Consider the following 72,089-nt stretch of genomic DNA (forward strand, 5'->3'; position numbering starts at 1 on the left):
GTGAGCCAAAATAAAAGCTGCATTAACTAAAAAACGATCAGGAATTAAATAAAAAAAAACAAGTTTTTTAAACTGGAAGTAAGGAGCGACATTAAAACTTAAAACGAACAGAAATTATTCCGTATATGAAAGGGGCTGTCCCCTCCTCAAAGCCTCGCTCTATACGCTAAAGTTTGACTCTGTCTCACAACTTTATTTTTTAAAACAATAAAAAACTTTAGTGTAAAGAGTGAGGCGTTGAGGAGGGGACAACCCCTTTTATATACGGAATAATTTCTGTTCGTTTTAAGTTTTAATGTCGCTCCTTACTTCCAGTTTAAAAAACTTGTTTTTTTATTTAATTTTTCAGAAGAAACATCGTCGATGCATGTTTGTTTGTTTTGCTTTTTCCCAGGGGTGATTGTATCAAAGTGAATGTCCAAGACAATAGCGAGGAAGCTCATTCAAATATAAATTGAAAGCTCTTTTTAAAATGATCAGACATGTTGGGCCAGTGTAATGTCTAGTTTGGTGCCATTTTATGGCACCAAACTACGACTTTACTCCAAAGAGGACGAATTTGCAATCAACTTAAAATTATGAGAATTTAATTGGTTTAAAAGTACCAATAGCTATATTTTATACTTCCCAGTTGCAAAAAAAGTAATGCTAAACGGTGGCAGTACTGAGTTCAACCAGGTTGATTCACTTTATTTGTAATAAAATTAGGCTACGTTTGGTGATCTGTAATTACGTATCAGCTACAATAAAGGGGGGGAGGGGTGAGTCATTCGTTTGTGGGGGAGTGGCTGTATTCCTAAAAAAGTACATATTAATGGATACACTACTTACTCTTCATGAGGGTTCAGATAAACTTTAAAAGAGGTAGAGAGGAGTTGGAGTTAATTAAAATGTTTCTCTTTACAGCTAAAATATTAAATTCCCATATCTACCAGCACAGAATGGGAAAAAAGCAAGACAGGCCATCATCAGCCCAGCCAGTAAATTTCTTTGGGGTGCCAAATACTACTAGGAACTTAGTTTTCAGCAATTTCAAATGGTATTATTTTTCTTTTTCTATTTATTTGAAGTTCTTCGATGTATTTAAACAAAAGAATTCAAAGTACTTATCGACAGGAAAATTTTTTTGCAGAGCTTGTAATAGATTTAGTTATTTAAAAGATCAAAAATGTGTCATTCTTAACTTATTATTCTTTACTGTCAAGTTTGACTTTTGTTCAAAGTTTTAAAGAAAATTTGTAATTGGAAAAAAAAAGATTTTTCAAAGCACTAAAAGACTTTCGTCTAATGAGCAGGGCGTTGAAAATGGGGCAGTCCCCCTAATATACGAAGTAATTTCAATTTGTTTTGAGTGTTAAACTTGCTCCTTACTTAAGTTGAAAAATCTTTTCTATTTGTTTAATTACATTTCATGAGACTGCGGAGAATTAGGAATGCAATACTTTTGGTAACGCTGAAAAAAGATCAATATTTTAATGATCTCTGTTTGGATTTTGATGTTAATCAAATAGTTCATGATAACTGACGGTAAGTAATGAGAAATTATAACGTATATGAGGGGATTTGCCCCCTCCTCAACACCTCGCTCCATAAATTTTGTCCCAATTCTTTAAAAACCACTTCTGAAACACTAAGGTCGTTTAATTAGAGCAATACATAACTTTTCTTAAAGTGCCGAAGAACCGTAGCATGAAGATCGAGGTGTTGAAGAGGGGGCAACCCTACTCATAGAGGCCTACATAATAATTTCTGCTCGTTTTAAGTTATTGTTGCTCCTTACTTTCAGTTGACAAATCTTGTTCTTTTAATTTAATGATGCTTAGAGACAAATATTTTTCTAAAGGCAATGGAAAAAGTATATCAATTAAAGTAAAACTATATAAAAATGAAAAATGTAAGTAATTACAAAACAACAGACGAAAAAACAGCCTACTTACAAAAGCTAAGATGTAAACTCCCAGATGTCTGTTCTGTTGAGCAATGTCGAAGCGTCGGACGGATATTTTTTTAACAATATCGACAGTTTTGAATTTGGTTATTCAACACCAAAATATGTAATACCTTTAGACTACTCAATGTTTATAAAAGTAACGCATTATCAAAGTAGTTTGGTCTAAGTAAAAGGCTAAAACTAAGATTACAGCGTTGCCTCTGATAACCGGATTTTCAGAGTTCATATTAGCCTATGGTTTATTTGTTCTTCATTTCGAGTGATACTAGGTGAGATGAAGATGTTACCTGATAAAGCAATCCTTTTTCTGTGTATGCTGCTCAATGACTCTGCACTTCTGATGATTATATCTATTTTTATACCCAAGTTTTTAAGGTATTTTTAATTTTATGCTGACAGTTACTGATACTCACAGGCTCGTGTGAGACTATGAAAAGCGTTATAGATTAGTTTAATGTTGTGAGGCTATGTAGCCTACTCACTTTTGACTCCTAAATCAGCTTTCTTCTTTTTTATACTTGGGTTTTTAATTTAAACTAGTACAGTAAAGTACTAGTTTTCTATAATCCTACAAACATGGGGAAATATAACCAGGTGGTTTATATGCACTAGTTTTATTGATATATATTAGAAGTAGAGAGGGAGGTGCTACTCGTGTCTTGCACCCCTGCTGCCACCTACAACTTTTTTTTTACATAATTTATGTCTGTTTGTTGTCAGTGAGAATTTGAAAAACAGGAATTTTGTCACTTTTATGGATGTTTCTATGAATGGTTATGTGTGTAGGTCAATTTATTTGATGTTTTTCATGGATGTCAACAGTAATTTATGGATGTTTTTATGGTTTTTGTCAGTGAGAATTTGAAAAACAGGAACTTTCTCACTCTTATGGATGTTTTTATGGCTTTTGTCAGTGAGAATGAAAAAACAGCAACTTTCTCACATTTATGTATGTTTTATGGTTTTTGTCAGTGAGAATGGAAAAACAGGAACTTTCTCACTTTCATGGATTATTGAGTCATTAATCAAATTGTTTCCGGGGAAGTTAATTAATGTCTGACAGATGACGTCAAGTTAATTAATGTCTTTGATGTATTTCCAAAGAGAATGTTTCCGGGGCAAAGTTTAGATCACACATGACAGATGATGTCATGATTAATTGATTTGACACGAAAGAGAATTGTTTCCGAGCGAATGTCTATTAATGTCTTTGGAGTTCTACCAAGAGAATTGTTTCCGAATGAATGTTTCGATCTTAGCAATGAAGAGATTGATTCACGAAAGGGTTTCCAAATAATTTGAAATGTGTCAGCGCAGAGATGCCAAACAAAGGGAACACGCTGAAATTACGTTTAGGGATTATTTGGGCGAAACCGTTTTAGCCATTTTATGGAATTATTTCGGCGAAACAGTTAGAGACATTTTAAAAGATGATTTAAAAGATGATTTGAGGGTGAAACTCTGTGGTCGTTATAATAAACAAGTTCCATTTGAACAGTGTTGTTAGGTCGTCTACCCCAACCCCAAAGGGTTCCAATCCCCCTACCCCAACCCCAAAGGGTTCCAATCCCCCCACCACCACCCCGAAGGAAGCCCCTGGTCCACAATTGTCCCCCCACCTCCCAAGGGGCCCCCGGACCCCCAAAGGCCCACACCCCGTCCCCGGCGGTCGTTGAGGTGTGTTGTCTGAAACCTATGATTTGGGGTATGTAAATTAATATTTCGGACTTTTCCGAGCTAGATTCCCTAGTCTTTCGTTAGTGTGTATTGTCTGAAACCTATGATTTGGGATGGATGGATTGCAATTTTTGACTTTTCTGAGCTGGATTTCTGAGCCGTTCATAGGTGTGTGTTGTCTGAAACTTATGATTTGAGATGAGTAGTGTGCTATTTTGACTTTTCTGAGCTGGATTTCTTACCCTTTCATAGGTGTGTGTTGTCAGAAAATTATGATTTGGGATGTGTAGTTTTCTAGTTGGACTTTTCAGAGCTATGATTCTTAGTCCCTCATAGGTGTTTGTTGTCTGAAACCTATAGTTTGGGATGAATAGTTTGCTATTTCAGGCTTTTATGATCTAGGTTTCCTAGTATTTCGTAGGTGTGTGTTGACTGAAACTTATGATTTGGGATATGTAAATTACTATTTCGGACTTTTCTGAGCTGGATTTCTTAGTCTTTCATAGGTATGTGTTGTCTGAAACCTATGATTTGGGATGTGTGGGTTGCTATTTTTTTACTTTTCCGAGCTGGATTTCTTAGCCATTCATAGGTGAGTGTTGTCTGAAACTTATGATTTGGGGTGGTTAATTTGCTATTTCCGGCTTTTATTAGCTAGGTTTCGTAGCCTTCCATAGGTTTGTGTTGTCAGAAAATTATGATTTGGGATGTGTAGTTTGCTATTTGGACTTTTCAGAGCTAGGATTCTTAGTCCAACATAGGTGTTTGTTGTCTGAAACCAATAGTTTGGGATGAGTAGTTTGCTATTTCAGGCTTTTATGAGCTAGGTTTCTTAGTCTTTCATAGGTATGTGTTGTCTGAAACCTATGATTTGGGATATGTAAATTACTATTTAGTGCTTTTCTAAGCTAGATTTCTTAGTCTTTCGTTGGTGTGTGTTGTCTGAAACCTATGATTTGGGGCGTGTGGGTTGCTATTTTTGACTTTTCTGAGCTGGATTTCTTAGCCTTTCATAGGTGTTTGTTGTCTGAAACCTATAGTTTGGGATGAGTAGTTTGCTATTTTTGACTTTTCTGAGCTAGGTTTATTAGCCATTCATAGGTATGTGCTGTCAGAAAATTATGATTTGGGATGTGTAGTTTGCTTTTTGGACTTTTCAGAGCTATGATTCTTAGTCTCTCATAGGTGTTTGTTGTCTGAAACTTCTAGTTTGGGATGAATAGTTTGCTATTTCAGGCTTTTCTGAGCTAAGGTTTCCTAGTATTTCGTAGGTGAATGTTGTCTGAAACTTATGATTTGGGATATGTAAATTACTATTTCGGGCTTTTCTAAGCTAGATTTCCTAGTCTTTCGTTGGCATGTGTTGTCTGAAACCTATGATTTGGGATGGGTGGATTGCTATTTTTGACTTTTCTGAGCTGGATTTCTTAGTCTTTCATAGGTGCTTGCTGTCTGAAACATATGATTTGGGATGTTATTAGTCTTTAGTAGGTGTGTGGTGTCTGAAGCATATGATTTTGGATGTGTGGGCTGCTATTTTTTGACTTTTCTGAGCTGGATTTCTTAGCCTTTCGTAGGTGTGTATTGACTGAAACCTATGATTTGGGATGATTAATTTGTTATTTTTGACTTTTCTGAGCTAGATTTCTTAGCCTTTCATAGGTGTGTGCTTTCAGAAAATTATGATTTGGGAGGTGTAGTTTGCTTTTTGGACTTTTCAGAGCTAGGATTCTTAGTCACTCATAGGCGTTTGATGTCTGAAACTTTGAGTTTGGGATGAGTAGTTGGCTATTTCAGACTTTTCTGAACTAAGGTTTCTTAGTATTTCGTAGGTGAATGTTGTCTGAAACTTATGATTTGGGATATGTAAATTACTATTTCGGGCTTTTCTGAGTTGGATTTCATAGTCTTTCATAGGTGTGTGGTGTCTGAAACCTATGATTTGGGATGTGTGGGTTGCTATTTTTTGACTTTTCTGAGATGGATTTCTGAGCCTTTCGTAGGTGTATGTTGACTGAAACCTATGATTTGGGATGTGTAGTTTGCTGTTTGGACCTTTCAGATCTAGATGTCTTAGCCTTTCATAGGTGTGTGCTTTCAGAAAATTATGATTTGGGAGGTGTAGTTTGCTATTTCAGGCTTTTATGAGCTAGGTTTCTTAGCTTTGCGTAGGTGTGTTTTGACTGAAACTTATGATTTGGGATATGTAAATTACTATTTCGGGCTTTTCTAAGCTAGATTTCTTAGTCTTTCGTTGGTGTGTGTTGACTGAAACCAATAGTTTGGGATGAGTGGGTTGCTATTTTTGACTTTTCTGATCTGGATTTATTAGCCTTTCATAGGTGTGTGTTGACTGAAACCTATGATTGGGATGAGTGGTTTGCTATTTTTGTCTTTTCTGAGCTAGATTTCTTAGCCTTTCATTGGTATGTGTTGTCAGAAAATTAAGATTTGGGATGTGTAGTTTGCTTTTTGGACTTTTCAGAGCTATGATTCTTAGTCTCTCATAGGCGTTTGTTGTCTGAAACTTCTAGTTTGGGATGAATAGTTTGCTATTGCAGGCTTTTATGAGCTAAGGTTTCATAGTATTTCGTAGGTGTGTATTGTCTGAAACCTATGATTTGGGATATGTAAATTACTATTTCGTGATTTTCTAAGTTAGATTTCTTAGTCTTTCTTTGGTGTGTGTTGTCTGAAACAAATGAATTGTGATGTATGGATTGCTATTTTTGACTTTTATGAGCTAGATTTATTAGTCTTTCGTTTGTGTTTGTTGTCTGAAACATATAGTTTGGGATGACTAGTTTGCTATTTTTGACTTTTCTGAGCTAGGTTTCTTAGCCTTTCATAGGTGTGTGCTGTCAGAAAATTATGATTTGGGGTATGTAAATTGCTATTTCGGCCTTTTCTGAGTTGGATTTCTTTGTCTTTCATATGTATTTGTTGTCTGTAACCTATGATTTGGGATGTGTGGGTTGCTATTTTTTTACTTTTCCGAGCTGGATTTCTTAGCCGTTCATAGGTGAGTGCTGTCTGAAACTTATGATTTGGGATGGTTAATTTGCTATTTCCGGCTTTTATTTGTTAGGTTTCTTAGCCTTTCATAGGTGTGTGTTGTCAGAAATTTATGATTTGGGATGTGTAGTTTGCTATTTGGACTTTTCAGAGCTAGGATTCTTAGTCCATCATAGGTGTTTGTTGTCTGAAACCAATAGTTTGGGATGAGTAGTTTGCTATTTCAGGCTTTTCTGAGCTAGATTTCTTAGCCTTTTATTGGTGTGTGCTATCAGAAAATTATGATTTGGGATATGTAAATTACTATTTCGGGCTTTTCTGAGTTGGACCCTTCTAAATTTTTCCGTAGAAGATAGGAAAAGTTATACTATGATTATGATTATTTTCCATGAAGATAAACAGTTTCACTTTAATTCTAAATTTTCTTAAATTCAATTCCGACCTTTCTCAAAGACATGAAAAAAATTAAAGTTCTGTTCCAAATATTTTCCCAGAAGAAGAAAAGCTCAACTTTGATTCTGAATTTTCTCAATGAAAATGAAATAAGTTATTGATCAAATCTATTTTCCCAAAATAATATAAAAATTTCCACTTCAGTTCAGATTTTTTTCTCAAAAAGATGAAGAAATTTAAAGTTCTGTTCCATATTTTTCATAGAAGATAGGAAAAGTTATACTTTGATCGCGAATATTCGAGTTCTATTCTGAATTTTACCAAAGAACATAATTCAATTCTAATTTCCCCAATAAAAAATTTTAAAGTTCAATTCTACATTTTTCGATTGAAGATAGAAAAAGCAATACCATACATGTGAAAATTTTACCAGAAGATAAAAAGTTCTAGTTCAATTTAAAATTTTTTCTACGAAGTGAAGAAAAATTTATGTTCCCTTCTGAATTTTACCAAAGAACCCAATTAAATTCTAGTTTCCCCAGAGAAAAAAAAATCTTCCACTTAAGTTCCTTATTTCACGAAGACATAAAGAAATTTAAAGTTCAATTCTAAATTTTTCGGTGGAAGATAGAAAAAGTAATACCATACTTGTGAATATTTTCATGGATGATAAAAAGTTCTAGTTCAATTTAAAATTTTCTCAACGAAGTGAAGGAAAGTTCAAGTTCTCTTCTGAATTTTCTCAATGAAAAAGAAATTAGTCATTGATCATTTCTGTTTTTCCAAATAATATAAAAATTTTCCACTTTAGTTCAGATCTGGCTCGAAGAGATGAAAAATTTTAAATACTGTTCCAAATTTTTCACTGCAGATAAAAAAGTTCAAGTTCTCTTCGGAATTTTACCAAAGAACACAATTCAATTCTAATTTCTCCAGAAAAAACAAAAATCTTCCACTTCAGTTCTTTATTTCACAAAGACATAAAGAAATTTAAAGTTCAATTCTAAATTGTTCGGTGGTAGATAGAAAAATTAATACCATACTTGTGATTATTTTCCCGGAAGATAAAAAGTTCTAGTTTAATTTAAAATTTTCTGAACGAAGTGAAGAAAAGCTCAAGTTCTCTTCTGAACTTTACCAAAGAACAAAATTCAATTCTAATTTCTCCAGAGAAAATAAAAATCTTCCACTTCATTTCTTTATTTCACAAAGACATAAAGAAATTTAAAGTTCAATTCTAAATTTTTCGTTGGAAGATAGAAAAAGTAATACCATACTTGTGAATATTTTCACGGAATATAAAAAGTTCTAGTTCAATTTAAAATTTTATCAACGAAGTCAAGTAAAGTTCAAGTTCTCTTCTGAAATTTACCAAAGAACACACTTCAATTCTAATTTTTCCAGAGAAAACAAAAATCTTCCAGTTCAGTTCTAAGTTCCCCAAAGAAATAAAGAAATTTAAAGTTCTATTCTAAATTTTTAGATTGAAGATAGAAAAAGTAATACTATGACTGCGATTGTTTTCCATGAAGATCCAAAGTTTCACTTTATTTATAATTTCTCTTAAATTCATTTCTGATTTTTCTCAAAGAGATGAAAAATTTAAAATTCTGTTCCAAATTTTTCATAGAAGATAGAAAAAGTTATACATTGATTGTGAATATTCAACATGAAGATAAGGAACTCCACTTTAATTCTGAGTTTTCTCAAAGAAGTGCAAATTGTTCAAGTTCTCTTCTGAATTTTCTTAAAGAAGAGAAAAAATTTAGCTCAATTCTGAATTTTACCAATGAAAATGAAAAAACCTTCAACTTCAGTTCTGAATTTCTCAAAGACATAAAAAATTTAAAGTTCAGTTCTAAATTTTTCTGTAGAAGATAGGAAAAGTTATACTATGATTGTGATTATTTTCCAATGAAGATAAAAAGTTTCACTTTAATTCTAATTTTCTTAAGTTCAGTACCGATTTATTGCAAAGAGAGGAAAAATTTTAAGTTCTGTTCCAAATTTTTCATAGAAGATAGAAAAAGTTATACATTGATTTGAATATTCGACATGAAGATAAGGAGGTTAGGTTAGGTTAGGTTGTTTAAGTTAGGTTAGGTTAGGTTAACTTATCATGAGTGCTCAGGGTAAGTTAACCTAACCTTTTCCGGCGAGTATGGTTAGGTTAGGTTAGACTAGATTAAGTTAGGTTAGATTAGGTTAGGTTAGCCTATGTACGCTTCACTTAGGTTAGCTTAGGTTAGGTGATAGACATGCAAAAAGTTATGTGTATGATTAGGTTAGGTTAGATTAAGTTAGGTTAGGTTAAGTTAGGTTAGGCTAGGTTAGCCTACGTACGCGCGCGTACGTAGGCTAACCTAGCCTAACCTAACTTAACCTAACTTAATCTAACCTAACCTAACCTAATCATACACCTAACTTTTTGCATGTCTCTCACCTAACCTAAGCTAACCTAAGTGAAGCATACATAGGCTAACCTAACCTAACCTAATCTAACCTAACTTAATCTAGTCTAACCTAACCTAACCATACTCGCCGGAAAAGGTTAGGTTAACTTATCATGAGCACTCATGATAAGTTAACCTAACCTAACCTAACTTAAACATGTAGAAATGTTTCTATTTATTTATTAATATTTATTTATATCTAACCTAACCTATTGTTTTGAAGGTTAGATGAACGAGTTTGAACGATTGTCTTTAATAATAGAACGAGTCACTCATTTTCTAATTTAAAATTTTGATGGGTAAATCCATAAGACAAAGGAGCTAAAATTTAATTTAAAATTAGAAAAGAACTTTAAATTTTTCATCTCTTTGAGAAAAAAACCAGAACTGAAGTGGAGCCTTTTAATTTTTTTGGAAAAATTCAGAAGAGAACTCTCAATTTCTTAAGTCTTTGACTAAATAAAAACTGAAGTGGAAGCTTTTTTCATTTTCATTTGTAAAATTCAGGATTGAGCTAACTTTTTTTACTTCTTTAAGAAAACTCAAAAAAGAACTAGAGAATTTTGCACTTCTTCGAGAAGACTCAGAATTAAAGTGATGCTCCTTATCTTCATGTCGAATATTCAAATCAATGTATAACTTTTTCTATCTTCTATGAAAAATTTGGAACAGAACTTTAAATTTTTCATCTCTTTCCAATAAATCGGTAGTGAACTTAAGAAAATTAGAATTAAAGTAAAACTTTTTATCTTCACTGAAAAATAATCACAATCATAGTATAACTTTTTCTATCTTCTACAGAAAAATTTAGAACTGGACTTTAAATTTCTTATGTCTTTGAGAAATTAAGAACTTAGGTGGAAGGTTTGTTCATTTTCATTGGTAAAATTCAGAATTGAGTTAACTTGTTTTTCATCTTTAAGAAAATTCAGAAGAGAACTTGAACAATTTACACTTCTTCCAGAAAACTCAGAATTAAAGTGGAGTTCCTTATCTTAATGTTGAATATTCACATTCAATGTATAACTTTTTCTATCTTCTATGAAAAATTTGGAACAGAACTTCAAATTTTTCATCTCTTTGAGAAAAATCAGAACTGAATTTAAGAAAAATTATAAATAAAGTGAAACTTTTGATCTTCATGGAAAACAATCGCAGTCATAGTATTACTTTTTCTATCTTCCATCTAAAAATTTAGAATAGAACTTTAAATTTCTTTATTTCTTTGGGGAACTTAGAACTGAATTGGAAGATTTTTGTTTTCTCTGGAAAAATTAGAATTGAAGTGTGTTCTTTGGTAAATTTCAGAAGAGAACTTGAACTTTCCTTGAATTCGTTGAGAAAATTTTAAATTGAACTAGAACTTTTTATCTTCCGTGAAAATATTCACAAGTATGGCATTACTTTTTCTATCTTCCACCGAAAAATTTCTAATTGAAATTTAAATTTCTTTATGTCTTTGTGAAATAAAGAACTGAAGTGGAAGATTTTTATTTTCTCTGGAGAAATTAGAATTGAATTTTGTTCTTTGGTAAAATTCAGAAGAGAACTTGAACTTTTCTTCACTTCGTTGCGAAAATTTTAAATTGAACTAGAACTTTTTATCTTCCGGGAAAATAATCACAAGTATGGTATTAATTTTTCTATCTCCCACCGAAAAATTTAGAATTGAACTTTAAATTTCTTTATGTCTTTGTGAAATAAAGAACTGAAGTGGAAGATTTTTTTTTTCTCTGGAGAAATTAGAATTGAATTGTGTTCTTTGGTAAAATTCCGAAGAGAACTTGAACTTTTTTATCTTCAGTGAAAAATTTGGAACAGTATTTAAAATTTTTCATCTCTTCGAGCCAGATCTGAACTAAAGTGGAAATTTTTTATATTTTTTGGAAAAATAGAAATGATCAATGACTAATTTCTTTTTCATTGAGAAAATTCAGAAGAGAACTTGAACTTTTCTTCACTTCGTTGAGAAAATTTTAAATTGAACTAGAACTTTTTATCATCCATGAAAATATTCACAAGTATGGTATTACTTTTTCTATCTTCCACCGAAAAATTTAGAATTGAACTTTAAATTTCTTTATGTCTTTGTGAAATTAGGAACTTAAGTGGAAGATTTTTATTTTCTCTGGTAAAATTAGAATTGTAATGGATTCTTTGGTAAAATTCAGAAGAGAACTTGAATGCTTCTTCACTTCGTTGAGAAAATTTTAAATTGAACTATAACTTTTTATGTTATGGAAAGATATTCACAAGTATGGTATTAATTTTTCTATCTTCTACCGAAAAATGTAGAATTGAACTTTAAATTTTTTATTGGGGAAATTGGAATTGAATTGTGTTCTTTGGTAAAATTCAGAATAGAACTCAAATATTCGCGATCAAAGTATAACTTTTCCTATCTTCTATGAAAAATTTGGAACAGAACTTTAAATTTCTTCATCTCTTTGAGAAAAAAATCTGAACTGAAGTGGAAATTTTTATATTATTTTGGGAAAATAAATTTGATCAATAACTTATTTCATTTTCATTGAGAAAATTCAGAATCGAAGTTGAACTTTTCTTCTTCCGGTAAAATATTTGGAACAGAACTTTAATTTTTTTCATCTTTTTGAGAAAGGTCGGAATTGAATTTAAGAAAATTTAGAATTAAAGTGAAACTTTTTATCTTCATGGAAAATAATCATAATCATAGTATAACTTTTCCTATCTTCTACGGAAAAATTTAGAAGGGTCCAACTCAGAAAAGCCCGAAATAGTAATTTACATATCCCAAATCATAATTTTCTGATAGCACACACCAATGAAAGGCTAAGAAATCTAGCTCAGAAAAGCCTGAATTAGCAAACTACTCATCCCAAACTATTGGTTTCAGACAACAAACACCTATGATGGACTAAGAATCCAAGCTCTGAAAAGTCCAAATAGCAAACTACACATCCCTAATCATAAATTTCTGACAACACGCACCTATGAAAGGCTATGAAACCTAGCGAATAGAAGCCGGATATAGCAAATTTAACCATCTCAAATCACAAGTCTCAGACAACACTTACCTATGAACGGCTAAGAAATCTAGCTCGGAAAAGTCAAAAATAGCCACCCATACATCCCAAATCACAGGTTTCAGACAACACATACCTATGAAAGACTAAGAAATCCAACTCAGAAAAGCCCGAAATAGCAATTTACATACCCCAAATCATAATTTCCTGACAGCACACACCTATGAAAGGCTAAGAAAACTAGCTCAGAAAAGTCAAAAATAGCAAACTAGTCATCTCAAACTATATGTTTCAGACTAAAATAATCTAAGAATGTCTAAGAAATTCAGCTCAGACAACTCAAAAGTATTGATCCCCCCATCACTAATCATTGGTTTCAGACATCACAAATCTGTAATAGACTAAGAAATACAACTCAGAAATGCCCAAAATAGTAATTTAAATATTCCAAATCATTAGTTTCAGTCAATACACACCTACGAAATACTATGAAACCTTAGCTCAGAAAAGCCTGAAATAGCAAACTATTCATCCCAAACTAGAAGTTTCAGACAACAAACGCCTATGAGAGACTAAGAATCATAGCTCTAAAAAGTCCAAAAAGCAAACTACACATCCCAAATCATAATTTTCTGACAACACATACCTATGAAAGGCTAAGAAATCTAGCTCAGAAAAGACAAAAATAGAAAACCACTCATCCCAATCATAGGTTTCAGTCAACACACACCTATGAATGGCTAATAAATCCAGCTCATAAAAGTCAAAAATAGCAACCCACTCATCCCAAACTATTGGTTTCAGTCAACACACACCGACCAAAGACTAAGAAATCTAGCATAGAAAAGCCCGAAATAGTAATTTACATATCCCAAATCATAAGTTTCAGTCAACACACACCTACGCAAGGCTAAGAAACCTAGCTCATTAAAGCCTGAAATAGCAAACTATACCTCCCAAATCATAATTTTCTGAAAGCACACACCTATGAAAGGCTAAGAAATCGAGCTCTGAAAGGTCCAAACAGCAAACTACACATCCCAAATCATAGGTTTCAGTCAACACACACCTACGAAAGGCTAATAAATCCAGCTCAGAAAAGTAAAAAAATAGCAACCCACACATCCCAAATCATAGGTTTCAGACACCACACACCTATGAAAGACTATGAAATCCAACTCAGGAAAGCCTGAAATAGTAATTTACATATCCTAAATCATAATTTTCTGATAGCACACACCAATGAAAGGCTAAGAAATCTAGCTCAGAAAAGTCTGAAATAGCCAACTACTCATCCCAAACTATTGGTTTCAGACAACAAACACCTATGATGGACTAAGAATCCTAGCTCTGAAAAGTCCAAATAGCAAACTACACATCCCAAATCATAAATTTCTGACAACACGCACCTATGAAAGGCTATGAAACCTAGCTAATAAAAGCCGGAAATAGCAAATTAACCATCCCAAATCATAAGTTTCAGACAGCACTCACCTATGAACGTCTAAGAAATCCAGCTCGGAAAAGTAAAAAAATAGCAACCCACACATCCCAAATCATAGGTTTCAGACAACACATACCTATGAAATACTAAGAAATCTAACTCAGAAAAGCCCGAAATAGTAATTTACATACCACAAATCATAATTTTCTGACAGCACACACCTATGAAAGGCTAATAAACCTAGCTCAGAAAAGTCAAAAATAGCAAACTAGTCATCCCAAACTATAGGTTTCAGACAACAAACACCTATGAAAGGCTAAGAAATCCAGCTCAGAAAAGTCAAAAGTAGCAATCCACTCATCACAAATCATAGGTTTCAGACAACACACACCAACGAAAGACTCAGAAATCTAGCTTAGAAAAGCCCGAAATAGTAATTTACATATCCCAAATCATTAGTTTCAGACAACACACACCTACGAAATACTATGAAACCTTAGCTCAAAAAAGCCTGAAATAGCAAACTATTCATCCCAAACTAGAAGTTTCAGACAACAAACGCCTATGAGAGACTAAGAATCATAGCTCTAAAAAGTCCAAAAAGCAAACTACACATCCCAAATCTTAATTTTCTGACAACACATACCTATGAAAGGCTAAGAAATCTAGCTCAGAAAAGACAAAAATAGAAAACCACTCATCCCAATCATAGGTTTCAGTCAACACACACCTATGAATGGCTAATAAATCCAGCTCATAAAAGTCAAAAATAGCAACCCACTCATCCCAAACTATTGGTTTCAGTCAACACACACCGACCAAAGACTAAGAAATCTAGCATAGAAAAGCCCGAAATAGTAATTTACATATCCCAAATCATAAGTTTCAGTCAACACACACCTACGCAAGGCTAAGAAACCTAGCTCATAAAAGCCTGAAATAGCAAACTACACCTCCCAAATCATAATTTTCTGAAAGCACACACCTATGAAAGGCTAAGAAATCTAGCTCTGAAAGGTCCAAACAGCAAACTACACATCCCAAATTATAGGTTTCAGTCAACATACACCTATGAAAGGCTCAGAAATCCAGCTCAGAAAAGTCAAAAAATAGCAACCCACACATCCCAAATCGTAGGTTTCAGACACCACACACCTATTAAAGACTATGAAATACAACCCAGAAAAGCCCGAAATAGTAATTTACATATCCCAAATCATAAGTTTCAGACAACATTCACCTACGAAATACTAAGAAACCTTAGTTCAGAAAAGTCTGAAATAGCCAACTACTCATCCCAAACTCGAAGTTTCAGACATCAAACACCTATGAGTGACTAAGAATCCTAGCTCTGAAAAGTCCAAAAAGCAAACTACACCTCCCAAATCATAATTTTCTGAAAGCACACACCTACGAAAGGCTAAGAAATCCAGCTCAGAAAAGTCAAAAAATAGCAAATTAACCATCCCAAATCATAGGTTTCAGACACCACACACCTACGAAAGGCTAAGAAATCCAGCTCAGAAAAGTCAAAAAATAGCAGCCCACACATCCCAAATCATAGGTTTCAGACACCACACACCTACGAAAGACTAAGAACATCCCAAATCATAGGTTTCAGACAGCACACACCTATGAATGGCTAAGAAATCCAGCGCAGAAAAGTCAAAAATAGCAATCCACCCATCCAAAATCATAGGTTTCAGACAACACATACCAGCGAAAGACTAGGAAATCTAGCTTAGAAAAGCCCTAAATAGTAATTTATATATCCCAAATCATAAGTTTCAGACAACATTCACCTACGAAATACTAGGAAACCTTAGCTCAGAAAAGCCTGAAATAGCAAACTATTCATCCCAAACTAGAAGTTTCAGACAACAAACACCTATGAGAGACTAAGAATCATAGCTCTGAAAAGTCCAAAAAGCAAACTACACATCCCAAATCATAATTTTCTGACAGCACATACCTATGAATGGCTAATAAACCTAGCTCAGAAAAGTCAAAAATAGCAACCCACACACCCCAAATCATAGGTTTCAGACAACACACACCAACGAAAGACTAAGAAATCTAGCTTAGAAAAGCCCTAAATAGTAATTTACATATCCCAAATCATAGGTTTCAGACAACACATACCTATGAAAGACTAAGAAACCTAGCTCATAAAAGCCTGAAATAGCAAACTACTCATCCCAAACTATTGGTTTCAGACAGCAAACACCTATGTTGGACTAAGAATCCTAGCTCTGAAAAGTCCAAATAGCAAACTACACATCCCAAATCATAATTTTCTGACAACACACACCTATGAAAGGCTAAGAAACCTAGCTAATAAAAGCCGGAAATAGCAAATTAACCACCCCAAATCATAAGTTTCAGACAACACACACCTATGAATGGCTAAGAAATCCAGCTCGGAAAAGTCAAAAAATAGCAACCCACACATCCCAAATCATAGGTTTCAGACAACAAATACCTATGAAAGACTAAGAAATCCAACTCAGAAAAGTCCGAAATAGTAATTTACATATCCCAAATCATAAGTTTCAGTCAACACACACCTATGAAATACTAGGAAACCTAGCTCATAAAAGCCTGAAATAGCAAACTATTCATCCCAAACTATAGGTTTCAGACAACAAACACCTATGATGGACTAAGAATCATATCTCTGAAAAGTCCAACTAGAAAACTACACATCCCAAATCATAATTTTCTGACAGCACACACCTATGAAAGGGTAAGAAATCCAGCTCAGAAAAGTCAAAGATAGCACACTACTCATCCCAAATCATAAGTTTCAGACAACACACACCTATGAACGGCTCAGAAATCCAGCTCAGAAAAGTCAAAAATTGCAATCCATCCATCCCAAATCATAGGTTTCAGACAACACACACTAACGAAAGACTAGGGAATCTAGCTCAGAAAAGTCCAATATAGTAATTTACATATCCCAAATCATAAGTTTCAGACAACACACATCAACGAAAGACGGGGACCGGGTGAGGGCCTTTGGGGGTGGGGGGGCCCTTTGGTTGCTTGGGGGACCTTTGAGGCCCGGGGGCTTCCTTCGGGGTTGTGGTTGGGGGATTGGACCCCTTGGGGGTTGGGGTAGGGGCATTGGAACCCTTTGGGGTTGGGGTAGAGGACCTCACAACACTGTTCAAATGGAACTTGTTTATTATAACGACCACAGAGTTTCACCCTCAAATCATCTTTTAAATCATCTTTTAAAATGTCTCTAACTGTTTCGCCGAAATAATTCCATAAAATGGCTAAAACGGTTTCGCCCAAATAATCCCTAAACGTAATTTCAGCGTGTTCCCTTTGTTTGGCATCTCTGCGCTGACACATTTCAAATTATTTGGAAACCCTTTCGTGAATCAATCTCTTCATTGCTAAGATCGAAACATTCACTCGGAAACAATTCTCTTGGTAGAACTCCAAAGACATTAATAGACATTCGCTCGGAAACAATTCTCTTTCGTGTCAAATCAATTAATCATGACATCATCTGTCACGTGTGATCTAAACTTTGCTCCGGAAACATTCTCTTTGGAAATACATCAAAGACATTAATTAACTTGACGTCATCTGTCAGACATTAATTAACTTCCCCGGAAACAATTTGATTAATGACTCAATAATCCATGAAAGTGAGAAAGTTCCTGTTTTTCCACTCTCACTGACAAAAACCATAAAACAGACATAGATGTGAGAAAGTTCGTGTTTTTTTATTCTCACTGACAAAAACCATAAAAACATCCTTAAAAGTGAGAAAGTTCCTGTTTTTCAAATTCTCACTGACAAAAACCATAAAAACATCCATAAATTACTGTTGACATCCATGAAAAACATCAAATAAATTGACCTACACACATAACCATCCATAGAAACTTAATTTCCTTTAGTGGCGCGTCTGGACGTGCTTTAACTCCTATAGATGGTACAAAATTATCTTTTGTTTCATATACAGGACCAGGGTCGTATGTAGGGGGGAGGGGATGAGTTAGTAGGATTGAAAGTTACTTATTTTATACTGAAAGTTATTATAGTTTTATTGATATATATATTAGATAGGCTGTGAATTTATAATTTTTGTTTGTTTTGAGTTTCAACTTCGCTCGTTACTTCACTCAGGAAAACTCGGTTTTTTAAATTAATTAATTCAAAAAAAAATTTCAACAAAACAAGTTTTTAAACAAATTGAAGAACTCCATTAAACCAAAATGAACAAAAATAGAATCAAATCATCTACCAAGAATACAATTACCACAAATCAGTATAAATAAATAAATGAAACCCAAAACAATCAGAAATAAAAATAAATAACAGAGTCAAACTCAAAACGAGCAGAAATTAAAATGAGTAGGGTTCTAAGCCCCAAGCTTTCTAAAAGCCAGAATGTAATTTGTACTTTAATGAAAAAAAAATTCAAATGAATTTACTGAAAAAATGTGCATTTTAATTTAAAATCTTAAATGATTTTGATTTCTTAAAGTTGTAAAAGTGAAAACATTTGAAAAGATTTTTTGCTTGATGCACGATTTACCTGCAGTTTGTAAAATATGCATTGAAAAAATGCAATAAAGGTTTAGTAAGAACTTTAATTCAATTTCGACACTGAATAGATTTCAACCTATTAGTAATTAGCAAATGAAAAAGAAGCTAAATTGAAAAAGTATAAGCGAAATTGTAAAAAATGTGGAACGCTTCACGATTTTGCGTGTCATCCTTGCGCAGGGGCCATGCTAATCTTCTCTGTATCGTTCCAATTTTAGTATATGTCTTCCCGAAGGAAGACAATATGATATTTACCAAATCTCTATATATACCTGGAAACAGCTAAAATCTATCAAATCCTTTCAGATAGTTTTTGACAAATAACGCTAATTCATTATAACGGATTAATTGAAAATAAAATTTCGTGAATTGGAAAACTAACTCCAATTAATAAATAAATTATGTATAGGAACTTTTTTTGTTCTTGACCATTGGCTTTAAAGTCAATTGTGGTAATTTAAGAGCCGATATTTAAAGCAATAAAACTCGGATTTACACCTTTATCCGCTCAAACTAGCCATACGTAATTATTCAAGATCCTATTTTTTATCATTTTATTTGGCTCTCAAAGTCTTAGGAGGCTTTTTGCCAGGATGAGTTATATCCTTTTTGTCTCACTCACAGCCTTAGTTAGCATATGCAAAGGGATGCCTACTTCCAAAAATTACGTATATCCTGTGTGTGTACCATATGTGATGCTAGAAGATGCGTTATGGATGGATGAAGTCTTCCTTCACATGGCACGGAATATTCCACATGTGGTGAAAGACTCCGTTTTCCTGAATACACACTAGGTGATGTAGAATAAGTAACCCCTTGAAGAATAAATGTTACAATCCCATTATCAGGGCCGCTCGGCTTAAACACCATAGATCGGCAATGATGAAACTCGTTTTGTGACGTCTTATCTGTTATAGACCAGGCAATGATAGTAAGATTTTCATTGCGTATACGATATTAACCCTACACAGGCAATTGTTGTAAAAAAACAAATCTGTACTTTTCGAGCTTGGACTGCCATCTTGCTGTAAAAAAATACTGCTTTTATCAACATCTTTCGTTGGGGCTGAAAGATGGCAGTCGATTGATACCTTTGGGGAGCTGCTGTGTGACATGTGGCCTAAACAGTGAGTCACCAAACCAAGCGATAAGAAAAACGAATAAAAAGGTAGGCAATTTCTAACCTAGAAACTGGAAACAAAACGAAAAGGTGGGAGATTCCCTGCATGTCATATGCGTATAAAATATATACCGTTTAGAATTACTGTAGTTGAAATTCACGAAATAAGCAAGAATTTGGATCAGTAGCAAGATAAACTTCCTCCTGTTGTAAAAATACAAAATCGGACGATCGTGGCTCAAAATTATGAAACAAACAACTAAATAAGAAAATAAAAAGGGTGAAGAAAACAATATAATTTTACATCAGCTATTATGTAGGAGGAGTCCCTCCTACATAGTAGCTCAAAGCACCCCTCAGGAATGGTGGATAATTGAGTAGACAGGGTGTTTCATATGTCTAATTTTTGTTTTCTTTCTAGATGGCGGAATCTTACGACAGACTAAGAAAACGAGCTCAAAATCGCCGAATTGACGCAGAAGAGGCGGCCAAGTATATTTTTTACATTCGAGAAGACATGTTGTCTGATTTGTCCGACGATGATGATGACAATGATCCAGACTTCCTGTCTCCAGAAGATCTTATCGATGATCCTGATGCAGACTTGTTGCCTCTACTGGACAATCTCCACTTCTTCTTGGAACAGGATGACGTGGAGGCTAACACTGAACCCAGTGACGATGACTCGGGGGAAACTCCACCCTCCAGTCAGCAACAGCAACCGGTAACAACAAGTACTGGAAAATCAAAGAAGAAATCGAAAGTCCAAGAAAATTCGACTGGAGAAAAGCAGAGATAGAAAAAGTTGATCTGTCTTGGAAAGGAGAGCCTCGCCAAGTTCCAGGCATCTTGGAGACTCCACTGAAATACTTCCAAAAATTCTTTGACGATGAACTTCTTGAGCTGATAGTTGAACAAAGTAACGTCTTTGCACTTCAAACTGAGGGATGCAACCTCTGCCTCACTGCCGAAGAGCTAAAAGTTTTCATGAGCATTATTCTATTATTTGGAGTGATAAAAGTTCCCTATTATCGAATGCACTGGGAAGCAGCCACCAGATACCCTCAAATTGCCGACAAAGGTTTGACAAGATCAAACGTTTTCTTCATTTCAACGACAACAATAAAGCTAAGAAACCTGGAGAACAAGGATTTGACAAGCTATACAAGATTCGACCCGTCCTGAGTCATATCCGTTCCAAGTTTCTTGAAGTCAGCCCCGAAGAACACCTTTCAATTGACGAGCAAATGATTCCTTTCAAGGGGCGAAGCAACTTGAGACAATATCTACCGAAAAAAGCCGACGAAGTGGGGAATAAAAGTGTTCACAAGAGCCGGTGTGTCAGGTTTTGTATATAATTTTGAAGTTTACCAAGGGAAGGGCACTCTTGTTGAAGATGACATAGAGCCAGATCTTGGAGTTGGAGGCAACATAGTTTTACGTCTGATGAGTACCTTGCCAGAGAAAATTAACTACAAGATTTTCTTTGACAACTGGTTTTTGAGCTTGAAACTAATGAGTTTGCTCGAAATTACAGGATTCTCTTGTATTGGTACGTTAAACAAAGCGCGACTGAAGGGCTGCCCACTCCTCAAATATGGAGAAATGAAGAAACGAGAGAGAGAAACGTCAGATTACAGGACTGACATTCATTCTGGCATTCTTTTAGTAAAATGGTTAGATAACAACACGGTTTGCTTGGCTTCGACGTATGCAGGAATAACGCCACAGGATACTTACAGACACTGGAACGTTAAGGGTAAATTCAGGGTTGAAGTTTCAAGGCCATCCATTGTTTATGAGTACAACCGTCATATGGGTGGCGTAGATTTAGCAGACATGCTGGCGGAGATATGCCGAACTAATCTTCAGACACGAAAATGGTATATGAGAATCTTCTGGTGGCTTATTGACACAGCAGTCTGCAATAGCTGGCTTCTTTTCAGGTCAGACGTCAAAGCGCTGACTTCAAGGAGAGACGAACCGATGATCTTGAGAGCCTTCAGGTCTGAAGTTGCTGCAGGGTTGTATGCTTCGGCGCGTGTGATACCCCAACGTAAACGTGGTAGACCATCCGCAGATGTTGAAGATAGTCCCAGCCCCAGCCCCATTCGAAGTCGCAATCGAATCCGACCGGCAATATCTGCTCAAGCCGATGGACTTGATCACTGGCCAAAAAAGACTGAAAAGCAGAGCCGCTGCAAAGAGTGCAAATCGGGATATACCACTTTTGAATGCGAAAAATGTGACCTTCCACTATGCCTTACTGCCAAAAACAATTGTTTTAAAGCCTTCCACACCAAGTGAAAATGCCCCATTTTTATATATTCGAGAGGCTAATGTCGTATTTTTACAACATGGTCTAAAATTGACAATTTTGAATAAATTATGCAAAAATAAAATTTTTCGTCAATAGTCTGACCTAGAGATTACATGGGAAGCGTTGTAGATTTTTCCTGGTATTCGTTCATATAGTGGCCTGTCAAGGGTTAAACAGTGCTTTTTTGGATTTTATGGGGGGGGGGGGAAGTTACCTAGGTCAGGTTAAGTTAGGTTACGTATTTAATATATGCAATGCTTTACCCCCCCCCCTAATGTGCAAATATATAGCCCAAATTTGTTTCTAAACTATTATATATTCATCCTATTTTATTTTATTTCATTAGCATTAACCAAACTTGACTTTTTAAATAGGCCCTGATAATGGGATAGTTTCGAATAAATTTTCATTACGACATCTTGGGATTACTATGGAAAGAAAATATAATAGCAGATGCAAGTTTTAATTATGACAATAAGAATTGCGAAAATTATATTGTATATATAATAGAAAAGCGAGGATTTTGGCTTCACATCCGGAAGCCTGGATCAACGAAGGGGGGAATGAAAAAAGAGAAAACTAGGTTAAACAGTTAACATACTGGAAAAAACAAACAAAAAATTAAAGAAATGCCTCAAAGATAAGAATAACAACTTCAGTTTAGCAGATGCGAGTTTCTTTCGTTTTGTGTGTATCTTCTTTTGTCATTTAATCAAAATAAAAAAAAAAAAAACTGTCGAGTAATTTAAGCATGTGTCGAACTTCTTCTATCTGAACTGGTTAGATAAATTTTATAATGAATGAGCGCCGACAAGAGGGGGGCCATGGTGCCCCATGAAAAATTGACTATAAAGTAATTATAAGGAAACCAAAAGAAAAAAGGCAGAATATGGAAAAACCATAGAAAAAATGTGTGTTGCCCCATCGTTGACTGCCTGCCAATAGATTTTGACCCTAGAACGAAAGTGTAAGAGCCTAACTGTTGATAACACTAAATCAAAGAATCGGCTATTTATGGCTATCCTAAATATGTATTTGTTTATTAGTAATTAGTGCAGTTATTAGTACACTAGAAAGTTCGTATAATTAAAGAAGCACAAGCCAAAAACTTAAGAAGGGGGAATTTCGGTAAAAAAATTGCCGTCAACTTTTGCGTGCATTGCCAGAATACCCATGAGCTGATATGTGAAGCCACTATAATCAGAAATGTTACCCTGAACGGAATGCTGGGAATTTTTGTATTTCCCCCCTGAACGGATACGCTTTTTGTGTTTTATTATAATTTATCTATTTTTCCAGGGGTCATTGTATTTATCTAGTTGTCGCTTTGAAACAGGTTTAATTTTTTACAGTTATGAAGCATAAAGGTGTCAAAAATATTTATTTTTGGTATTCAAAATTAAATTAAAAATATTGACCTAAAAATTTTTATTTGATTTTCTTAATCTTAGTTTTAATGTTTTACTTTTAACAAACTACTCTGGTAATGCCTCATTTTTTGTAAACACTGAATCTAAGGGTATTAAATATTTTGGTCTTTGATAACCAAGTTTAAAACTGTCAATATTGTAAAGAAATATCCGTCCAACGCTTCGGCATTGCTCAACAGAACTGAATGCTGGGAATTTATATCTTAGTTTTTGTAAGTAGGCTGTGGTTTTGTGCAATTTTTTTAGTTAATTACTTTTTCCATTTTTATATACTTTTACTTTAATTGACATACTTTTTTCATTGCCTTTAGAAAAATGGTTGTAAGCTTCATTAAATAAATAAAAAAAGGTTGTTCGACTGAAAGTAAGGAGCAACATTAAAACTTGAAATAAACAGAAATGATTACGTATATGAGTAGGGTTGCCCCCTCCTCAACACTTCGCTCTTCACGCTACAGGCTTTCGGCACTTTAAAAAAAGATACTTTTTGTCATAATAAACCAACTCTTGTTTTTCAAGAGTTGTTTTTAAGGAATTAGGACCCAAACTAAACTTTACCGCAAAGAACGAGGGGGGCACCTTCACTCATAAATTTAAAAATTTCTGTTCTTCTTAAGTTTTAATGTTGCTCCTTACATTCAGTTGAAAAAACTTGTTTTTTTATTTAATTTCTGATCGTTGTTTTAAATAACGCCAGGATACTAGCTCCATCTCCACGGAAAAATCCCCCTTCCCATAGAAATATCCTCTGGGCAGTTCAATCATGGTCAACATTTACCCCGGACTGTTACCCTTAACATCTCCACGCCTAAAATTGAATCGGTAAAGAAAAAGCAAGGCATATAAAGACATCTCGTATATTTGACACCTTTATACTTCATAACTGTAAAAAAAAATTTATCTTTTTCAAAGTGACAAATAGATAAATACAATCACTCATGAATAAAAACATTATAATAAAACACAAATAACATGTCCATTCAGGGGGAAAATACAGAAATTCACAGCATTCCGTTCAGGGGAAACATTTCTGATTATAGTGGCTTCATAAATCAGCTCATGGGTACTCTTGCAATGTAAGCTAAAGTTGACCTCATAGATAGATACATAGATAATTTATTCAGCCGCTAGGCAATAGACAAACATTACAATGATTATATAAGACAACAGCCAGGATACACTTAAATAAATAGTATAACTACTAACAACAAACAAAAACCTTAAACCCATTAATTACATCTTTTTAAACCCTCTTTTATAAATGCAGTCACTGCTATAATCGTCTCCCGGGATAAAGATTTAAGAATCCCAGGAAAAAACACTTCCCCATCACCTAAATACTTCTATCTCAAATCTGAAAGCCCCTGGCACACCATCAAAAAATGGAGCAAATTTTCCTCCTCCATACCACATAAAAAGCAAGTGTAACATGATCTCGGGCCCTGAGCATTTCTTTGGAATACTTTTAATCTGTTGTTTATGGGCAAACCATTCGCTCAGACCTGGAGCCGTAGATATAGATTATCTTAAGGCAAAGTCAGCTTAACATAGTATTCTAGTACAAAAGACTCTTTTATCTTAGAATACTGGCGCCAAGTCTTAGATTTTTGAATCTGTTCATGCCACAGTTGGATCTCTTGATCCTCATTAACATGTTTTAGCTTCCGATAAATTTCATCTGGATCACCCGTTGGACCAAGACCTTCGTTGGACCAAACGTGTGAAAGACCAGCTTTATCAAGGAGGGCTTTAACATGGAACGGCCACGATATTTTTCTACCTTACTGCAATAATTAAAAACATGCGGCTTTCATAAGCCTCTCATCTGGTAATTGGATAATTTTCAGCCAAAATTTTACTACTTGTAGTATCCTTTCCTTGTGCAGCGAAAACAAACCTAGATCTCCCTTAAGAGCCTGTGTATGAGTTGTAGCATGTACCCTAACCAATCTTTTATAATATCGTAGTTGAATCATTTCTAATTGCGGGATCCCCTCATATCCCCAAAGCTCCGCACCATAATGAATAGTTGGACGAATTTTTGATTGAAACAAATACTTATGCATTTTAATATTTTTAATTTCATTTAAAGCTGAATTCCTTAAAACTGCTGAAGAAACCGCTTTAACTCTATCCGCCATTTCTTTCACGTGATCCTTCCAATTTCCTTTATTATTTAATACAAACCCTAAATACTTAAAAGTTGTACTTTTTTTCAACTCAATACCCTTAAATAAAATTTTTCATTATTTTCATTTGTCCCAAAATATTCAATTTCAGTATTTTGGATATTTAATCTCATTTTCTTTTTTTTCAAATAAACATCTAATATGTTCAACAATATTTGCAACTCTTCGGCGCTTCTAGCTATCAGCGCCGCATCATCCCCCAATAACAACAGAGACAAAGCTAAATTTCCTAAACTCACTGTTGGCGCCCATTTTTCCTAAAAAAAAAACTCAACAATATCATTAGTATATAAACAAAATAGCTTCGGTGGCAAGGTGCTACCCTGTTTAACTCCTACCTTGCTACTAAATAAATCCGAAAACCCTTTCCCTGCTACCTTAACCATTCCTCTTGTTAGCCTATACATATCACACACTAGTCGAACAAAAATACGGGACAGTCCTATCCTCAACAATTCTACGCACAACAAAATCCTATCAACACTCTATCGAATGCTCTCTCAAAATCTACGAAAGCTACCAATAAATTACTTTTACCTCAACTACACATTTCTATCAACGCCTTGGTACTCTATCAAGGTACTCTATCTTGGTCTCTATCAAGAGCTATAGGCCTATAATTGCAATGTAACATCGGATTCCCTTTTTTAAATAACGGTAATATTAAAGACGACTTCCATCCTGAAACCCAAATTCCTGATGAAAGCACACTATTAAACAGCAGTATAAAAATTGGCATAAATAAACTTGAAAACTTTTTATATAAACGAGTTAGAATTCCATCAATTCCAGGAGCTGTTCCTCCATCCAATTTCCTTAACACATGTGCAACCGCCTCAATATCTACCTCCTCTGTTAACGAATAATCTTCCTCCCTCACAGGGTAATTATATTCCTCCCAAATGTTCCCAAATTCTTCATCGCACCACTTACTAAGATCTCCTTCTTCTTTACTTGCGAAATGTTCCGGCCAGCTATTAGGATCCGGGATTCCCGGATCCAAATATTACTCTCCAAGTAAAAATGGCTCATTTGCTCAATTTGACGTGTATTAAAATCCCTTTTCTTTACTTTTATTAATCTCTTCTGGCATCTCCTAACCTCGCGAAACCAAACCAATAATGTTGGTTTCTCAACCTCATTTCTAGCTTGCTTTACCCGATTTAGGGCCTCTGTTAACAAATTTTTACTACTTAAACAATCTAGGTCATATAAACTTTAACTAACTGGTTTTAATGAACTCAATACTGGCGCTGATAGGTCCAGTAATAACGTATTAAAATTAGCTTCTAATTCATCACTAGAATCACTACTTAACCTTAGCTGCTCTAGTCTCCGACAAACCTGCTCTTTTCTAAATATAGCGCTTAATGCATTCTGTTCGCTCTCACTCCACTCTCTCTTTAGCTGTCTACTTGGTGAAGTATACTTGAACTGCAAAGATCTATATTCAAGAGTTCTACACTCAAGGCCTAAGCCTAACTTTATCGGTAGGTCAGACAACTAAATAGACAAAACTCCAACATTCGGTGATTCCACATTCAAACGAAGGTCAACCAAAACATAATCAATAACACTAGGCCTCAGACCCGAACAGCAAGTATAATCACCCCTTGACTTATTCACCCCAAACCTCCCATTTCCAATCCCATATTCTTACCGAAATTGCCCCTTACTAAGTTGTTTTTCTTATGTTTTCTATAATTATACAAACTTTCTTGTGTTCAAATAACTGCTCTAATTACTAATAAACAAATACATATTTAGGATCACCATAAAAAGCTGATTATTTGACTGAATGTTATCAATAGTTAGGCTCTTATACTTTCGTCATTGACAAGGATCGTTATTTACTTACAATTTGTTACTATGAAGAATTTGATTTTTTTTTTTTTTTGCTCCAACCAAATCATATTGAAAAAATGTTTATGGAAAACTGGTTAGGGGCTACTCAGTCACAAATTAAAACTTAAGTTTTCTTTGTTTTGGGTCAAAATCTATTGGCAGGCAGTCAACAATGCAGCAACTAACATTTTTTCCATGTTTTTTCCCTATTCTGCTCTCTTTCCTTTGGTTTCCTTATAATTACTTTATAATCTCAAATTTCCAGGGGGAGCCATGCTCCCCTGCCCCCCCCTTGCCAGTGCCCATGGGTACCCGACTGACTGACCGTATCTTAAATAGTAGATTGTACGAAGAGTGTGATTCAATACCGCTTTCTAGGACCATAATGAGAGAAAAGTTGAGATCGCTAGGGTACGTTCTGCGAATGAAGGGTGACATATTGTCAAAGATTTCCCTTTTCGGCCAACCGTCTGGGGCCAGACAAAAACTAGGTCCGTCCCGACTGGGGGGGGGGAGGATATTGCAAGCAAAGATTAAAGGGAAATGATAACTTCCTGGGAGCGTGTGTAGCTGTTTTAGCCTCAGGCGGATTGGTGCTACAGTGAGTTGTTAGAAGTAGTACTAGATATTCATAAATAAAAGGATGTATAAAAGACAGCGAATTCTTTGATATTGTGGCATTGGAAAAATTATCACTTGTTTAAGAGAAACGATTGACCAGGTTTCCACGGTACAAAGTAATAAGAAAACCCCCTCCCTCCCTAAGAAAATCACTGGAAGTTTCAACTCAATGCCCCAACCGTGAACCAGAACAGGGTATGCCTACCAAATTACACATACAATTCTTCTTTTTTTTATGAAGCCTATATAGACTGTATGCAATCTTTATGAAGACAAGTTTTCGCTTGCCTCTAGGCTTCCAGCAATACAAAAATCATTCTCTCTTACGAGCATCCCAGTGTTTCCACTTCTAATTGTTTTGGCAGTAGAATACTTGTTTTTGGACTTTTCTACTTCCAAATATTAAATCTACTTATTTTTGGAGGCTTAAGTTTACGTGCCGGCAATTATTTTGGTTTCGATTCCGTTGAATTATAATCCTATAATGTTGTATAGTATTGAAGGGTGCTATTGTTTTAGCAGTGGCATCTTTGTCGGGAGCGGAATCTTTTCATTTCTCAAAGGTAATACAATTCCCGAAAGGACTGACCTGGAAGTAATTTGCTTTGTTTAATAACCTGTTTATAATCGAATATACTTCTTATCAAACAGTTCGTGGTAACGAACTGTAAGTAAGGAGCGACCCGGCTCAATGGTAACCGAAACTTAGAAAACGGGTTTTTGATGCCAATAGATATATCAAAAGAATCAAATTTCAATGCTGATTTCAAATATATAAATTTCATCAAGTTTAGAGCTACCCATCTAAAGTTACGCGCCTGAGAAAATTTGGCTGATTTTCAAAAAAAGGGGGAAACACCCCTTAAAAGTAATAGAACCTTAATGAAAATCACACCATCATATTCAGCGTATCAGAAAACCCTCCTATAGAGGTTTCAAGCTCCTATCTACAAAAATGTGGATTTTTGCATTTTTTGCCAGAAGAAAGATCACGGTTGCGTTTTTATTTTTTTGTTTGTTTGTTTTTGTATTTTTTTTTTACCCAGGGGTGATCGTATCGACCCAGTGGTCCTATAATATCGTGGGAGGGCTCATTGGAATGGAAATTAAAAGTTCTAGTGCCCTTTTTAAGTGACCAAAATAAATGGAGGGCAACTAGGCCCCCTCCCGCTCTCATTTTTTTACCAAAGTCACCCGATCAAAATTTTGAGAAAGCCATTTTGTTCAGCATGGTCGAAAATATGATAAATATGTCTTTTGGGATGACTTAATCCCCTGAAGTACCCAGAGGGAGGGCTAAAAGATATGAACTTTACCCAATGTTAACATATAGTATTGGTTATTCGGAAGTATACAGAAGTTTTCAGGAGGTTTTTTTTCTGCTAGTGGGAGGGAAGGGTGGGTCGGGGGTTATGTTGGAGGATCTTTTCATGAAGGAAGTTTTCATGGGGGAAGGGAAATCGCCATGTAGGGGGCGCCGGACTTGCCAGCATTATTTATTGGTTATTGGGAAGTATACAACCATTTTCAGGAAGGATTTTTTCTGGAGGGGGGCTAGAGGAGGGAGTTACTCTGGAGAATATTTCCGTGGAGGATGTTTCTTTGGGGTAAGGGACATTTCTATGAAGGGGGCGCCGGATTTCCAAGCATTATTTAAAAAACGATCAGAAATTAAATAAAAAAAAACCAAGTTTTTTCAACTGAAATGTAAGAAGGAATATTAGAACTTAAAACGAACAGAAATTATAACGTATGTGAGGGGGTTCTCCTCCAAGTCAATACCTCGCTCTTTAAGCTACAGTTTTTTTTTAGTGCTTTCAAAAGAGCTATCTATTCTAATTAAACGGCCTTTGTGATTCAGGGGTTTGTGAATCAAATTTTTTTTAACTTTTAACGTAAAGAGCTTGGTATTGACTAAGGGCAGAACCCCCTCATATACGTAATAACATATACGTAATAAAAAAAACAATAAAAAAACAAGCGATACGGCTCAATAGTAATCGAAACTTTTAAAAACGGAATTTTGATGTCAATAAATGTATCAAAAGAATGTGTTTATAATGCTGATTCTAAATATATAAATTTTATTAAGTTTAGTATTACTCATCAAAGGCAACAAGCCTGAGGAAATTTACTCGATTTTTTAAAGAGGGGGAAACATCCCCTACAAGTGGAAGAATTTTAATGAAAATCACAACGTCAGATTCAGCGTATCAGAAAACCCTATTACATAGGTTTCAAGCTCATATCTGCAAAAATCTGCAACTTTGAATTTTTGCCAGAAGAAAAATATACGAATATAGAAGTTAGTTACGTAAGTTAATTTGTAAAGACATTCATTTAGCAAAAGAAAAGTAAAATTTTTATGCAAATAAAAGCTGCATTAACTAAAAAACGATCAGAAATTAAATAAAAAAAACAAGTTTTTTAAACTGAAAGTAAGGAGCGACATTAAAACTTAAAACGAACAGAAATTATTCCGTACATGAAAGGGGCTGTCCCCTCCTCAACGCCTCGCTCTTTAGTCCGTATATGAAAGGGGCTGTCCCCTCCTCAGCGCCTCGCTCTTTACGCTAAAGTTTTTTATTGTTTTAAAAAAAAAATTGTGAGACAGTCAAACTTTAGCGTAAAGAGCGCGGCGTTGAGGAGGGGACAGCCCCGTTCATATACGGAATAAAGAGCGAGGCGTTGAGGAGGGGACAGCCCCTTTCATGTACGGAATAATTTCTGTTCGTTTTAAGTTTTAATGTCGCTCCTTACTTTCAGTTTAAAAAACTTGTTTTTTTTTATTTAATCGTCTTAATAAGGCCATTCACAAAACTGTCAGAGTTAGTGACGTATTATTCGCGAGTTTACTATCTACTGTCAGCAGCTGAAGAGCCATTAAGATAGTGAAATATGGAATCCCAGGGACCTTCTGCTTCTTCTCAGATCGAGAGAATGGAGCATATACCCAGTTTTTATCATTTTCTGCAACTGAATAATTTCAAAATAGGATATAATGTGCCACATATACATCGCATGCGCATCAGCATCCTCTTATATGGTGTTTTATTTGTTTGTATATCTGAGTAAATTTAACCGAAAGTTTTTTCACTTTCTTAAAACTTATAAAAGCACGTCGTGACACACCACTAAATAAAAAGGGGAAAATAGGCCATGAGTATCGGGTTTTCCATTTCCACTTTTGCAATTTCATTGTCTGGGGGTCCAGAAGTACCTAAAAACGGAAAGTTAACGAAAAATGGAGTATGGACAGACGTTTCCAGAAAAAGTAAAGCAGTAAATTTGAAACTGATCAGCCATAGCATCCATTGTCTGTTTCTGTATGTTTCTGTCATGCCATTCCTCAACCATTCGCAGTTTGACTTTTCTCCTTTCATTGTTGCAGCAATAGCTGCTACCTAGTAAAGAGCGCACCGTTTGTTCGTTTTTAATTAAAAACGGACAAAGACTAATTAGAAAAAACAAAGTTTTGCGGTGTGCGTGTAACTGAACCACCGTGTAACTGGACCACAAGCAACTGAACCCCTGTAACTGAAGAACCGTTTAACTGAACCACCGTGCAACTGAACCCCCGCGCAACTGAACACTCGTGTAACAAAACCAACGGGCAACTGAACCCTATTAAACTAAACCCCCGCGCAACTGAACCCCATTTAACTGAACCTCCATATAACTAAACCCCCATGTAACTAAACCCCCGTGTAACTGAACCCCCGTGCAACTGAACCCCCATGCAACTGAACCACCATGTAACTGAACCCTTGTGTAACTCAGCCACCGTGCAACTGAACCATCGTGCAACTGAACCCTCGTGTAACTGAACCATCGTACAACTGAATTACTGCACCAAAGCAACTAATTAACCTTTTTCAAACCAAACGATAAACAACTACGAGCGTAGGAAATACCACAAAATGAAAACAACAAAATAAGCAAAGTGGTGAAAAATTACAGTATGTAGACGGTGAGAGCCACTGTTTAACCCCCCCCCCCCGTAAAAACATCCCTTAAGGAAAATACCCCGCAGAAAATAACACCTCACTGAAAATACCCCCCTCCCAGAAAATACCTACCCGTGGAAAATCCCCCCCCAAAAAAAAAATACCGCTTGCGGTTGGGGAGTCTCCAATCACTTTTGGCTTATAAAAAAAGACTAGAAATGCCTGGGGATTATCAAACAATTTCTATCTCCATCCTCCTGTCGTCTCCCCTTTAGAGCAAGTTCTGTATTTATTTGAAGGCTCAATGAGAGCTGAGATGTTTTGGCATCAAAATGCACCCTTTAAGGTATCTCCCTCTCTTCCAAGCTACAAAACTATCAGATAACCCCATTGCATAAGTTTCAGTTCCTTTTTAAGTTTTTTTTTATTTGTCTATTGCTTAAAGATAGTATGTGTCATTGGGAAACATACGGACATTCTTTGTGTGGGGGTTTTTGAATTGAAATTATCAAGTATTTTGCAATAGGTTGCATAGGTTGCATCAAGACGCTGGGGTAATTGTAGACAGAGAAAAGCCAAGACAGATAGTCCAAGTAATTGAGAGGCAAATGTTTAAATGGCTGGGGCACGGGTAAATGGCAGGAGTATGCATGACTCTCTTATTGGACACACACTTGTCAGGACAGATACAGTCTAACCGTTGACGGTTTTAGGTATCCGTGAATAAGTTCTAAGACGAGAGTGGAAGTTAGGACAATTTTTGGAGGCACCCACCGGCCCAGAGTCTCAGGCAAGTGACCCAAAAATTAAAAAAATTTGTGAAAAATTCAAATTTTTTTCAGAATGTGGGGCTAAGCTTAGGCAACGAATAGGTACTATTTGAAAGATGAAGATGGCTTCAAACGATTGTTTGCCTGTTATTTCAAGCAAATTTATGGTCCTATGTCAATTTTAAATTCTTGGTCAACCTTCTTAAGACCATAGGCGGTCGTGGCTTGTTTGCCTCTCATTACAGGCAATCTAATGGTCTTATGTCAATTTTTGAATTCTTGATCATCATGCCTAAGACTCTAGGCAGGCATGCCTTTCCAAAAACTAACCTGACAAGTATGTGTCCAATAAGAGAGTCATACATACTCCTGCCATTTACCCGTGCCCCAGCCATTTAAATATTTGCCTCTCAATTACTTGGACTATCTGTCTTGGCTTTTCTCAGTCTACAATTACCCCAGCGTCTTGATGCAACCTATTGCAAAATACTTGATAACTTCAATTCAATCCTTCAATGTGCCGGTTTTACAATTAAAGTCATTCATCTGAAGAAAACCTCATGTGAGCCTTGGGAGTCTAGTTTCTGATCCGGATCCTTCAAACAATTTATGCATAAATTACTTATTTTCTACTTATATTTGAAACCATATCTACTTCCAATGTACTTATTTTTTGGGCTTGCCTACTTCTTTGTGGACCCTGCCGAGTGGAAATACTGGAGCATCCACAAAAGTTGCTCTGATTGAAGAAGTACTTCCCTAAAATACTGGCTTCAATTACCCATTGTGTAAGACCACGTAGTAGTTTTAAGACTGGTAATTGGCCGAGTTTTACGGATACTTATCGTATGAACTAGGGTTTGTAACCATGTATTTTCCTATGAATTTTGTTTGATGATTCGGTACTTATTTGTTATAGCAACAACACTCAAGAAGTGAAGTTAGGTTAATCCTAATCCTAATGAATAATACAAAACATGATGAAAATATAACACTTAAGAAATAAATTTGGGCTATATATTTGCACTTCATAGGAGGGGGGGGGGGTAAAGTGTAGCGGGTCTGCCTGCAAAATGTGTTAGCCCTAATGTGCAAATAGCCTAATGTGTTAGCCCTAATAGCCCAAAATATATAAGTCCAATGTGTTCTGTCACCCGCTTCTTGTTCTCCAATGAGCTTAAGCTAATTGTTTCCTAATACAGACAGATGAAACCGTTTTTTTTCTAGAGTTTTACACAGCGTACTTCTTGAGTGTTGTTGCTATAATAGATAAGTACCAATGATTCTTGCTCATGAAACAATTATTATTACTTGTGGAAAATCATGGTATGTCTACTTTGGTTAATTAGACTTCTCACCTCCCCCCTAAGCGCACTACCCTATTAACCTACTGGATAATAAGTCAGTGTACTGACTAGCATTCTCTAGCCAACTAAAAATAATAACTGCGCCGAAGACCTCGAGACCCATCTACTAATAATCTCTTATCACTTTATATGAGAATGTCCTACTTTTCAATTAACCGCAACTGTTTACAAAACGTATAAGTTATGGTAATATATCATTATTAATTTATTTGCTGTTATTACTTATTATTTTGCATTGAATGATTTTTAAATTCAATTAGTTACAAATGTCACGAAGCCCTGCCGGTTCCTGACATTATTTACAATTGTCGAAAGCAAGATTTATCCTTGTACAAAAGAGGTAGATAAAAAATAAATTAAGCGAAGTTTAGTGGAAAAATTGTGAAAAAAAGTGGAACCTGTGAATAACACAAATGAGCATCTCAAAAAACAAATTTGGTACTTATCGGTTATTCGAAACGCACCCAAGAGGTGAATTTTTTTTAATATGATTTGTGAAAAAAAAAATATTTTCTTAGCTTTCATTTTGCTAATTTTTCTTTTATTCGTGATTTATTGCTTGCCGCAAGACTAGCGGCAGTTTGTAAAATATTTATTGAAGAATTATAATAAACTTTGACCAAGAACCTTAATTCATTTTCCACACCGAATAGATATACAACTTATTAGTCATTATCGAATATAACATAAGCAATACATAGCAAAACAAAAATTGTAAAAATTTGGAACATCTCATAAACTTAAAATCAAAACAAAAGACTCCAAAGACTAGCTGAATCTAAGGGATTAGGAGCTAGGTGATTCTATGAAAAGAAAAAGACTTGTGAAAAAATGTTCCAGCAGCATTCCCCTCAACCTTCCCTGCTTCATCAAAAAGAAAAATTATTGAAGTTTTAGACTATATTTTTGGTTTAATGTCTACTATGATGATTTGTTAAAAACTGTTTTCCTTTACATTTTTTTTGGTTTAAAACTACTTTTTTTGTCACTATTTTTTGCTTGATACACGATCTACCTGCAGTTTGTAAAATTTGCATTGAAAAAAATGCAATAAAGTTTTGGTAAGAACTTTAATTCAATTTCGACATTGAATAGATTTCAACCTATTAGTAATTAGCAAATGAAAAAGAAGCTAAATTGAAAAATTACGAGAGAAATTGTAAAAAATGTGGAACGCTTCACGATTTTGCGTGTCATCCTTGCGCAGGGGCCATGCTAATCTTCTCTGTATCGTTCCAATTTTAGTATATGTCTTCCCGAAGGAAGACAATACGAAAGTTACCAAATCTCTATATATACCTGGAAACAGCTAAAATCTATCAAATTCTTTCAGATAGTTTTTGACAAATAACGCTGATTCACTATCACGGGATAATTGAAAATAAAATTTCGTGAATTGGAAAACTAACTTCATTAAATTAATGAATTATGTATGGGGTGTTTTTTTATCCTTGACCATTGGCTTATAAGTCAATTGCAGTAATTTAAGAGCCGATATTTAAAACAATAAAACTCGGATTTACACCTTTATCCCCTCAAACTAGCCATACGTAATGTTTCAAGATCCTACTTTTTGTCATTTTATTTGGCTCTCAAAGTCTTAGGAGGCTTTTCGCCAGGATGAGTTATATCCTTTTTGTCTCACTTACAGCCTTAGTTAGAAAATGCGAAGGGATGCCTACTTCCAAAAATTATGTATACCCTGTATGTGTACCATATGTGATGCTAGAAGATGCGTTATGGATGAAGTGTCCTTTGCATGGCGCAAAATATTCCACATGTGGTGAAACAATCAGTTTTCACCCCCTGGAAACTATACTCTCCATTGAAAATCCTCCCAGCTGAAAATTCATCCTCCCCTCCCCACCTGAAAAATGTATGCATACTTCCCAATAACAAATAAAACAAAGGCTGAATTTTATAACTTAAAAACCTTTCCCCAAAGGCTGTAGGGGGTCGTTTTGTCTCTAAAAACATAGTTATTGGGCCTTTCGATACGATACGAATTTATTATGTCAAATAACATGAATTAAATGAGACACAAAATATAATTTAAATATTAACTCTTCCTTGTCACTTACTTATTAAAATGAGACACAAAATATTGAAGAAAAGACAACCTGTATCGGCTGGTAACCGCGGGCTTACAAGGCTGCACTTTGTTCTGGTGCCTTGTATTACACCCTGTTCGTACTGGTTCAGGGAGCAAGCCTCGATGCCTGCTTGACTCCAAAAGCTTCTGTCCAAAGGCCAATGTAAAGTGGTGTCACCTGGCATCAAGTCCTCCTAGGCATAGGACTTTAAGGCTATCATCATAATTTGTGAAGTCCGGACCTAATATCACATGGGTAGCTCGTTTCTGCACATTCTCAAGATCATTTCTTTGCTCTTTACTTAGCCCTGGATGGCACACAGGACAAGCATACTCCAAAGTACTCCGAATGTCGAACTAGATTACGCAACGCTATATTCGCCTTCATAGTACAATTATTTACATGATCCATCCATAACATTTTTGAGTTAAAAGTCACACCTAAAATTGTCATATCATTACAATTGGCACATTTATATCGCTTTGACTAGGAACTTCTTTTTACAAAAAACGAAACTCTCATAAGTGCTGACTTTTTCCTATTAATTGAAAGCCGTTTTTCTTCGCAGTCAGCCTCCAAACGGAGAATTATGTCATCCGTACTGATCATGGATCCTAGCTTCTGAAGTATCAGCAATGATAAATCATCTGCAAGCTTCGCTCTGTTTTCATGCCAAGCCGCAATTTTGTTACACAGTATCAAAAATAAAACAGGTCCCGTTTTGGTACCTTGGGGCATTCCAAATAAAAGCTCTAGAAAATCCGATTGTACTCCATCAGCACTAACACACTGTTGCCGTCCGTGTAAAAAAAACCAATAAACTATCCAAATTGAAAAAAGCTCTAAAATCTGTCATTGACTCAAATATATCCTGATGGCTTGATTTGTCGAAAGCCTTTTCTAGTCTGCTTGCAATATTTCTAAAAATGTATCTTTATTTTCTAGCTGCTCCAGGGCTTCTTCCACAATTTTGATGAGATAATGTACTGTGCTAGATTCTTTGATAAATCCATACTGAGAGGGATCTATTTCATCGCAGAAATCGTCTAGCAACCATTTCTTTCAACTATGCTAAACAAAAAAGCTATATCAAAATTTTGATCGGACGATTTTGGGAAAGAAGTGGCGTGGGAGGGTGCAAAGTTGCCCTCCAATTTATTGGTCACTTAAAAAGGGCACTATAACTTTTCATTTCCGTTAGAATGAGCCATCTCCCGACGTTCTAGGCCCACTGGGTCAGTACAATCACCCCCGGGAAAAAAAAAACAAATAAACACGCATCCATAATTTTTCTTCTGGTAAAAATTTCGCATTTTTGCGGATATGAGCTTGAAACATCTACAGTAGGGGTCAGTAGGGTTCTTTGATACGTCAAATATGATGGCGTGATTTTCATTAAGATTATATGAATTCAAGGGGGTCTTTCCACTTTTTCCGAAAATCAGAGAAATTTTCTCAGACTTGTAGCTTTTGATGGGTAAGACTAAACTTATTGAAACTTATATATTTGGAATCAACATAATAATCCAATTCTTTTGATATATCTATTGGTATCAAAATTCTGTTTTTTAGAGTTTTTGTTACTATTAATCCAGGTCGCTCCTTACTTACAGTTCGTTAGGAAGAACTGTTCGATTGCCCATCAACATACAAACACAGATCATTGAAATATTGATCGTTTTTTCTGTGTTACCAAAAGTATTGTATTCATAAAACTTTACAGTTTCATGAAATGTAATTAGACGAATAGAAAAGGTTTCCCAACTAAAGTAAGGAGCAGTTTAAAACTTAAAACAAATATAAATTACTCTGTATATAAGGGGGACTGCCCCCCTTGTAACCCAAAACAAACAGAAATTAAAATAAGTCAAACTCAAAATGAGCAGAAATTAATCTGAGTAGGGTTCTAAACCTTATGATTTCTAAGAGCCAGAATATAATTTGTACTTTACTGAAAAAAAAATTCAAATGAATTTACTGAAAAAAATGGGCATTATCAGTTTAATATGCATATGCTGATATTTATCCCTTAAAATATTAGTTAGTTTTTGATTTCTTAAGGTTATAAAAGTGAAAACATTTAAAAGATTTTTTTAAGTAAAGTACAAATTATGTTCTGGCTCTTAGAAATCATAGGGTTTAGAACCCAACTCAGATTATTTTCTGCTCGTTTTGAGTTTGACTTATTTTAATTTCTGTTTGTTTTGGGTTTCATTTATTATTGCTAAAATTTATTTATCAAAAATCGAATTTTTTTCTGGGTATGGGATCGTGAAACAGGCAAAGTTTAAAAATTTCCAGTAGTTTTGCAAAAAAAAAATTTTTTTTTTTCATTTTGTTCATGGTGCCAAACAAAAACTATCCTAGCTGTGAAAGTAACTTATTTCAGAATAATTCTATGTAGTGCTCCTGCAGAACATTAATTATCTCTCTGCGAACCAGAAAAAAAATCGTATCTCGTCTAGATTTCTTCGAAATCATTTTGGCCTAGAAGACAACTGTAAAGTAGATTCAAATAACTTAAGTAGCGCTTATTGATTTAGTCATTCATTCCTCGCCTGGTGTCACAAGGTCCATGAAAATGTATACTTGTTTCTGATTGGTGGATTATTGCTAACCAATTATATTTTAGATACGTACGTTAAGTAGCTTTCGTTACCAAACGGGAGCGCAAAACCACCACCAGTTCCATTGGTTTTGAATATTAATAAGCCAAAAATTAGGTCCATGGTAATTATTTTGTGTTAGAGGAGCTGAATTTTGGAATAAGGGTGAAGCAACTTATCAAAACAACAACAAAATGGCAGGTTTTATAAAAAATTTATTGGTAAACATGGAGAACCGTAATTATCTTGGGATTTTGCCTCGGCTTATTCTCAAGAACACTCTTCTTGCATATATACATACATGTAGCTTTATATGGTACAGTGGTCTGCCATCTTTACAAGGCAACCAAGGTGGGATATATGAACATGTTTTCGTTGTACATATGGTTTATTGCAGATGAAATTTTTTTTTCAAGATCCTAATATCTTTTGTATACCTTAAAATGTATCTTGGGAAATTTCCCTATATGTTCACCTTGAAGAAGATTGACTCAATTTTCGTTACCAGCTATGTAACAGTTTGTATGGAAATATTTCAAATGACGATCTGTTCAATACCATACCATCAACATCGGTTACATAGCTTTAAAGTTAATCTATGTGATCAAAGACAAGGTTTACGTTCAAATGTAAACAATCTATATTTCTTTGAAAAAAATATAGTTTACTTTATATTACCTGCTGTAAATTATGACTTTATAATTTGTGGAATAAATATTTTGGAAGAAGTGTCTTGGATTGAGTGTTGATTAATTGAGCGGATTTTTGAAATAAAAGCACATACTACTAATTAGTTGTGTACAAGTTCCTTCGTATAGGAGCTAAATATCAAGAACTGTGTTTGAGCTTCTGGTTTGTTAAGTTGTGTAGGCGTTGAAGTTTGTTATGGTTGTTAATTGTCTACTAAAAAGGTTAACCTTATTGCTTTTCTTATGGTTTGTTTTATTTGAGATTGTGTTTTGTGTAGTGCACTTTCTTTGCGCGCTGCTATGGCCCAAGGACTTTTCCAATAAAATCTTATCTATATGCATCTCTTATACTTGGTACTGTCGGTAGCTCCCAGCCAGGAGACATCACGTGGGGCAAGGAGTAGCAATAGTGTCTCTGCATATACTATCAACTATATATATCAACTATCCGAAAGATTTGCCGTGTTTTCGATAATCACCAGAGAATATAAGTTTTTTTTTTTTTTTTTTTTTTGTTCGGAAAGGTAATAATAGAAAAATTATTATGGGATCACGCAGGGGCAAATCTCCAGCAATTTTATTGGGGGGGGGGGGGGGGTGGCAAGAGGGGTCCATATCCGGATAGACAAAGGGAATGGGAAGTATAATAATTTTTTTCTTCACACTATTGGGGGAGCAACTGCCACCCTTGAAACCCCCAAACGACGCCCCTGGGATCACGTATAACCAGGTTTCAAAAAAGGATAAATTCTATAAGTCTATCCTGTCAGGTCTCTTGGATATTGGTTGAAACTTTCATGCTTTTTTTTGGGGGGGGGGGATGAAAGGGACTTATAATTTTGTTTTTGAAGAAGATACAAAACAATTTTACTTCGGTCCCTGTATGGTTTTCTTTTCTTTTTTAATGATAGTCATAAAGCAGATTCTTTGCATTTCTTGGTTTTACGATGCGTCTTGGAATTCCATTTGATGACAACAAAAATCATGGAAGGGCTAATTTGTGTACAGTTTCGCTATATTCAGCTTTCAAGTGCAATTTTTATGATTGGTCAATGAGAGTAATAATTTTTGTTTTTCTTTTTGAGAATAGTAAATATGAAAGCTTAGAAAAACAGTTCCCCTGGCCCCTGCCTCTATCCTGGGTCTGACTGAAAAACTCGGATTATTAAAGAATCATTGCTTATTCATCAACAGGTATGAATTTAGTGGGGTTCGAACATTAGGTTCTTGAGATTTTTATTCTGACCATAGAGATAGAAAAAAGACTTGATGCTAAATTCTATAAATTTGACGTTCAGACTTTGCTGTTGTCCTGGAGTCACGCCATTTTCAGGCTGGAAGAATAGAACAAACAGCGAAACTATATACAATCCGACCCAGGTTCATTTTTTTTTTAGCGTACCATCTATAATAACGTAAAATTTAGAAATGGCATTACATAAGAAAGGCAGGAAACGTGGGTTATTATTTAAAAAAAATGTCAAAAATTTGGAAAGCATACCTAAGGCTTCTTGAAAAGCATCCAGCAAAAACTCAAATTATACAGACAGGTAAAGATATCCTCTTGCTATTTTTTTGCAATCTTAACTATAGCTAACCTAATCCCTTCTTATTATCCTAGTTGGTAGGGTAGGTATTGATTGTTGAAAATATACAGACGTTTTCAGAGGGATTTTTTCTGGTAAGGGGGGGGGGGGGCCCTCCCACGTACCCGCCTTACCCGAGCCCTTTACCAGAAAAAAAATTCCTTTGAAAATGTCTGTATACTTCCCAATAACCAGTACTGTGTGTAAACAATGGGGGAAGTTCATAACTTGTAGCCCTTCCCCCCGGGACTGTGGGGGATCAAGTCATCCTCAAAGACATAATTATCAAATTTTTTGACTATGCTGAAAAAATAGCTATCTCAATATTTTGATCAGCTGACTTTGGGAAAAAAATGAATATGGGAGGGGGCCTAGTTGCCCTCAAATTTTCTTGGCTACTTAAAATAGGCATTATAATTTTTAATTTCTGTTTGAATGATTGCTGTGGCGATATTCTAGGACTACTGACAACCACCCCTGGAAAAAAAAAAACATGCATCCATGATCTTTCTTCTGGCAAAAAAAAAAAATATACAAAATTCCACATTTTTGCAGATGAGACCTTGAAACCTGTACAGTAGGTTTCTCTGATTTGCTGAATCTGATGGTGTTTTCATTAAAATTCTATGACATTTAGGGGTTGTTTCTCCCCTTTTTTCAAAAATAAAGCAATTTTTTCAGTCTTGTAAAGTTTGATTGGGTAAGACTAAACTTGATGAAACTTATAAATTTAAAATCAGCATAGAAATCTGATTCTGTTGATGTTCCAATGGTATCAAGTTTCAGTTTTTTAGAGTTTTGATTACTATTAAGCCAGGTTGCTCCTTACTTACAGTTTAAACTGTTTGAAACTGGATGCTCATAGTGCCAGTTTGTGCCACACATGCTGCGTGTGGCAGGCCGGCAGCGTTGAAGCTCTTTGGTAGTGGCACAGTGATTGGTTGACAGAAATGAATGTCATATTTGGATTCAGGATGAGATTCTGAAGCTAGTGGTAAGTTTTTCCCAAAAAAATGAATAATTCAAACTTTCTAGTATTTCTTAAATAAAATCATTGCTCAACAAGATTTAGTATTTTTCATATCAAATCACCACTCAACAAGATTTAGTATATTTCAGTTCAAATTGCAGCTTTCAGCAAAATTTAGTATTTTTCAAATTGAATTGCCACCATGACATTTCTTTGAAAAAAACAGGAAAATTGAAGTAACTTAAAGAAGCTTAGAAGTAATTTCGAACAGAAATGAGTGTTATATTTAGGCTCAGGATGAAATTCTGATGCTAGTGGTATGTTTTTTTTTTTCATCTATCTGATAAGTCTGTTAATATAAACCTTACCCCTTTAGAGAGGAAGCAGTGGATATAGTTACTTCAAGATACCTTCCCAGGGGATCATTAAGGCTCTGGATCAATTCCCAGGAGTTTTGTTCATATAACTAAACTACTTTCTAAGATAAGTAGAAGCCCTTTATCTAAAAATTTACTGGCAATTTTTTTTCAATGAAAATACCAATAAAAAAAGAAAATATTTTTTTTTAATTTAGGAATGGGTATGAGGCATGTCATTCTGATAACATTCTAGATTAGAGGATTTTTGTTGTCTAGATTAGGGGCTGAAGTGGGCAAGTTAGGTCAATAAAGCTTTCTGAAATGTTTGCAGAGCCTCTACTATGCCACATGAAGGTTTTGAGAAGCATATACCTTCAACTCTTTTCTCTTGAAAAGGTACACCTTTGATAAACCATTCCAAACTTTGTGTTATAAAAAGTAATGCTTTAGAAAAAGATCAACATCACACATAAGGCCCATGGAAAGTGTTTTAGATCTCATAAAATTGCTAAATCTTGATTTATATGATTTGAACAGTCTGGAAATTATATCTAAAATTAAACAAAAAACTATGCTTAAAATCTTACTTAAATCTAACAATTGTTTTCTCTAAGCCTAAAGTTGAAGAAAAGCAGGCTCAAACCCAAATTAATGAAAACTATATTTCTTTCAAGATTTAGTACAGGTGACCATATCCCCAAAAGTTGCAGATTATAGTCACATCTGAAAAGACTTAGCATAATGTGTTTGGTCCCTCTTTGACATGACAAGTATACATTATTTAGGGTGTGCCACAAAAAGATTATTGCTTGATGTTAAAGATAGACACTTATCCACAAAGTGGATATACTAGCCCAAAATATAAAATTTTAATGAAGATGAAAACCACAATCTAGGGCGGAAGGTAATTTTTTCCCCTCCAACCCCCAATAAAAATATCAAAAAAGGTATTTTGCAAATCTTAGAGATAGGAGGACTGGTAATTCTGGTAAAATTCTAGATAAGGGGCTTTTTGCTATCTCATTAAGTAGGGAAGTTAGGTAAATAAAACTTTCAAGAGTGTTTCCAGAGCCTAAATTATGTCATTTAAAAGGAATTTGGAAGTAAATACCTCCACTCCTTCTCCCTCCAAATGCTTGATTAACTGGACCAAGCTATGTGTTTAAAAAAAAAAAAAAAAAAAATCAGAAATGGATTTACTGCATATTAAGGCCAAAGGAAAGTGTTTTGAGCACCATAATACCATTAAATCTGGATTTATAGGGTTTTGAAAATTTGGAGATCTTCGAGTATATTCTTTTACCTAATTTAACTCGAAATATTTCTTTCTTTGGTGAAAATCAACTTGGTTTCAGACCTGGTGTGGGGTGCCAACATGCTCATCATGTCCTTTCTTCTATTCTACTTTCTGATTCTTCTAAGGGTAAAGGTGTATATCTCTGTACACTTGATCTTTCAAAGGCTTTTGATTCTGTTGTTCATAACCAGCTTTTCTTTCCTTTGGCTTTTTCTGGTGTAAATTTTTTGTTATTTACCTTCTACGGTTTTAGTATTCTAATTCTTATCTCCGCCTGAAATCTTCTCCAGAAACAACTATTAAAGTGCTTTGAGGCGTTTGGCAGGGAGGTATTTTATCACCAACCCTGTTCAAAATTTGTATTTCTACTGTTCTGGAAAAGATCTCAGGCACTTATTTTTCCAGTTCTACTGATATTTCTTACATTGCCTATGCTGATGACATTCTGTTGATTAGTCGTACTAAGTCTGCTCTTTCTGCGATGGTTTCCTTAGTTTCTCAGTCTTTCCTAAATATTGGTCTATCCCTGAATGTTGACAAGTGTGAATTCTTATCTTATAATCTGACTTTGTCTACTCCTCTGGTATGTAATGAATTTTCTGTACTTTCTGTCTCTTCCTTTTGATGGCTTGGTATTACTGTTTCTAATTCTCTAGCTCTCTTCCGTAAACAGATTGTTGCTGATTCAGTAAGAAAAATTCAGTTCAGTTATTCAAAATTGTAGCAAACCATGGAAAATATAACAGAAGAGCTCTTGGGCGCTTATACTCGACTTTTTCTGATGATTCTGTGCTTTATTTTTCGGGTGTTCATTCTGTTCTTAAGCTAAAGGATTTAAAAAAGATTAAAGTTACTTATTTCAAATTTTGCAAATTTCTTCTTTCTCTGCCACCATGGACTAGAAATCGGTATCTAGTTAAAAAAATTTATGTTACGGATGTAACTCAAAAGCTCGGTGACCTACACAAAAATCTTTCTGCAGATGCATTTTGTAAATCCGGGCCTGACCACGGTCTTTTACAGTTTTTTTCTTATTTTAATTTAATTGCTAGTGTTTGTTGAGTTCTTTTTTGTTTTTCTTTTTTATTATTATGTACTCCACTTGTACTACTTTTTGTTAGTTGTGGGTAATAAATGATTGATTGATTGAAATCTTCATTATCAAAACCATCTAGATTGAAAGCGGATATACCTTCCAAATCCCTTCTGGATGTTTGATAGCATGAAAGCTAAGGGGAAAGATTTTCCTACCAACCCAGCTGTGATGTAAAATTGACATTTCTTCTCAATGGTGATGGTTGCTTGATGAAAAAATACTACTAATTTTGATGATTAACTTTATTAGGAATACATAGCTATTAGATATTTCAACTATTATGCAAGGGTCCTGAAATATCACAGCCATTTCGTTTCTACCAGATTTCTACTTCTCTTGATGAATAATGAAGAAGACCAGCGTCCAGGCAGCAACTCTTGAATAGACCGAAATCTGATGTAAATTAAAGCTGGGATTTGAGAAAGACTGATCAAAACAAAAATTTTTGTGGTCAACAATGATCGTGGCAGCAGCGTGCCACTGCTGCTATTTTTTGCCCCACCGCTGCTGACCTTCCCTTATTGGCATGGATATATATATATATATATATATATATATCCATGGATATATATATATATATATATATCCATGGATATATATATATATATATATATATATATATATATATATATATATATATATATATATATATATATATATATATATACATGTAAGGCAGCGTCATTCGGCCAGGGGGGGGGGATGGTGCCCCCTCTGCTCTGCCTTATGGGCACCCATATTTCCTACCAAGTGTTGAATTGCAAAATTCATTAGACCAGTACACAGTTTTTTCTGCCAGTTTTGATCCATTCAAAACAATATTTGACAAGGAATGGTCAACAAGCCCTGAATAACAGTCGGGGACTCACCTGACAAGTTAGTACAATATCCTCATCAGCTGGTGATTGCAGGGTCATCAAACTCTAATTGAAAAAAAAATTGAATTGAATTGAAATAGATAAATTAACATCCTTCCTAACTTCCTAGACTATTTGTTCCTCACCCTGGTATCGTAAGGCCTGTGAGAATGTATACTTGTTTCTGATTGGTAGCTTATTTATTGCTAACCAATCACAGTTTAGATATGTATGGTAAGTGGTTTACGTTACTAAATGGGAGTGCAAAACCACTATCAGTTCCATTAGTTTTGAATATTATTAAGCCAAAAGTAAGTTCCATGGTAATTATTTTGTGCTAGAGGAGCTGAATTTTGGAATAAGGGTTAACTAATATTTTTAATGATTATGAATAGTCATTGGACTTATAGACAAGAGTTCTTCAGCGAACATGATTGTAATTGATTTTGCGCCACCTTCCTAGCTGGTTCAAGCTGCTCCACTATGAAAAGTCTATTCCAAATATTTATCAACCAGATAACTCTTCAGGAATCAGAGGACACAACCCACAAATTTTTAAGAAGCATGCCAGAACAAGAATAAATGGCAAATTCTTTTCCTACCAATTGACGAATTGCAAAATTTATTAGATTATTACATAGTTTTTATCTACCAGTGTTGATCCATCCAAAACAGCAGTTGACAAGGAATGGCCTACAAGCCCTGACAAACAGTTGGGGAATCACCTGACAAGTTAGCACACTATCCTTGCCAACTGGTGATTGCAGGGTCACCAAACTCTAAAGGCTAGAGTTCTTTTGCACTTCACTGGAGTTTTGTGGAGTCTCAACCTTGTCTTTGTATTACAAAACTGAAAGAAAGCTTTTGTTAATAGATAAACTAACATATGAGGTAATAGCATCACCAAAAAGGGCTACTGTCTGCTCCAACTCCCTAAAGCCTAGAGTTTTTTTTTATACCATACTGAAAACTTTTTGAGAATTTGTTTTGAAAACTTCTTTAATCGTTACTTTAGAAAAAAGTGTAGGCTGTACTGCTCAGACTTCCAGAAATTATTTTTAATATATAAGTATAGCTGAAACAATCAATTTAGTTTCATTATTCTTATATTTAGGAAATTCTCATCAATATTTTCTTCATTTTAATCCATTCCTTTCAAATGTACTGAAAATCAGTTTAGCAAATCATTTATTGATTGTTCAAAACATTTTTATATAAAACAAAATAGACTGCTTCAAAAATTGGAAATCTGCAGTTTTATGTATGTATCAATTTTCTACAATTTTGATTGAAATAGCTCCAAAAGGAAAAATAGTAAAACAAATGATCCATTTCAAACAGTAAAATCTGATTGAAAGTATTAAATTATCTTTCCTAGGATTTATAGGCATGGTTCAATAACTATGCCTTTGAGGATAAAATGACCCCCACAGCCTTTAATGAAAGGGCTGTAAGTTGCAATTTTTTTAGCAAGGATGGAATTGTCCAGATAGAATTTCACGTGGGATTAAATTTACATGGAGGAGTTTCCTGTGAGGGGAGGGAATTTTTCATGAAGGGGGGGGGGCCTGGTTTACTGGCATCATTTGAAAAACGGTCAGAAATTAAGTTAAAAAAAACAAAAAGTTTTTCAACTGAAAGTAAGGAGCAATATTAAAACTCAAAACAAACAGAAATTATTCCATATATAAAGCGGTTACCCCCCTCCTCAATACCTTGTTATTTATGGTAAAGTTAGATGCGAAGTCAGATTCACATCCTTCATTCTTCCTTTTTTTTTCCTTTCCTGTATTATTACCTGACTAATACCTTGTTCTTTCCTAATTATTACATTGATTTTTTGTTGTTGTTTGTGCTATTGCAGCAACCCACTAGCATTGACCTGGTAAAGAACAAAGTGTCTTGTATGTATCATTTCTTTTTTTTCCAGCTGCTTTATATGGAAGGATGGTTGTAAGGAGAGCTTATAATTAGGTTGGGGGGCTAATTAAATTGAAAGTTTGAGTGCCCCACTTAAGGATTGAAAGTGATTAGAGGGCTTCCAGTCCCACCATGTGCCCTTTTTAATTCTTTTTTTTAGTTCCTCTTAATTATCATTGGAATATTTTCCACCACTCTTATGCGATGTAGGACAGAAGTTCTCTTTAGAAATTTTTACATAGGATACATTATCCAGACATCAATTGAATGTAAATGTCAAAATATCAAAAATTGAAAGCTAGATTCAAACAAACCATAATCTTTTATTTTGTTTGTCTTATGTTATGTTTTATTTTTATTTTGTTATGAAGAATTGATAATATTTTTTCTCTCAATTGTCTTTATAAATGATTAAACCTAATTATTTTATTATTCTCAGTTTCGGACAGTGGCTGTGAAATAAAACTTTAAAAAATGTACAGCCGAATATAGGCCTATCCGGAATAGGTAGTATAAAAAGGTCAGATTTGTAGGAAAAAGTTTGCAAAAAAAGTCTCAAAGTTTAAAAAGAAAATACAAAATTACAAATGGAAAAAGAGCATAGAAAAAAAACCAAAAAGTTGACAAAAAAGTGGAAAGTAAAGAAGAAGTAAGAAATAAAAAGTAAAGAAAAACTACGCGAAATAAAAAATATACAGTAAAGAAAAAGTAAAACTGAAAGAGGCAGCATAATATTTTGCATACGAATTGAGGCTTAGAGATAAAAAGTTTAGAGCTTAGAAATGAGATGGAGAATAATCAACTTCCCATAGATCTGCAAATATAGACACAGGAGCGCACACAATGGCTGAGGCCCAGGCACCATTCACATCCTAAGCTTTCTTTAATTTTTGGGTACTTCTTATTCAAATTGTAAAATAAAATTTGTATTTTTTTTATTTACAAATTCTCAATCTGAAAGTTTCTATCCCTTCAAAAAAAGGTGACCAGAGGACCCTTGTAATTTTTTAAGCCAATGTATTGGAGGGGGCCACAAATAGTGCCCCCCTAAACAAATAGATTATTTGGCAGTTCTGGTATCTATAATATAGGGTTAAGAAAAAAGAAATACGAAATATATATTTTAGCTTAATTCTCAATTCGTTACCCTTCTGTTTATCTTCGTATGTTCCAAGTTATTTCCCACGTTTAGTTGGCATTCACGTTAACTTTTCTTTTTTAGGTATTTTAATGTCAACGGGTGATATCATATCTCAAGTGGGAGTTGAGAAAAGGCCTGTAAAGGAAATTGATTGGAAAAGAAATGGGAAATTTAGTGCATTTGGATTCTTCCTAGCAGTAAGACATAAATATTAGTAAAATTCCTTAGCTCTTTTCTTTTTTTTAAGACTGCCTGTATCTTTTCCGTTATTTATTGTACATTGTTGTTTTTCTAATATCTTAAAATATGTTAGCGTGTTGAAAAAAATAACCAAACTTCTGCACAAAGCAAGGGAGATGAGGTGGGAACTATGCATGTTCTAATGTAATATGCAGTGAGATCTTTCAGACCATAACAGCTTAGTGAAGGCATTGTGAGGTTCTGAATTGTAAAAAAACTACAAAAAGTGAAAAAGATCGCAGAGAGACGATGAAAATACAGAGGATCCCCCCCCCCTCCCCGGCAATACTAATAACGATCTTTTATTAATGGTAATTGTACGGTAAATTATCATTGGGATTGAATCGTCTAGAGGATCTTTCCGTGGAGGAGGAGCCAGATTTCCGTGGAGGAGGAAAACGATAAGAAATTAAATTAAAAAAAAGTCTTTTCTTTTGAAGTACGGACCAACATTAAAACTTAAATAAAACAGAAATTATTATGTATACGAGGGAGTTGCCTCCCCTTCTTAACACCTTGCTCTTTACGCTAAAGTTTGATTTTTTGCCCCAATTCTTTAAGAACTAATCCTGAAACACAAGGATCGTATAATTAGAATAATAAGAAGCTTTTATAAAAGTACTATACACTTGTTAAAACGGTTAAACGTGGCAACACTCGAAGATGTTGTGCTACTCTAAAATCTCCATGAACAAACAAACAAACAAAAGAAACAAAAAACAAACAAACGAAACAAAATAAACAAACAAAAGAAAAATCATTAAAAAATTACTGTTTTTAGGTAGGAATAGATCTAAGACGGTTACAGGGAGCAAAAATGTTTTATTTTGATGTCCTTGGTACATAACGTTTTTTTTTTAACTAATCATTAGAGTTGCTGGGAAGAGTGATTTAATAATTGTAGAACATTTTACAAGTATGTGATAAAAAAATACTATCAAGAGTAATAGCCAAGAAAACACGATCTACCGTTCTTTCATGGTAGAGCGATACAAGAATTATCAGCTTCCAATTATATACATTAATTTATTGTGATTAAACACTATAATTTGCTAAGGGGGATCAAAGGGGTTTTCCCCAATATATCCAAAAGTCTACTTTTAGGCCAAAATATTTCTTATTATAATAGGATTTTACTGTACTTCTTCTCACTAAACTTTGAATTAATGTAGACCCTTGCTTTGGCGGACAGAGCTGTGTACTAGGCCTACTACTAACAATTCACTGCAGTACCATGCCACCTGAAGCCGACACAGCTACGCACGCTCCTCCTCCATCATAATCTATTTATAGTCTCCCTCTTTACGCTCTCCCAACAAGTTCCAATTTTTCTTAAATCCTTCTTTACAACCTTTTCTGACTCAATTCATGGACGTCCTGATTTTTCGTTTGGCCCTAGACAGTTGGCCGAAAAGGACAATATTTTGCAATCTGTCATCCATCATCCTCAGAACGGGTCCAAGGAATCTGGGATAGCAAGTGGAATAGAACCCCATTTTTCGTATAATTTACTGTTTGTAATATGGTCAGTCAGAGGGGTACACAAGGCTCGCAGCAAGCCATATTTTGAAAGCTAAACAAAGATACATTTATTGAAAAAAAGGAAGAAAACTACAACAAAGTTTGCTTCACCTGCAGGCAAAAAAAAAAAAAAAAAAACAAGAAAAAACTTGAAATTCCTTGAAATAAACCCAGTTGTTTAAATTTTTGCTGTGTCCCTGAAAATGGTCAATATTTTTATTATTTACTCTAAAATTTCTTATAATTTCCATATAATTCGCAAATATATGCATTGTTTTAAACTTACGAAATACATTAAAAATTTTAATTTCCGGAATTTATTGGAACTTTGAAATTTATGGGGTAATCTACTTTAAGAAAGACGTCCTTCAGACCGATCTTAAATTCTCGTTGAAGGCGTTTTGGGTATTATGCCACTAAGACGCTACGCAATGCTGCATTTATTTATATATCTCTGAAACTTCTAGTAAAGGAAAAATAGCAAGTTACTGAACCTTTAGACAAACATTTTCTCTCTATGGACTACACAATACCATAGTAAACTTTAATAGGTAGTTAGCAACTCTTGAGAAAACAATATAGTCAGAATTTGTAAGGAATAATTGAGTAACAACTTCAAGTATGTGGTAGAAGACAAATCCCACAACAGGGACTTGTATGGGGGGTCTTGGGGCCCACTCTCCCCCGCCCCAATTATAAATTTTCCAAAATTTTGGGGCACTTTTTATTCGAATTATCAAATAAATCTTTTGTCTGCATTGCCCTCTGGCGTGGTAAATCCTGCGTATATGGCTGTCTCACTACTTGTAGTTTCTCACTATGCAGAGACTCACAATGCATTTACTAAGCTTTGCATTAGAAGTCGTCCTTATATTTAGGTTATTTACAACGAACCTATATTATAAACAACAATATAAATATTTTTAAAGGAAAGTAAAGATCCACGTTAAAAGTTAAAATGACCATAAATATCCAATATATAGATAAACTACTGTTCACATCATCTCCCTTGCTTCAAGCTAAAGTTATGCATAACCTGGTTATTATTGGTACTGCCTAAAATATGCCCCATGCTAGGCATTAAAGACTGTATATGTGGGTTTCTCCTCTGCCACAAGCTCCTTTCTCCCTCCCTATTCAGGAAACAGATTTCAGGGAAAGGGATCCAAGGAATTTTTCAAATTTTATTTTTCAAATCTCCGGTGATAAAGTTGAGTCGGCATAAAGAAAATAAGACAAATAGGAAGAATTTTTGTATAGAAATTCTGACAAATTCCGCAGTGTAAAAATTCCCCATTGAAATATCCCCTCGGAAGCTTCCCTTCCCGTGGAAAATTATCCCCTTGGGAAATACCTCTCAGAAAATTCCCCCCCCCCCCGATAAAAATCTGTATACTTCCCAATAACAAATGCTATACATAAACAATTGGCAAATTTCATGACTAAAAGACCTTTCCCCAAGGACTGTGGGAGATCATATTATCACCAAAGACATAGTTACTGGACTTATTTACTATTCTGAACCAAGTGGCTATCTCAAAATTTTTATCGGACGATTTTGAGGGGAAAAGGGGTTGGGAGGGGGGCTAGTTGCCTTCCAGTATTTTTGGTCACTTAAAAGGCCATTAGAACTTTTAATTGCCATTTGAATGAGCCTTTTCATGATATTCTAGGACTATTAGTTCGACGTGATAACCCCTGGAAAAAAACCCCATGTAAATACGCATCCGTGATTTTTCTTCTGGCAAAAAATACAAAATTCCACATTTTTGCAGATGGGGGCTTGAAACCTCTATAATAGGGTTCTTGGATACGCTGAATCTGATGGTGGGATTTTCTTTAAGATACCTTTACTTTTGGGGGGTGTTCACCCCCCCCTTCTCGAAAATCAGGCAATTTTCTCAGGCTTGTAGCTTTTGATAGGTAGCACTAAGCTTTATAAGTCTCATATATTTGGAATCAGCACACGTAATTTGCTGATTTTTTAAATATCTATTGATATCAATTCCGTTTTTAAGAGTTTCGCTTGCTATTGAACCGCGTCCCCCCTTACTTACAGTTGGTTACCATGAATAGTTTGATCAAGGCCGTACCCAGGATTTTTTTTCGGAGGGGGTTTTACTCAGATATTTTTTTTGGGGGGGGGATTTACACAAAAAAAAACTAAAAAAAAGCATACAAAATTTGTTTATATCAGTTTTTGTTAAGTTTTTACGAGTCAAAAACATTTTCGGGAGGGGTTCAAGCTCCCCTACCCCCCCCCCCTCTGGGCACAGCCTTGGGTTTCATTAACATTTTGAAAGACCTCTAAATCTAGTTCCAAAAGATTTTGTCATAAGCTGTACTAATTTGGATGTACCCTTTTTTTCCAAATTAGTAATAGCTCTTCATTTACAAATTATTATTTATATAGCTATTTATATATATATATATATATATATATATATATATATATATATATATATATATATATATATATATATATTATATATATATATATATATATATATATATATATATATATATATATATATATATATATATATATATATATATATATATATATATATATATATATATATATATATATATATATATATATATATATATATATATATATATATATAAAGGGGCTAATCTCTTGAGAAAAAAATTATTTGATTATTTCCTTTGCTCAGTATAGAGGGGTACAGCTGCAATTGTATTCGAGGGTAGTGCTTTTTCAAAGGGGAGAGAGAGAGAATTAATAATAAAAAACAGGTATTAGCAGCAAAACTAAAATACTCATCACATTATAAAGTGCTTTCTTGAGTTATTTTTAAATTATTGAAATAATCATGTCTCTCTAAGGCCAGTGCTTTTACTTCGTATTGCTGCTGCCAACTCCTATTTCTATTCAATAGAAGTATTCCACAGATATACTCCTTTTTCTATTTGTTGTAATCAATCGATCAATATCTTTATTTTCCAAAAGAACGCTCAAGAGTTCAAAAATAAAGTAAAAAAATGAACAAAAAAGAAAGAATGAAAAGGAAAAAATCTATAAATACAGATAACATACTGTTTCGAATAACATAACATACAAATAATACAGTTAATAACAAACACATTATCACTGAGACATAACAGGATAGAGGCTATTTGACTTGTTCATCTTACACCGAAAGCTAAGTCGACGCTCCTCAGCCGCTAGTAGTGGCTCAGTTAACCCATAAGCGTAGATTAGACGTTTGTTTCTGCCCTATAGGGGTATACACAAGAGAAACTTCGCAAAAAAAACAAACTTTATTTTGATTAAAAAAGTATTGTTTATTAAAACTTGTTATTTATACTTAGTTCAAACGTGATTGGCTCATCTCTAAAGATATTAATGAAAAGGCATAAAAAATTAGATTAATACAACTTTCTGTTTTTTTAAGTTTACTACTATCAATTTATCATTATATTATTATTGTATTATAATGGCATAAAAATATATTTTGTTTACAGCAAAGCACAAATGATACTCTTGTCTTGTTTTATTTATTCTAAAAGTAACGTTTTGTATTCTAAATCTTCTGTCATCATAGCATTCTTCAGCATGCTCATTTTACTATTTAACCGGCGTTCACAGGTGTGACTTGCAGGACTCATATGTCTAGACACCTGTATGTCTTGTAACTAATGTCCAGACAATTCTTGTTTACCTATTGAATTCGGTGCTTGACTGCAACAAGTTACAGTTAAGCATCCAGTTCAAGAGTTAAAGCTCAGTGTCTATGACTTTAAATCTGACCAATCAGGAAGCTGCTTTTCTCACTAAATTTATGATTTGCACTTAAAAGTGGTGCTTACATGTGTGTCTGGCTGGACTTTGACTCTTCAACAAGGGCAGGATCAGACGTACAAGTTCAGGCATGGAGGTCTTGCTGGACCTGCGTATTTACGTCACTTTAGTTATCTTTCTGTTTTTCAGGGTCCCGCTGTTAGGGCTTGGTACAATGCGTTAGACAAAATCTTTGGACCTCTAGCAAAGAGAGCAGCTCTCAAGAAAATGGCGGCAGATCAGCTTTTCTTTGCACCATCTTTCCTAACTATTTTTGTGAGCTATATGGCTTTAACCCAAGGAGGTGGGAAGCAGGAAATTATTCAGAAGTTAAAGAAGGAGTATCTTCAAATTTTAACGACCAACTATAAGGTAAACCACTAGGTAGTACAGCAAGTCCATATCCAGGAGGTACCGGGTTCGACCCCCCCCCCTCCCCCGCAAAAAAAATTTGCCCAACTCGTAAAAATGTAACGAAAATGCATATAAGCCAATTTTCTATCAGTTTTTTAAAGTTTTTTTTTGTACCCAATCAAAGCTATTGATCTGTACTTTTAACCTAAAGCACTTTACCCGTTTAAGACGATTCTAGGGCTTTTACCCTAGTTCAAATTTTTGCGAAATATCAGGTCTTTTGAATAGTTAATTACCAATAACTACTGCCGAATTGTTTTTTCAGACCTCAGGGTGAATGAACCCTAGACTGGGCCACCAGAACATGCTTAAAGTCAGCTAGCCTGGTTTTCTTGCCAAAATCGTCCACAACCAGACTAGACCTACTTTGTGCAGACCACTGTAGATGAATTTAACCAGTACGGTCATAATCAAAAATATTTGTTTACTACAGTCTTAGTACGTATAATAGTTCCTTCCAGTTTCTCTCCTATCAACGACTCAGTGTATATATCTCAGTCATTGAATGATGTAGATTTCTTTAATTCAATGAATGTAAAAGCAGAAAAAATTGAGTTAATCTGACGATATGATTCGCTACTATCCTATTTCATAGGTATGACTTAACTGAGGACTCTACCCTGTATTTGTAAAAGGGGGTTTGGATTAAATTTTAGCAAATACGGATATTTCTAGTGCTAACTTCTAATCAACACCACAGCAGACAGGGACGTCGTTTGGGAGTGGCAAGGGGAGGCAATTGCCCCCCCCCCCAATAATGTGGAGAAAAAATATAATACATCCCATGCCCTTTGACTATCCAGATATGGACCCCTCTTGCCACTAAAGGACATGAAAAGAACTGTATTTGAATTACAAGAAGAATATAAAGTAATGCTTGTTATTGTTATTATTGTAAATATTCTGCCACGAACTTGCAAATTACTTAAAACTTCTCATCAGAAAGCATTTTTTATGGCTCATTAAGTGTCACTCTCACGATTCTCTTCATTATCTTTCCCGCTTTGGGTTACATGCAAGTTTGGTATAAAACTTGGAATGTTTCAGATTTGTTTTAAGATTATTTAAAATCATTTAAACATTCTAAACACCAAGTTTATTGTCAGTTGCTAATCAAAATTTTTTTTGTCTGGGGCTTGTTTGGAGGCAGAGGGAGGGGGTATGGCCCCTCACTAGATCCACCAATGGCCTTGCTTGTATAATTTTCTGTAGCTTAATTATTAAGCTTTAACATGACATAGCAAAAGACTTTTTTCAGCTGCCAAAACAAATGATTTTAGTCATGCGCATTTCAAGGACTTTCTTTTTTAGAGAAAGGGGGGGGGGAGTGAGTTATTTTCTTTTTTTTTCTTTGATTCTTTACATTCAGTTCTCGTTTTAGCTGTCTTGGGATAATTAGCTTCGCTTTCTAAGAAAATTATCCTCGCTTAGGCTTTAAATGGTAGCTAACAAAATTTTGAAATGCCCCTTTCTGCTTTTGAATATCTTTGTCTTATCCGCCTTTAGAGCTAGGACAGTTATTTGGCATTTCACCATTATTTGGCCTGCATTTATCCAACCTTACAGCTTTTTCGCTAGGTATTATTTCGTTTCTTCAAGTCTGTATCTCCATTTTCCTCAAACATTACAGAAATTTTCGTTGGGAACCGGGACTAATCCATCGAATTTGGCTTGAGTGCAAAGACCAGAACTGGGAAGCTGGCTGCAAGGTCTTCCGTATAACAATTTGTACGATATTTTTTGCGTACACGTGCATATATTGAAGTGAAATTTAAGAATCGTGAAATCAAGAGAAATCCCTATCAAGGAAAATAAACTAGCAAGTAATTATTTTAGTTTTATTAGTTTAAATATTTGATTATCTTCTTTTTTTGAACAGAGGCTAAAATTTTTAAAACTTGTATTTGATTATCTCCTTATTGAGCTTCTCAGTATTACAGACAATAAAAGTCAAACCAATATCAATAAACATATGTGAAAAACGAAGCGACTAAATTTAATTTAGCTGCGAGTCTGCATTCATGCCGACCACATAATTTCGCTTTGAGAAAAAAAAATGATAAAACTATGGAACTGAAATATCAATGCGAAGCGCCAAATATCCTAATCAAATGTCATCACGTTATGGCATTGTTCAAATAAAACTTATTTTTACCTGGATTTTTCTTACAAATTCATTCTTTGTTTTTCTTTTCATTCTCAAACCACTGTTATCTTTATCTTTTGCATTATTACAGCCATACCAATTATGTTTCTTTTTTATCTCTTCAATGTATTGCATTCTTCCTTACCCCCTAGACGCTCGATTCGTCTTATTTCTTTTCCTGTTCTCTAGGCTGCGAATACCGATGCCACACGCGTGCCTACCCGTGAAAATATCTAGTGTCGCTTATGTTTCTTATTGTTTATATATTCTCCAGAGCAGCTGCATCTCGGTCCGGCTTCGTCTAATGGTTGAGATTCAAGATTTGATCGTACTGTTTATATCTCTCTCACTGTTTCCACTTCTCCCGATTTTTCGGGAGATCTACCGAATTTCTAATCAATCTCCCGACAAAAAAAGAAGATACTGAATTTCCCGAAAATCTCCAGAAAACTTTATTCCCGGAACATTCTACTTTGTGGTCATTCTTTTTTTTTTACCTGGCCGTTGCTTGTGGTCTTTTAAGGATTTTTCTTAACGTCCCAGGCAATTGAGGCACCGCGATTTGAATTTATTGGCATAGGTATGAACATTGCCCATTATCCATTCCACTGTGGTTGCATTGATTTTCTGTTTTTGATCTTTTAAGCACCTTCAAGGTTTGTAATTAACTAATTATTTTCAATTCATAAACTAACAACAGGTGTTGGCTTGCACCAAGAAGATAGGAACTAGCACTATGGGGTTCCAGCTGATTCAGTAGGTTCAAAATGATCCAAAGTTACTACAAATTTAAATAAATATGACAAAAATTAGACTTTGTCTGCAGTTGCTCTGTAGAACTGAAGGGGTTTGCCTCAAATGATCCAATACAAGAAAGAGACGAAAATTGCAGCATTTTGAAAGCAATTTACCATTTTTGCTGGTTGACAAAATAGTTCCATTCCTGAAAAATATGCCGCTTAAAAATATTACTGATGAATTAAGATTGTGTAAGCAGAAAGTGACAAACATAGTCCACCAGGGCCTGTCAGTGTACTATAAAACAAAATTGCGAAGAAAGGATGAAAACGAGCAAAATTAGTGGTCGAAAAGTACCCTTGACAAAAGAATGGCGGGAACATTTCAATATTGCCAATGATTAAAACAGTGACTCTGACAGCCGTGGATTACTGGAAATCGGCTTTGAGTGCGAGAGACCTCCGTGGAAACCAAACGTAGCAAAGTTTGTACAATACTTGTGTTCCTTGCTGTTTTCGGACGTAGCTTCAGAAAGACTGTTCAGCTTACTCAAGAAGTAAAGACAGACAGAATGAATCATTTGGTAACAGTAACTTTGGCTTCCAAAATTGAGACGAAACTTGAAATGAAACGAGACGGAGTTACAGCAGACACACTGACGGTTGACCAGCCCCTCAGAAAGAGGCTAAAAGGAGTAGTAGCGTATGTCAGCACAGCCGAGTTACTGCATGATCAGAGGAGGCTGCTCACATAAAAAGCCATGCGATAGACACAGATTATGAATGTAATGCGGTATATGTATCTGAAAGTTTTGCTATTCTTTATACTTTTTTTTTCAGTCATATCGATACTAATGAGCTACGACTTTGCGTTTTCTCTTTATCATTTGTGAATACCTCTGGGGATGGTGGTAAAAAAGATTATGCAGTCAACTCAGACTGAATAGTCAAAGGCCTAGTGTCTCTAATTCATCCAGATTTCTGTCCCAGTCCTGAACTTAGTGGACTGTCGTGTGGAATCTGGAAGGGCGAAAAAAAGTAGGGGTAGATGAAGAAAAATGTCTTAATTAAACAGCTTTAGAGTCTGAATGAAATATAACTGTACTTAGTTTCAAAATTAAATACGTTTCAAGACTCTAGCTGCTTCCTTTTGTCATTTTTTACAACGTTGATCGACAACTTTTCTTTCCGGAATCGCAGCTGGCTTCAGTAAATCTGCACTCCAAACATTTAGAACGTGGTAATTAATACTCAAATCGCTCGAACACCTCCAAAAACTCAATACAAAATACAAAAAAAAATGAAAATTCTACTAAATCCTGAGATCCATCTCCCGATTTTCTCCCGAATCGTGAGAGCCGTCTCCCGATTTTCTCCCAAAAATTGTCAATATTTTACAGATTGTTTGAAAAGATAAGTGGAAACACTGATCTCTCTACACTACAGTGATGCAGACCGAGTTTTGGTATATATAAAAAAAAAAAATCTCGGAAACAATAGAATTTAAATTGATCATTGCTTACTTAGATATTTTAGCCTTTAATTAAATAAAAATACATATTAATGACCTCACTTTTTTAATTCTCTTAAGTTTTCTGATTCTTTTGTGAGAATGCAGGGGTGGATCTGGAATTTTTTTTTTAGGGGGGAAGGTGCATAATAGGTTACTTCGATAAACTTGCAAACAAAGAAATACCTTCAATTTAAAGGGAACCTCGACATTTATGCGTCGTAGGTAGATAGTGGAAATAGTCGTAAATTTAATCTAAAATCTGGTGAGGGTTAAAGTTCTAATAAATCTGTTAAAATCAAAATCATATAAAAACATTCATACAAAAAAAAGTAAGTTATAAAAACCACCCCGTCATAAAAAAAGCTGTCCACCATCTATAAAAAAATATGATATTTAATATTTTCTGCATAATTTTTCGCCTTTGCACTTCTGACCACTATAGTGAGTGAGTTAAGTTTTGTATTGTCAAAAAGAAATTGGTCTTGAACCATCTTTTGAGGTCATGCATTTTTTGTGACTATTTGTATAGGTCAAACCATTTAGCATGCCGCCTAACTGAATGACATGACTTAGTAATTATGATAGGAATGAAGAGTAGGAAATGAGGATGAAGATACAATTTGTATATTCGTAAAAGATGTTTTAAACATTAAATACTGGTTCGTTTTGGGGTGTAACAAGAAAAATAGAACAAAGGGATAGAAATACATATAAGACATTTAAAACAAGGGTTTTAACTATAGGCAATAAGGCATTCTAATCACTATTTCTTTTTAAAAATAGTGTTTTAATAAACAGTGTCAACGTTGACGAAATCTCAAAAATTTACTAATCAAAATTTTACTTTTCATAACAAAGTAGCTTATCTTTCACTTTTTAAAGTTCGATATATTTTACAATTATAGAATTCACAATTTTATAATAAAAAATCTATTTCTTTGTGTCTACTCCCGCCATATCTATTTATTACACGGTCGATGTCTACCTCAATATTTTCGGTGAACGTTTATAATGGCTAGTCCTGTCAATCTAGAGTCCTGTCAGCTTAGAGCTCTACAATCCTTAGAGTTTCTACAATCCAGGTATGGGGTACTTGTAGTCTCGCATTGTAGTGGTCGATATTCTTATTCTTCACATTAAACTGCAAAAGTACCATATGTTAACTTTAACGAATTTTAGTAAAGAATTTGCTTTCATATGACATTTAAAAGAGTAGAAAAAAAAAAAAATTCAATGAACTAGGATTTTGGAGAAAACAGCAAATTAAGCTAATTGTGAAGAACTTGTTTTATAATTTGTACTTATCTTGCCAAACAGCTTTGATTATAAAACTACTATCAGATGTTTATATTAATGTTCACTTTTTTCTCGTTATTTCCTTTTTTGATCGTTGTCTTAGCATTTGTCTTCTACTTTAATTATTATTAAATTTACTTTTATTTATTTACTTATATTATTACTTTATACAACAATATTGCATTTACTTTTGATTTGATCTACCTCAGTATTTCGGTGAACATTTATAATGGCTAGTCCTGTCATTTCGAGTCCTGTCAGCTTAGAGCTCTTTTAGTATTTCATCTTCTATTCATCCTTAAATATTTGAATAAAGACCAAGATCGTCAGAAAAATGTGAACTCTAATAAAGATGCATGTATGCATGGGCGTAGGCAGCATATTGTCTAGGGGGGGCAGTTGATAGTGTGATGGAGTTTTATCAACTGCTTTTTCCAAACCAACTGCTTTTTCCAAACCATCTGCTTTTTCAGCCATATCTAATGTAAATTTGAAGGTCTAGGGGGGCAGCTGCCCCTGCCCCCCCCTCCTTACGCCCATGCATGTATGTATGTGTTTCAGACTAAGTATATGAGTCGAATACTCCTTAAAAACAAATAATTATGTGTTTGTTATTTTTGTATTTGATAGGTATAGATTAATAGTATGAGTTCTCAGGGTTCAGGGTTTCAAGCTGAGGTAGGTTTCTAATTATTTTTTTTTAATCTAGAAATTTTCAGATTTTCAATTCAAACGTTTAAATCTTGATATTTCTGGCGAGCACAAAAATAAAAATTTGAAATTCGGCTCAGATTTAGAATTAAGAAAGAGAATTGTCCTGTAAAAATTTTGATTTATAAACCACTAGTCGTGGAAATGTGATTGGATGGCATTTATCAAAATAAACATAAGAATTCTCAGTGGTATATATATAGCAGTTTCTACAATTTTATGGACAAATATATGTAACCCCTATATAAAAACATAACTATATTTTGCGACTAGTTGGTATTGAACGGTGAGGCATTCGGGAAGTAATATTGCAGTTGTATTCCGTTTCGGTGGTTAACTCGAGTGGTGTGAATTTCCACTTTTTTCAACATTTCATTAGTAAATGCCTGAAAACAAAATCGATGCCACTGATTCATTCCACACATTCCACTGATTCAAACTGAGAATTCAGAGACCAATCTATATCGCCTAGATAAAAAAAATAAACACATAATTATTTACCTTCTTTTATAAACAAGTTTTCCAAAATCTATTTTTCTGAAATGATTAATCCGACCTTTGAAGGAGTATTTCGACTCATATACTTAGTTTTAAGTGTATACTTCTACGAACCTTTATTAAAGTTAAGATATTCCTAAAGATTTTAGCCTCTATTTTAATGTTTTAGGATGAACAGTGGAGGCAATGAGTCGTATAATGCAGAGCTTAAATTAGATGAAAATAGGCAGTAAAGTGGCCACCATTTGCTCACCAAAATCAAAAACAAAAATTAATAATAAGTAATGCTCTCGATTTTTCCGCCTCTGTGCCTTGGCAAAACTCGAAAACATCTTTTACAGTAAATTAATTAAAAAATTTTTTTTTTCACAAAATAAGTTTTTCAAAGCAAAGTGAAGAACTCCATTAAACCAAAAATGAGCAAAAATCAAATCAAATAATCTACCATGCGTGAAACTATTACAAATCAGCATCGATAAATAAATGAAACCCAAAACGAGCAGAAATTACAATAAATAACGGAGTCAAACTCAAAACTAGCAGAAAGTAACATGAGTTGGGCTCAAAACCCCTAAGCCTTCCCAAGGCCAGAACATAATTTGCACTTTACTGACAAAATATAAATGTTTTTACTTTTATAACTTTAATAAATCAAATAATATTAACATTTTGATTACTAAATATCAGTATATGTATATTAAACTGAAAATGCACATTCATTTGTATTTTTTCAGTAAAGTGCAAATTATATTCTGGCCTTTGGAAGGCTTAGGGGTTTTGAGCCCAACTCATGTTAATTTCTGCTCGATTTGAGTTTTGAGTCACTCGTTTGAGTCACTTTCAACTATCTAATCAAATGAGCCCTTTTGAAGTTTCTACGACAATGCTTTCAATAAAAACCTTATATGCCCCCAGGGCTAACTTATGACTCTTGCCCTGAGAGCTGGGTGGGGGGGGGGTGTCATCCTCAAAGACCTAATTGCCATAACTTTCTACTACGTTGAACAAAATGGCTATCTGAAAATTTTGATTGAATGTGTTTTGGGGAATGGTGGGCGTTAGAGGGGGGTTAGCTACCCTCCAATCACTTTCCACTATTAAATAGGGCACTAGCCCTCTCAATTTCCAGTTGAATGAGCCCCTTTTGAAGTTTTTACGGCAACACTACCTATAAAAACCTTATATATATCGGAGGCATAACTTACAACTTTTGTCGCGAGTTCTCTGGGGGGTTTGTCATCCTTAAATACGTACTTTCAAAAATTACAGTTACAGTGAAAAAAATGGCTGTTTCAAAACTTTGATTGAATGTGTTTGGGAAAATGGTGGGCGTGAGAGGGGGTTAATTACTCTCCACTCTCTTTCGACTATTAAAAAAGGCACTAGCTCTTTCAATTTCCATTCAAATGATCCCTTTTTGAAATTTCTACAACAACTTTCTATATAAACCTTACATGCCCCCAGGGCATAGCTTACAACCCTTGCACTAAGTGCTCTGAGGGGGGTTATCATCCTAAATGACCTAATTTCAAGAACTTTCAACTACGCTGAACAAAATGGATATTTCAAAATTTTGATTGGATGTGTTTGGGGAAATGGTGGGCGTGAGAAGGGGTTTAGTTGCCCTTCAATCATTTTCGACTATTAAAAAGGGCACTAGCTCGTTCAATTTCCAATTGAATGAGCCCTTTTTGAAGTTTCTACAACATCGCTTTCTATAAAAACATTATATGCCCCCAGGGCATAACTTACAACCCTTGCCCTGAGGGCTGTGGGGGGAGGGGTTTTTATCCTTATAGACCTAATTTCCAGAACTTTCAACTACGTTGAATAAAATGGCTATCTAAAAATTTTGATTGGATGTGTTTGGGGATAAGGTGGGCGTGAGAGGGGGGTTAGTTGCCCTCACATCAATTTCGACTATTAAGAAAGGGCACTAGCCCTTTGAATTTCCAATCGAATAAGCACTTTCAAGTTTCTACGACAAAGCTTTCAATAAAAACATTATATGCCCCAAGGGCATAACTTACAACCCTTACCCTGAGGGCTGTGGGGGAAGTGTCATCCTCTTAGATATAATTTCCAGACACTTAATTACTTTGAACAAAATGGCTATCTCAAAATTTTGATTGGATGTGTTTGGGGAAAAGGTGGGCGTGAGAGGGGGTTAGTTACCCTCTAATCACTTTCGACTATTAAAAAGGGTACTAGCCCTTTGAATTTCCAATTGAACAAGCCTTTTTTGAAGTTTCTACGACAACGCTTTCTATAAAAAAAAACTTATATGCCCCAGGGCATAGCTTACAACCCTTGCCTTGAGGGCTGTGAGGGAGTGTCCTCCTCAAAAACATAATTTCTATCTGGAAATCAACTATTCTGAACAAAATGGCTAATTCAAAATTTTGATTGGATAGGTTTGGTGAAATGGTGGGCGTGGAAGGGCTGTTAGTTGCCTTCCAATCACTTTCGACTATTAAAAAGGGCACTGGCCACTCCAATGTTCAATTGAATGAAGCCTTTTCGAAGTTTTTTTGACAACTCTTCGATACGAAGTACCCTTGTCTGGAAAAAAAAATAATACATTGTGCCAACATCATTCTTTATTTATGCAGTGCTACTGCGCTGCCTATGATTAACAGGAATGACATGTTGCTAAATTGTATAGCCGATAAGTTTGATGATCTTCCAAATGCCATTCTGTAGTGTAAGTCATCTAACGTAAGATTTTAGTGACAATAATCCATCAATCAGAAATAATTTTACATTCTGAGGGATCTTAAGCAGATCAGTGTGATAAACCTACCTAGCTAATGTAAAACTATTGTGGAAACTGCAGTGAAGTTCTCGGGATCTAAGCTTACTTAAAAATCTGCAATTTATGTAGTGTTTCTGACAAAGGGTCAATTTTATTTTTATTTTCTAGCCTAAAAATCAAAAGTCGAAGGTGTTTCTGAGTGTATACAAAACAGGTCCTTTTAAAATCAGCCTTATCGCCAGTTACTGATTAGGAATCGTTGATTATCGGTAGTTTCGGAATATTAGTGATTGCCACTAAGTGGTTTAATGGAACGTATGCAAGGGGAGGGGCTTGGGCCTTGGACCCCGCCCAAAATCCTAAATTTCCCTGGATTTCTGGGCAGTTTTTCTTCGAATCATTAGATAGAACTAGCTTATTTATTGTTCGCCCCCAGAATAGAAAGTGCTGCATACGCGCCTGTAATGGCTTATCTTTCTTGTGCTTTAGCTAACTATTATCATTTAGCGTTAAAATCATCTGCTACCATTTGGTACATGACCGGGTGTGTACGGGGATAATCTTAGTGGCACATGCGCCTTCAGAAGGTTGAAAGTTGCCCTGATTACAGCGTCAGAGGGGCAAAATACTAATGGGGGCCCAAGTATCGTTGGTGCCCCACGTAAACATTAATTTTGTGTCCGCCCCTGGTGCTAATAAAAAATGATTCTATTTTAATTTTTTTTTTGTTTTTGATTAATAAAGGCACTAGAATTTTTATTTTCTGTTCAAATAAGACCTCTCGTGAAATTCTAGGACCTCTCGGTCGATACGATCACCCCTGGTAAAAAAAAGGCAAACAAATAAACACGCATCTGTGATCTTTCTTCTGGCAAAAATACAAAATTCCACATTTTTGCAGATAGGAGCTTGAAACCTCTACAGTAAGTAGAGATACGCTTCTCAGATACGCTGAATCTGATGGTGCGATTTTCATTAAGATTCTATGACTTTTAGGGGGTGTCTTATCCTTTTTTTCAAAATAAGGCAAATTTTCTCAGGCTCGTAACTTTTGATGGATATGAGTAAACTTGATGAAAATTATATCTTTAAAATCAGCATAAAATCCAATTCTTTTGATGTATCTATTGATTTTTAAATTCCGTTTTTAGAGTTTCGGTTACTATTGAGACGAGTCGGTCTTACTTATAGTTCGTTACCTCGAACTGTTTGATTATAAAACAAATTAATGATTTTGTTATTTTTTTCAGATTTGGCCAGCCGTTCAATTGGTAAACTTCTATTTCGTTCCCCTTCAATTGCGGATCCTCGTCGTACAAGTTATCTCCCTTTTCTGGAACACGTACCTCGCTTTTGTTTCCAATAAGGACTAATATTGTTGCACTCTTTAGAAGAATGTTTAGGTTTTTATTTTTAGTTTTTGGCACATTTTTTTGACTTTTGATATGTTTTATGTTGGCTCTCTAATTTTTTCAAGCTGTCACGCCACAATCGAGTATTGATAAAAATATTTTATTTAATTAATAAAGATAATTCCATTGTATTTTAATATAGAGCCTTGACAATCTGGGTCTGTCACTTTTTTTTTCATTTGTATCAACACTTGACGCGGCTTCCCTTTTTGGCTTAGTTGAAAATTTTAAGAAATAATAAAAAATGGCATGGGTCGTAAAGCTATGTTACCGTTTTGGATATATCTCCATCAAGCATAGACAGGCTTCAGAACAGGATTTTTTAACTTTGGGTTTCTAGTTTTTATATATTTTTTTTTTACTTTAAGTGATGACGCTTATAAAAATGGCAAAACCATACAAATTAGTTTTTTCACAGTGAAGTTTATGTTGTTTTCTGGGTTATTTTATTTTGGCTTTTTTCTTAAAAAAAAAACCTTTTCTGCACCAGTTTTTCATTATATTCATTTCAAAGAATATTCATTTCAAAGCTACAGAATATTCTACAAAGCTACAAAGCTACGAATATTCATTTCAATATTCATTTCAAATTCATTTCATTACCAAAAATCTCCAAAAATGCTTAGCCTCCTCCAAAATATGTTCTTACATACGAAGGTAAATCCAAACCACGTTTTAATTACTACCGTTTAATTACTACTACACGTTTGATTACTAACGTATAACATATCACATATCAATAACATTGATATGTTATGACATATAACATATCAATTTCTTTGGCAACGTGATTTGTTTACAAAGAGGAAGGAGCCTACAATAGTGAACATGTTTTGAAAGAACAAACAACAATTTTTAGATTTTACTAGAGTCAATGAGGCGGATGAAGGATGACAGATTGCAAAAGATTGTCCTTATCAGCCGACCGTCTAGGATTAAATGAAAAGTAGGTCGTCCACGAGTGGGGTGGAAGGATGTCGTAAGGAAAGAATTAAGGGAAATAGGAACTTCTTGAGAGGGTGTAAAGAGGGTACAAGAGAGGCTTTGAATAGATTGGGACTGAGGAGGAGCGTGCGTAGCTGTGTAGTTATCAGGCGGCTTGATACTGCAGTGGGTTGTTAGTAGTAGTAATGATAGTAGTATATCACATTTCAAATACTTACCTAATACCTCAAAATGTTTAATCCCCCTCTCACCTAACTTTAACCGGAAATGAAAAAAAGGTATGTCATTCGTAAAATTTTGAGGTATTAAAATTTTCCCTTTAACTGCCATTTTCAGTAGACTGAGCTAATCAGGGGTGAGCCGAATCTTCATATGATTTGTAACCAACATTAAAAAACAACTATTTAGGAAAATGTTTTAACAAAATTACAAATGATCAAAATCGGGTAAATACAACTTAGTCAATTTGTGAAAAAGGTTGTCTGTTTGTGCCAACGAGGGATATAATTTGTCTTAGATTATCCTATTTGTTATTTATTAAGGACCAACACAAGGGATAGTTGGCAATATTTGGCAATTGGTGTATTAGTGCCTACCGCCGAATATAAAATATCTTAGATTTTCCTGTTTGGTTTTTATTTAAGGACCAATTCTTGGCAATACTTGGCAATTAGGAAATTAGCACCAACCAAAGAATATAAATTGTCTTAGAATCTCAATGGGTTCTGCAAGGGGTAATGCAAGGGGTTCTTAACAGCATTGGTGCCAACCATGTGATATAACTTGTTTAATATTTTCCTGTTTATTTTTGTTAAGGACCAATCCTTGGTAACACAATGGGGGCTTGAGATTGTAATGGGGATTGTATAGAAGATTTCTCTTGTCTAACAGTAATATATGTCAAAAGCTTTAAAGCTTGTTTTATTGGTTTTAAAATTATTCCATTTAAATATCTTTAAAGTATATTTCTGTGATATAGTCCATTTCTGGTTTTTCCTGATATTTTATTCCTGATCTGATCATTATTTCTGATCTAATTTGGCATTCATTCGTTCCCGATTCCATGAATGGAAACAATTGAACCTCAATTAACAATATTTTACATACATTACCATTGTCAAATTGGATGCATTTGGTTTTATTTATTTGTGGTATTTGATATTTTTAATAATTTAATTAACTTATATTATGTCCCAAACTTCTATCTTGTCTCTATTGCTTGTGTATATTGCTTCTTCTGTGCTTCTCTTTTGTCTTGATAGATTACCTGGTTGTTTAAAGGTATTGTTTAATTTTCATAAATTTTAGAAATTTTTACTATGAATAAACTATTTTGATTAGTTTTATTCCAAACAAAAATCTTTTCTTCTTCTCTGCTTTGAAGGAAGTGTTAGTTGCGATGCATGAAATCATTTCATTTTATTTTCTAAATTGACTCTTCTCAAAGAGTTTCTAAAACTGAACTAGTAAACCATAATATAATTAAACAATGAAAAATTGCTAGGAATCAATTTTTGACTTTTCACAATTCAAAGTATTTCAAAATTATTACAAAAAAAATAGAAGAAAATTTGAAAAGAAGTGAAAAAAAGTTTTTACATTTTTGGGGGTCGTGAAATGTTATATTAGGTTTGTGTTGGGTTGTTTGAATTTAATTAGGTACTTAACACCTGCTTTCATCCCCTAACTCTTATTATAGTATAAAATTTTCCCTTTCTGAAGTTTCTTTTTAACTGAAAGTTAGGAGCAACAATAAAACTTAAAACGAACAGAAATTATTCCGTAAATGAAAGGGGCCATCCCCTCCTCAACGCCTCGCTCTTTACGCTAAAGTTTTTATTGTTAAAAAAAAAGAGTTGTGACAGAGTCAAACTTTAGCGGTAAGAGTGAGGCGTTGAGGAGAGGACAGCCCCTTTCATATAGGGAATAATTTCTGTTAATAAATAAGCCAGTCAAGTTTAGAGAATATAGACATATTGTAAATATTTTACCAGCAAAGTTTGACCTAGGCAAGTAGTTTGGACTTCGGCCAGTAAAATTTAGAGAATAGAAATATAATGTAAATATTTCAGCGGTAAAGTTGGACTTAGGCCAAGTATTTTGAACTTTGGCCAGTAAAGTTTGGAGAGTTGAAATTTACCAGCTAAGTTAGATCTAGGCAAGTAGTTTGGACTTTGGCCAGTAAAATTCGAGAAAAGAAATATAATTCTAATATTTCAACGGTAAATTTGGACTTAGGCCAAGTATTTTGAACTATGGCCAGTAAAGTTTGGAGAGTTGAAATATATCGTAAATATTTTACCAGCAAAGTTGGATCTAGGCAAGTAGTTTGGACTTTGGTCAGTAAAATTAGAGAATAGAAATATAATTGTAATATTTCAACGGTAAAGTTGGACTTAGGCCAAGTATTTTGAACTATGGCCAGTAAAGTTTGGAGAGTTGAAATATATCGTAAATATTTTACCAGCAAAGTTGGATCTAGGCAAGTAGTTTGGACTTTGGCCAGTAAAATTCGAGAAAAGAAATATAATTGTAATATTTCAACGGTAAATTTGGACTTAGGCCAAGTATTTTGAACTATGGCCAGTAAAGTTTGGAGAGTTGAAATATATCGTAAATATTTTACCAGCAAAGTTGGATCTAGGCAAGTAGTTTGGACTTTGGTCAGTAAAATTAGAGAATAGAAATATAATTGTAATATTTCAACGGTAAAGTTGGACTTAGGCTAAGTATTTTGAACTTTGGCCAGTAAAGTCTGGAGAGTTGAAATATACCAGCAAAGTTGGATCTAGGCAAGTAGTTTGGACTTTGGCCAGTAAAATTAGAGAATAGAAATATAATTGTAATATTTCAACGGTAAAGTTGGACTTAGGCCAAGTATTTTGAACTTTGGCCAGTAAAGTTTGGAAAGTTGAAATATATCGTAAATATTTTACCAGCAAAGTTGGATCTAGGCAAGTAGTTTGGACTTTGGTCAGTAAAATTAGAGAATAGAAATATAATTGTAATATTTCAACGGTAAAGTTGGACTTAGGCCAAGTATTTTGAACTTTGGCTAGTAAAGTTTGGAGAGTTGAAATTTACCAGCAAAGCTGGATCTAGGCAAGTAGTTTGGACTTTGGCCAGTAAAATTAGAGAAAAGAAATATAATTGTAATATTTTAACGGTAAAGTTGGACTTAGGCCAAGTATTTTGGACTTTGGCCAGTAAAGTTTAGAGAAGAGCAGATACTTTGCATACATAGACAATAAGACGTCATCAGAACAAGCAGCATGGAAAAGGCTTCAGATGTGAAGCCAAAATATTATATGGAATAGAAGTGGAGAAAGAAAATTCCAAAAATATTATTGAGTTGTTCTTATCTTTAGTGTTTTTTTTTCTTTTCGTTTCCAACTTCTTTTTTTCCTACTTTTGAAGCTCGCATTGCTTTTAGCCTATGCTTGTTTTGTTTCTTGTTTTTTCTTGTACTGAGGGTGGCTTGTTACGAATATAGGTGAAATATCTGCGATATTCTTCTGATGTGAAGCCAAAGTATTATATGAAATAGAAGTGGAGAAAAAAATTCCAAAAATATTATTGAGTTGTTCTTATCTTTAGTGTTTTTTTTCTTTTCGTTTTCAACTTCTTTTTTTTCTACTTTTGAAGTTCATTGCTTTTAGCCTATGCTTGTTTTGTTTCTTGTTTTTGCTTGTACTGAGGGTGGCGTGTTACGAATATAGGTGAAATATCTGCGATATTCTTTTCCTCTTCGAATTCCATTGGCCAAAAGTCCTGTTTATTCGAATGTTTTTCTTTGCCTCTTAATGTCTATATATTGAAGAAGCGGATAACATAAAATGCTGTCTTTCTATCTAGCTACTTCCTCCTCTAATCTCACAACATTTTCGAGTAAAAAATGTTGTCTCTTCAGCATGTTTCTTTTCTGGGGCTAGGGCATTGGATTTTAGCAAGCTATTAGTGAAAATTATTCTTAAAGTAAAACGTAAAGAAAAAAATTACTACTTATTCTGACGAAACTGCGGAATTTACGTAATTTCTGCTTTCACTCTCTAGTTTTTTTAGATTCCTATAATTTACTCAAATATCCTGATGTTAACCTTATAAACCTTTCTTTTATTGTTTTATACCAAAGTCAGATGTAGGTTTTGTTTTAATGGTACAGGGCATTACTTTCTCTAAACTGGAATAGAGGTAGATCATTTTAGAGGTGCTATCCCATTTAAAAATGCATTCCATATTGTTCCCGCTATTTCAATTGGTGAAGTCTTTGAAGCGATCAGAAGTCCCCTTTAAAACTCAACCAAGGGTAAATAATCGCTTCTTGGAAAATACATTCTTTAATGTGCAATCAACTCAAATAACCAGCAAAAAAGGACTGGGGATAACATTTGCATACCCCCCTCCCAGTACTATAGCCTTAGCCATAAGGCCATAGTAACGGCCAAGGCAAAAACGTGGAGGGTTTTTGGCCCTAAGTCCAAAGCAATTACATGCCTTTTAGTACTAGGGCCTTAGCTGCTAATACTCTCTAAAATAGCATGGTTTTCACCTCAAACTCTTATAAAAATTACCCGTGGTTTAATTAAAAATACTTGACCTATAATTTAACACCAACTTTGGAATAAATCGCCGTAAGTCGTACTTTTGTCATAAATAAAGCCGTGTCAATTTTACCGATGCTGTTGTAAAAGCAAATATAGCTGCTATCCGAAGTAGTCGCTTTCACGTCCAGAATTTGACGTCGTTAGAGATGCGGTTGTTTACCCTTATCTATAACGCATTATGTATAGGCTATTTCCCATTGAATCTTGTGACCTAAACGCTAAAAAAATTAACCTGGAATGATTGCATCAATATATTCACCATTTCATCGTGTATCCCTAGTGTACGTTTTATAACCGAAAAGGTCCAAAAAAAAAATTCATAGAAGAAAAAACTCTTAGAAATTTTCGAAACCTATTTTGCAAAGCCTCGTCTTGGCTGACATCATTCACGCCGTCAGCAGCCTTTTTTGTTGGTGGATCATTTTTGGACAGCCAATGTAATTGGACAGGCTTCCAGAATTTCGAAGGCTGTGATTGGCTGTCCACTCGAAGTCGGCCCTGCTGCTGGCAGGGTGAATGGTGTCAATCAAGACGAGACTTAAGATGCGTTATGAAATGGTAGGGATGAGAAGTGATCAACGGGGTGGTGTCTGGGGGGTAGTTCTTGTGTTTCTCTCTTTTTAATTGGGAGTATATGATGATGGAAGTGTGGAAGTGCAGATGATGAATTTGCCTGACTCAGTACATGAGGAATTCATGGTCTCTTTAAGCTGTGTCTTCATTATGGCTGTCGTATTTGAAGTTGATTTTTTCAGGAAC

The 72,089-nt window shown here is 34.6% G+C and overlaps 1 protein-coding gene and 2 non-coding genes across 3 annotated transcripts; 1 reads left to right on the plus strand and 2 right to left on the minus strand.

Annotated features, from left to right (window-relative positions):
- Nucleotides 1–18,645: 18,645 nt before the first annotated feature.
- LOC148952521 (U6 spliceosomal RNA) lies at nucleotides 18,646–18,751 on the minus strand. The gene has a single exon (XR_016141828.1). It is a non-coding gene; the product is annotated as a U6 spliceosomal RNA (small nuclear RNA).
- A 16,530-nt stretch (nucleotides 18,752–35,281) lies between these two features.
- Nucleotides 35,282–35,387, minus strand: LOC148952522 (U6 spliceosomal RNA). The gene has a single exon (XR_016141830.1). It is a non-coding gene; the product is annotated as a U6 spliceosomal RNA (small nuclear RNA).
- Nucleotides 35,388–40,963: 5,576 nt separating this feature from the next.
- On the plus strand, nucleotides 40,964–66,806 carry LOC148952523 (mitochondrial inner membrane protein Mpv17-like). Its single transcript, XM_089089940.1, has 4 exons — nucleotides 40,964–41,057; nucleotides 48,815–48,930; nucleotides 54,450–54,671; nucleotides 65,620–66,806. The coding sequence occupies exons 1-4, from the start codon at nucleotides 40,985–40,987 to the stop codon at nucleotides 65,740–65,742; spliced, it is 534 nt and encodes a 177-aa protein (XP_088946066.1). The 5' UTR covers nucleotides 40,964–40,984; the 3' UTR covers nucleotides 65,743–66,806.
- Nucleotides 66,807–72,089: the final 5,283 nt, after the last annotated feature.

Source organism: Artemia sp. Qi Xiang Cuo, chromosome 5 (genome assembly GCF_049724085.1).
Source record: "Artemia sp. Qi Xiang Cuo chromosome 5, ASM4972408v1, whole genome shotgun sequence".
Taxonomy (NCBI): Eukaryota; Metazoa; Arthropoda; class Branchiopoda; order Anostraca; family Artemiidae; genus Artemia; species Artemia sp. Qi Xiang Cuo.

Coding starts and splice junctions, on each gene's coding strand:
- LOC148952523 (XM_089089940.1), top strand. CDS start 40,985: ATGTCAAAAATTTGGAAAGCATACCTAAGGCTTCTTGAAAAGCATCCA. Junction 41,058..48,814: donor AACTCAAATTATACAGACAG/GTAAAGATATCC, acceptor TTTCTTTTTTAG/GTATTTTAATGTCAACGGGT. Junction 54,672..65,619: donor TTTTAACGACCAACTATAAG/GTAAACCACTAG, acceptor TATTTTTTTCAG/ATTTGGCCAGCCGTTCAATT.